This window comes from Lotus japonicus, chromosome 3, assembly GCF_012489685.1.
Source record: "Lotus japonicus ecotype B-129 chromosome 3, LjGifu_v1.2".
NCBI classification, from domain to species: domain Eukaryota; kingdom Viridiplantae; phylum Streptophyta; class Magnoliopsida; order Fabales; family Fabaceae; genus Lotus; species Lotus japonicus.
Window position 1 is genome coordinate 85,736,816 of NC_080043.1, and position 60,948 is coordinate 85,797,763.

The 60,948-nt window shown below is 37.3% G+C and overlaps 6 protein-coding genes and 1 non-coding gene across 9 annotated transcripts in view; 5 read left to right on the forward strand and 2 right to left on the reverse strand.

The window, feature by feature from the left end:
- LOC130746795 (non-specific lipid-transfer protein 13-like) overlaps positions 1–543 on the reverse strand; it is a 1,472-nt gene extending 929 nt beyond the window's left edge. Inside the window, exon 1 of the mRNA XM_057599522.1 lies at positions 1–543. This exon is cut by the window's left edge and continues 68 nt beyond it. Within this exon, the coding sequence (XP_057455505.1) occupies positions 1–435 (435 nt within the window). The 5' untranslated portion in view covers positions 436–543.
- Positions 544–9,335: 8,792 nt separating this feature from the next.
- On the forward strand, positions 9,336–12,717 carry LOC130746796 (uncharacterized). Its single transcript, XM_057599523.1, has 3 exons — positions 9,336–9,786; positions 10,449–10,736; positions 11,268–12,717. Exons 1-3 carry the CDS (start codon positions 9,652–9,654, stop codon positions 12,411–12,413), a joined length of 1,569 nt encoding a protein of 522 aa, XP_057455506.1. The 5' UTR covers positions 9,336–9,651; the 3' UTR covers positions 12,414–12,717.
- A 722-nt stretch (positions 12,718–13,439) lies between these two features.
- Positions 13,440–19,361, forward strand: LOC130746797 (callose synthase 12-like). The gene has a single exon (XM_057599525.1). It carries the CDS (start codon positions 13,656–13,658, stop codon positions 18,915–18,917), a length of 5,262 nt encoding a protein of 1,753 aa, XP_057455508.1. The 5' UTR covers positions 13,440–13,655; the 3' UTR covers positions 18,918–19,361.
- On the forward strand, positions 16,549–16,628 carry LOC130709665 (small nucleolar RNA J33). Its single transcript, XR_009010142.1, has one exon. It is a non-coding gene; the product is annotated as a small nucleolar RNA J33 (small nucleolar RNA).
- A 2,014-nt stretch (positions 19,362–21,375) lies between the features above and the next one.
- Positions 21,376–43,305, forward strand: LOC130746798 (two pore calcium channel protein 1). Its single transcript, XM_057599526.1, has 24 exons — positions 21,376–21,936; positions 23,100–23,243; positions 23,365–23,469; positions 24,178–24,273; positions 25,023–25,153; positions 25,280–25,340; positions 25,541–25,707; positions 25,813–25,918; positions 26,097–26,174; positions 26,473–26,534; positions 27,414–27,486; positions 27,591–27,656; positions 27,764–27,904; positions 30,136–30,193; positions 33,006–33,113; positions 33,360–33,426; positions 33,880–34,048; positions 34,192–34,256; positions 34,748–34,838; positions 35,147–35,233; positions 35,938–36,015; positions 40,733–40,773; positions 41,107–41,216; positions 42,892–43,305. The coding sequence occupies exons 1-23, from the start codon at positions 21,805–21,807 to the stop codon at positions 41,192–41,194; spliced, it is 2,214 nt and encodes a 737-aa protein (XP_057455509.1). The 5' UTR covers positions 21,376–21,804; the 3' UTR covers positions 41,195–41,216; positions 42,892–43,305.
- A 5,612-nt stretch (positions 43,306–48,917) lies between these two features.
- On the forward strand, positions 48,918–49,881 carry LOC130746799 (uncharacterized). Its single transcript, XM_057599527.1, has one exon. The coding sequence runs from the start codon at positions 48,960–48,962 to the stop codon at positions 49,686–49,688; it is 729 nt and encodes a 242-aa protein (XP_057455510.1). The 5' UTR covers positions 48,918–48,959; the 3' UTR covers positions 49,689–49,881.
- A 5,381-nt stretch (positions 49,882–55,262) lies between these two features.
- Positions 55,263–60,066, reverse strand: LOC130746800 (mannan endo-1,4-beta-mannosidase 2-like). 3 transcript variants are annotated; one of them, XM_057599528.1, is made up of 5 exons: positions 59,095–60,062; positions 58,047–58,247; positions 56,764–56,886; positions 56,051–56,262; positions 55,263–55,786 (listed from the first exon to the last, which is right to left on the reverse strand). In XM_057599528.1, exons 1-5 carry the CDS (start codon positions 59,449–59,451, stop codon positions 55,393–55,395), a joined length of 1,287 nt encoding a protein of 428 aa, XP_057455511.1. In that variant the 5' UTR covers positions 59,452–60,062; the 3' UTR covers positions 55,263–55,392. The 3 variants fall into 3 exon arrangements, with proteins under 3 accessions (XP_057455511.1, XP_057455512.1, XP_057455513.1); XM_057599529.1 differs by having other exon boundaries at positions 58,047–58,244; positions 59,095–60,059; XM_057599530.1 differs by lacking the exon at positions 56,764–56,886 and having other exon boundaries at positions 59,095–60,066.
- Between the last annotated feature and the right edge of the window lie 882 nt (positions 60,067–60,948).

The window sequence follows — 60,948 nt, forward strand, 5'->3', positions numbered from 1 at the left end:
TATTTTGGAAGATTGCAATGCTGGTGTTGTCCCTTTCACCATGACCTGAATGCACCAGCAAACTGTCCCTGGTCCTATCCTGTGTTTGGCTAATATGTTGAGCTTGTCCACATGTTGGCAGCATCTTCGCATGTGTCTACCATAACTCGAATCTCCTATCAGAAACTGCAAGCAATTAGTGAAGTACTCAAAAATGCGTTCACAAACGGTGGAAGCAGCATCAGCAGGAAGCAGTACTTCTGTCGCTTCAGCTACAAAAACCCGAGACATCAATGACAGTACTACTAGGATTATACCACCCACAATGCTGCGAGACATGGTCATTGTACGTGGTGGACTAAGGTTGATTTTTTGTTGGGTGTTTTGAATTTGATTTATAAGAACCAGAACTAAGGGGGTACTAAACTGTGACTGTGTCAATGGTTTTAGTTGCATGCTACATTTATGTTCCTTAAATTCATGAAAACCGTTGAATTCTACACTTAGCTTCAACGAAAGCAAAGCTCTGTTTCTTGATCTGTACGCAATGATAATAATAGTTTTCACTGTATGTTTGTGTTGTATATTTTGCAGATCCCGCAAGCTACTATGCTTTCCATGATTTCTTGAATATGAATGGGGTGGTGGCATAAAGAAAGGGATCAAAAAGTCATGAACTTGTGTCACACGGCAGAGGTATGAGTCAGAGAGCCAGGGGATTAAGATTTATCATTTTTGTCACATCAATAAAATTGAGTCGCGTTAATTTAAACAAAACATAAATATTACAGTCATAACCAATTTTTAAACGATATAACACAGCTTTATGGGTGGTGGAATAGCTGAGACACTAAATAGAGGAAAAAATTCAATCTCAGCTAAATATGGATCAAAATCTTTTATCTCAAATAGTGTCACATTGTCTCATTATCATGTCTTAACAAATGAAATTATGTCATGTTAATTGAAAATGTAAATTATGCCATTCATAATATTACATTATTTTAATTGACAGCATGTAGCACAAATAATGTTTGATATGCCAAACATGTTGGTGAGCTTATATATATATATGGAAAGGGACTATTTAGTCATGAACTTGTGTCACACGGTAGAGGCATGTGCAATAAACATGGGTGATACTATATTGGCACAACATTCCAGGGATTTCAATCCCAAAAAATACCCAATAATTTTTTAACATTCATACCCAGTTGGCCTTTTGTTTTGTGTAACATTCTTTACTGATAATTCAGCGTAAAGGATTAGTAAAATGAAGATTATTTTGATTTTCACATGATGGATATTTATCTGTTTCTTCTCTGCCCTCCACCCCAACCAACTATTGGATGTTTAGTGGTTATTATGCACAGAAAAACGTGACAACTACTTCTTAACAACTGCATTATTAGGTTATGATGAATGTTCTGGTGATGGTTGGCATACCATTATTTGTGATTTCTCATGACTAAAACAATACTCTGTTTAATTGAGTAATCCCTTCCTCCCTTTTATATGTGTTAGTGTAAAAACAGTCAACTGGAAAATGAATATTTTGTTTTTGTTTTATCTTTGCACAAATATCTTCAAAGAATACAATCATATTTAAGACAGAAACATTTACATTATGATGAAATTAGCTATCATAATTTAAGTTTTTTCTATACATAAAACTCAAACTTCAAATCTTGCTTAACGAAAAATCACAAAACTCAAACTCAAGTCTTTTCATACTTGTGCAAGTGTCCCTCTTTTTATGGTGCGCGTATATAGATAGCACAAGTAAAATTGAACTCAATTTTAGTATTCCTTAAAACACTACATATTGCACCTGATTTATATACTGAAGTTTGACTAGACCCAATTGAGTTTGGATGGTGCCATATGGACTAGACAACACCACTCATTCATCAATTAATCAGGTAGGTACTAGGTATTATGTCAAAACTCAACTGCCAGGAGTATTTAGCTGGTAAGCATGAAACTAATTGGAGATTTCCCCATTGGCGATGGATAGACACACATATAACCACAAAATAGGAGATGATCAGTGGATTATTTGAATAATCCATCATCCATTACAAATAAAAATAAAAAATGACATGACTTTGTGTCCACATATTTGTTGGGGAAGACAGGGGAGTCCATGGGCCAAGGAGTAAGACACCAAGAGATCTTGGACGCCACATCTTAACCCAAAACCTTAAGGCATTAGGTTTATGGGTCACATCTTTTATAAAGTCTTCTCCTCACCCACACTTAACCAATGTGAGACTCCAACTCCGCACTTGAATTCTCAACAATCTCCCCCTCAAGTTCGAGTCACCTCCACATTATCATGGCCCCCCTCCGCGGAAGCTTATCCACTCTTGCACCGCCGTTCGCTTCACCGCGTCAACGGAACCCGCCGCCTAGCCACACCGCTAGGAAGACTTTCGACACAAGGAGTCGTAACCATGGCTACACCAACCATCAGCTCTGATACCACTTGTTGGGGTTGATTGTCAAGTCCCACATTGCCCAAGCTTCTAAAATAAAGAAGGAGGTTAAAAATTAGCTATTGGAGAAGTCTCACATCGCTTAGTGTGGTGAAACAAGGGGGAGACCAAGGCTATATATTGGACCTATGTTCTTTGTTTTTAGATTCAGTATCACTTTAAGCTTATATCTGACTTAGTTTAATATTTTCTTTGTGAGAGTGTGGTTGTACTGGGACATTGGGGTGAGAGTGAGAGAAGTCTATGTGTTGTAACAATTTTCACATAGTGATATTTCTCTGGTTGTCGGTTTAGACAACGGTCGTGGTTTTTTCTCCGGTTTTGGAGTTTCCACGTAATTTTCTTGTGTTGTGATTGTGTTTTATTTTTCTTCAGCTTTGTTGTTTCCCAACAGTGGTATCAAGAGCTTCGGTTCGATGAGATATCACAATTCTTAGTATGCTATGTGGTTGCAGAATTACCTGATCTTCCACACCAGAAAAGAAGTGTGATATTGTGAAGGTGCTGAAGAAGAAGTTTGCAGCTGCTATGTCTTACTTGAGCGCTATGAAGTTTGACATAGAGAAGTTTGATGGAAGAATCAACTTTGGCTTGTGGAAAGTACAAGTCAAGGATGTGCTGATACAATCAAGATTACACAAGGCACTGAAAGAAAACACTTCCAACATGGAGGCCGACAAGTGGGAGGAACTAGATTTGAGGGCTGCAAGTGCAATTCGTCTGTGTTTTCAAAAGAATGTTCTTGCAAATGTGCAAAATTTGTCATCAGCCAAGGACCTCTGGGAGAAGCTTGAAGGGTTATATCAGGCAAAGGGCATCTCAAATCGATTGTTGCTGAAAGAGCAATTCCACAATCTACGCATGGATGAAGGTACGAAAATATCTGATCATCTGAGTACTTTGAATAATATTATCTCCGAGTTGGAATCTATCAAAGTAGAGATTGATGATGAAGATAAAGCGTTAAGGCTCATTTTGTCCCTTCCATCTCCCTATGTTCATCTGAAACCTGTTTTGATGTATGGGAAGGAAAGTTTGAGTTTAGAAAAAGTTGCAACTAAAATTATTTCGGAAGAAAAGGAGAATGAAAAATGATGAAAGCACTTCAACAAGCTCAATATTGCTAACTGGAGGTGGGGCTAATGGGAAGAAGATCCTTGCAAAGAATCTGGCGTGCTGGAAGTGTGGAAAGTCTGGGCATGTGAAGAGAAATTGTCCAGGTGGAGCAGTATCTGAAAAAGACTCTGAGGTAAGTGCTAGCAATGTCTCCCTTATTCTGGGAGATGATGGTGATCTCATATAGAAGATAAAGTTTGTCCTTATGGTATTTCCGCTATACCATGGAAAATGACAAGTTATTGCTAGCGGATTCAGAAACAACACACGGGCATTGATGCAAGGTGTGTGGTGAAAGGTGTCGATGGCTGAAGAACTTCCTGGAAGCCAACATGGGAGTTGCACCATAAAATTTCAGCAAGGTTTCGACATGTGGAAATTCTTGGAATGGTTTAGTTCCAAGTGAAGAAAATTCTTGGGATGGTTTGTTTCCAAGTAAAGTGTACTCTTTTATGGTGGAGTATGATTGTCGGTTTAGACAATGTAAGCGGAAGATGTGTAACTCTTACAATCAAGGTGGAGATTTTTGGGGTTGATTGTCAAGTCCCACATTGCCCAAGTTTCTAAAATAAAGAAGGAGGTTAAAAATTAGCTATTGGAGAAGTCTCACATCGCTTAGTGTGGTGAAACAAGGGGGAGACCAAGGCTATATATTGGACCTAGGTTCTTTGTTTTTAGATGCACCAGTCCGTAGTACTTTAAGCTTATATCTGACTTAGTTTAATATTTATTTTGTGAGAGTGTGGTTGTACTGGGGCATTGGGGTGAGAGTGAGAGAAGTCTATGTGTTGTAACAATTTTCACATAGTGATATTTCTCTGGTTGTCGGTTTAGACAACGATCGTGGTTTTTTCTCCGGTTCTGGAGTTTCCACGTAATTTTCTTGTGTTGTGTTTGTGTTTTATTTTTTCTTCAGCTGTGTTGTTTCCCAACAGAGGATTGTTGGGGTTGATTGTCAAGTCCCACATTGCCGAAGTTTCTAAAATAAAGAAGGAGGTTAAAAATTAGCTATTGGAGAAGTCTCACATCGCTTAGTGTGGTGAAGCAAGAGGAAGACCAAGGCTATATATTGAACCTAGGTTCTTTGTTTTTAGATGCTAACAAACACATGGTAGCTTTTAGATGATTTACATATCATGATTTGGACAGCTTTTTTAATCTTTTCCCTCAAGTTATTATGATTCAGAAATCAGAACTCATACCTCAAACACAACATTATAAGAAAAACACTAATTACGGCTATAAGTTCTCGATAATCATTAAAAATGTCAATAATGCTAATTTACTGATGGAAAACCTACGGACCATAATTCATTATTACCGGTGGAAAAACAACGGACTAAAATCCGTCAAGAATATGGGCTCTTTGGAAATAGTTACAAACGGCCAAAAGCCACTAGTAATTATTGAAAAATATAGGTAGTGCAAATTTACCAATGGAAAACCTACGGCCCAAAATCCGTTAGTTACTAATGGAAAATCGACTATGGTAAATTTGCACTAGTAACTAACGGATTTTGGGCCGTAGGTTTTCCATTGGTAAATTTGCACTAGTAACTAACGGATTTTCCACGTAATTTTCTTGTATTGTGATTGTGTTTTATTTTTCTTCAGCTCTGTTTTCCAACAATATATAATTTTGATAAACCCCTGCGCAGATCCAAAGAAAAATGATGCAGATTTGTATGTTTCTCTCTTTAGTAGTATCACTCATTCACTCTTTTCATGGTTTGACATTATTTGTGGGTTGTGAAATTTAAGCCATCGGCAATAGTAAAAGGAATGGCTAATGTAAACAAAAGGTGATACCTCAAGGCTCCATGTGAAAGCTCAATGTCAATGCTATTAAAAACTTGTTTTCCCTATGCAGAATGACACCTTTCTTTGCTAGCAAGGAAGAAATTAATTACTATGAAACTTACTCCTAATATACGCTTGCTCAAAACCTTTAAAAAGTCAAAGCAAGAGTGATCAGAACCTAGCAAAGGGGAAGGATTCAACTACAAAAAGGAAACAGATAATTACACTGACCTCTCCTTGGAATTGGCATAGTTACTCTCAGACATTTTATTTGTTTAGGAAATCACAAGTCCACAATTATATCCATTGCTTTGTCATAACTCGTAGTTGTGTACTCCAAATAGTTCCCAGGAATTGAAGCAACCGATCTCATCAACATCAATAGCAATTCCCGTGATCACAGATTAATATCATCTTCAACGGCTCAATTAGAATATTTGAATTTGATTGATGTTGAAGTTCCACAAGTGACACTACAATAATGTATGTGTTTCAGACAAAGTGATGAGGCATTAAGAAAAAAACTAGAATAAAAAATCAATCATAAATTAATTCAAACAGTTTATTTTATGCAGGTATGGTAATGGTATGGAAACACTTTCCCGAAATTATTGAAACTGAAAAGATTCTCACGTTTATTACAATGTTAAAAGAGATTTTCGGTATCAATTAGTCTCCATGATGAAATTACTTCTAACTTTATTATCATTTCATTCCCATCAAATAAGTTGAGAATCTTATATGAAATATTTTTTTAAATCTTTCACTACATTTTATATCACATTTTTCATTTTTTAAATTACATAAAATTTAATAACGTTCCCAAAAATATTAAAAATTCACTTTGATTTTTTACCGTAATTTTTTTTTGTCAATGACCGTGAGGCTTCAAGAATAGTAATTGCGGACAAATGATTTTTCATGGTTAAGGCCCAAGCCCACCCACTGATAAAGCGGGTTGGGCCTAACTACAACACAATTCTACCAAGAAAAAAACTAGTTTTAAGGTGAAATATAATAAAGGCTAGTTAGTGACAAAAAAAAAAGGCTAGTTTATTTTCGCTTAAAAATATGTGATTTTAGAGTTAAATAAAAAAGGCTAATTGATTTTTTTAAAAACAGAAATTAACATATGTTTGCTTACAAATATGAAAAAATGCTTTTAACTTTAAAAAGTTAGTAGAAATATTTTATACCAAAAGCTAATGAACATATGAGTTAAGAAGAGAGATGTCAAATGATTAACTTTGGAGGGATGTAGTTAATCTTTTTAATGTATCAAAAAATATTTAAATTAATTTTCTATGATAATAATACTGAAAATTTGGTCTAAATGGTGTGAAACTAATGCATGTGTCTACACCACACTTCCCCTGCTGGCATCCCTAATTGCCACAAAGGAAACGTGACATGAGATTGGTGTAAATATGGCACGTCAAACTCAATCAATTTGGCTACAAGGCAAGGTCCAAAACACGTGTAACACATGTACAAGACTTTTCTTTGAATTTTTTAAAATAATTTGTATAAAACAATACTATAAAAGAACCATTTATTCTCGTGCCATGAAAATAATAGTTACATACATACTTTAACATTCTCTTTCGTAGTAGAATTGAATTAACATTTAATTTGCATACAATTTTTTTTTATACAAAAATCAATTTAGTTTAAGTAGACATATAGTAAAAAATACATCACATTAATACACTCTCATGGTTAGAATTTCGAGCATAAAATCTGACAAATCTAACTTTATTTCAAAAGCTAATTCAAAGTGTGATGATTGTTTTATCATATAACATAGACTTATTATAGTCATATCAATAGGAGACTTTAAAAAATAAATTGTTTAGAAGTTAAAATTAACTATGATTCTAATTTGGATACAAAATAAAAATTAAAATATTTCCCTGGCTATGATTATTACTCCCTCCGGTCCTATTTATAAGCATGAAAGAGAAGAAAAATCTTGGTCCTTTTTATAAGAACCAAATGAAAGTTTGAGCTATATTAATTAATTTTTTCCAATGATGCCCTTATTAATTCTAACTTGTAAAATGTGTCTCATTAATTATTCTCTCTCTTTTCCACTTTCCAACACTAATAACAAAGGGTAATTTTGGAAGTTCATTTTAATTTAAGACAAATTTAATGCATTTTATCTAGTTTAACTACATTTCTTAAATTATGTGAATTTTTTTTTGTTGCTTATAAATAGGACCGGAGGGAGTATAACTACTATACTTTTCATTTAGCAACCATGTTATTTTCATAATGTATTAGATTTAAATATATTTAGAATACATATTATAGATTTCTATGATTAATTGTAGGTATGACTTTTTTTAGAAGCCGCGAGGGATATCCTTGTTGAAACTCGAGACATAGTTGGCAAATTAACACAACAAGATTACAAGTGTATACTTAAATAATGAAATCGGCTAATCTAACATATTAAAATACTAGGCAACTACCACAAAAAACCATAGCTCACGTAAGCTAAAACCTATAAAAGCATGGTCGGTTGATCCAATCCTTGTATTTTACTCCAAGCTCCTACAATTATCGAAGAAACATATTAAAAGAAGATATTTTAACATATCTTTCACAACTAGTTCAATGGATTTAAACCATTTTGTAAAATTCATATAATTATATAAATTTCTTGTAAAAAATATGTCTAAATTCCATTAAAATGTAAAAATAAATACTACATACTTCATTAAAATTAAAATGCTCATTACTTAATGAATGTCGATCGCAGTAGTTAAAAGTGACTGTTTGAGACTCTGTAAGACTTTGAGCTTCTGAATCGTGAGTTCGAGTCTTCCACACTAAAAATACATGTGATTACAAAAATTAATTCATCAACCCTCTATTTTTAATTTTGTCAATACAAAACGTTTTTTTCATTTATTTTCATTTTTTCACATTCACACACTTAGTGACGTTAAGACAAAGGGTTCATTTTGTGTACACAAGAAATTTTTTGTGTAAGGTTGCACTACCCTAAATTTACCTGTTATGGTAAGTCACTCTCCAGGTCAATCTTTTTTTAATTAAGAATTTAATCCTAATTTAACTCCACTGTTCAAAAAAAAAAACCACCACCACCACAAGATTCACCACCAGATTATCTCATCCTTTTTCAACAATCACACCACCACCAACCGATTGAAGAAAACCCAAAACAGAATCCAACAAAACCCAAACTGAGCCACCTTTTCCCCCAATCTTCTTCTTCTCCAACGAAAAACCCAAAACCCACCACATGAAAAATCCCACAATTGAAGAAAACCCCACAATCTTCTTCTTCTCACTCAATCAACTCCTTCCTTCATCACTGGAAAATTAACCAGGTCTGAACAAATCGTCGATCACAATGGAGGAGCAGCATCAGAGAAGATGAAGCAAGAAGAGGAAGAACCTATATCTGTTTGCGGTTTTGATCTCCTCCATGATCTGCTTGACCATCGCCAACATCACCTCCCTTCCCCGCCGCTACTTTGTCGCCACCACCTTCTTGTTGTTAATTGCAAAACCATAACAGGGTGAGGTTGAGTTAAGAGGTTTAGATCTGGTGAGAGGAAAGAAGAATAGGGTGAGGTTGAGTGTAGTTGGTTTAGATCCGGTAGTGGGAAGAAGAATAGGATGAGGTTGAGAAGGGAGTGGTGGTGGTGATGAGCGGGAGTAGAGGAGGAGGGATTGGGGAAGGAGGAGGAGTAGATGAGTTTATGGGTGGTGTTGCTGGGTGGAAGTTTTTGGTGATGATGTTGGTGGGTTATAGGGGAAGAGAAGGAAGAGAGGGCGGGGATTGGTGTGGGAGGGAGGAGACAATCAGGTGGTGGCGGCGATGTAGTCGGTTTCGGTGGCGGCGTCAACGGTGGCGGTGTCGGCGGTGGATGGGGTGGAAGATGATGGGAGGAAGGTGGTGGAGAGAAGGAGAGATTAAACAACATAAATGTTTAAATTAAAAACATAGAAATTTAAAAGAAAAATATTAAAAATATAAATGACCTGGAAACCTACAACAGAAGATAAAAATGACATTTGTGCAATCTTATACAAAAATTTTCTTGTGTACACTAAATGAACCCTAAGACAAATTCCCTTAAAAGAAAAAGAAAAACGTTAAGACAAGTCTCTCCACTCCTCAGTTTCAAAAAAAAAAAAAAGTCTCTCCACTCCACAAGTTTCTATATCTTACCCATAACTCTTTATTTCTCTCTGCATCAACCTCAAGCTAGCACCGTCCATGGCGTCTGGACCATCCGGCCTCAGCAACTGCAGTTCCAAGGGATTTGATTTTCGCTCCGATGATGTTCTCTGTTCATACGAGGATTTTACCGAGCAGGATTCTTCTAATGGCAATAACATCGATCCCAGTAAGGTAATATACCCATGAGTGTTCTCGTCACTTTTCGGGAGTTGACTTCATATTTTTACCCTTTTAGAGCAATTTCCGAATCTGGGTCTTGTTCTCTGGATGAAGAAGTTGATAGGGTTTAGGAAAGTTTTCATTTTTAGCTATATATTTACATGTGAATTTTATGATTTTGTTTGATACATATTGGACCCTTTTCAATGTTGATTGGTCAATCTTTGATCACTAACAGAACTGGAAATTGCAACCTGTTCTTGGCTTATTTGGTTTGGATGATGATAATATGTCAATAAAACTTCATTATATATGGAAAATTATTGGACAAGATCAGGGTAACAAAATATTCAAGTTTATGATGGGGAGACTTATTTTAATGTGCTTAAAGTAGACGCACTTCTTTGGCAAGGATTGACAAGTATTTATTGTTTTCCATGAGAAAGTGATATAGTTTAGTAGTGTTTAAGTGATTATTTTGGCCAATTTGGGGTTCTATACACTTAGAACTGTTACACTACACCTGCTTTATTCTGAATTTTGCTACTATTCTTGCTCAAGATTTCTTAGGTGGGTGTGTGTATGTACTTGTAATGATCATGGATCATGTTTACTTTATATGCCTATAAAAGTGATTCTGAATCATAAATCAATATGATCTATCTTTTTGGCAGGATTTTCACATATCAAGGATGACAAAAGCAGCAGCATTGCCTGCTACTGCCTATGGCTCACCTGAAGGTTCTTTAGGCCAAGATGTGATTGCAACAGTTGAGAAGAGTATAAAAACATATTCTGACAACCTTATGAGGTTTCTTGAGGGAATTGGTTCAAGGCTATCACAGTTGGAATTATATTGTTATAATCTTGACAAATCAATTGGGGAAATGCGATCTGATTTGAACAGTGACCATGAGGAGGCAGATTCAAAACTCAAATCTATTGAGAAACACGTTCAGGAAGTAAGTTTTATCTTCGATTGATTTAATCTGCAGTGTCTCTAAGCTACCTTCAATTTCTTCTTTTTTGATATGCCTGATTTTAGCTTAAAGTAAGAAATCTTATCTCTAGTGCTTGAATAGCTGGAACAACACGTTCTCAACTTCTATGATAGAAGTTAATTGTACTCCAGTAGACAAATACCTGTGCTTGCTTCTTCTTTTTTCTATTTTTTTTAGTACAGGAAGCTTTTTTTCCACTCAATTGGACAATATCCTCTCTGTATCTGTAAATCAAACCATAATCTTATCTTGATTTGTAAATCTATCCAATATTAGTATACTATGTACTTCAAGGTTGTCAATTAAACTGATTTTAATTTAATGTTTGCCAAATTTATAATCCTTATTACTAGATTAACCTGTTTTTCCTCCCTGGATGTTTCAGTTTCTATATGCATGCTGCATGGAACTTTTCAGCTTTTAGCTCGCTGCATGCTCTCTGAGAGGACATCATTTTGCCATGTATTTACTTTTCTTGTGTATCTTGTGTAGGTACATAGGTCTGTACAAATTTTAAAAGACAAGCAAGAGCTAGCTGACGCTCAGAAAGAATTAGCCAAGCTTCAACTTGTACAGAAAGAATCCTCTCCAAGCCGTCGACAGTCCTATGAGGGGAGATCTTCACCTTCTGCCACGGATCAGAAAAGAACTGATAATGCATCTGACACGAACAACCAGCAGTTAGCTCTTGCACTCCCTCATCAAGTTGCCTTCCAGCACCAACCAGTGACAGCCCCCTCTCAAGCTCCAGCCTCAAATGTGACCCAAGCCACGCAACAACTCAGTTATTACATGTTGCCCGCCTCTTTGCCCAATCCACCAGCCATGACCCACTTTCCCCAGAATCAGTATCTGTCTTCTGATCCGCGGTACCAGAATCCACAACCAACATCATCTCAGGTAACCATGTCCCCGCCTGTACAACAGTTTTCTCAGTATCAGCAGCAGCCACAGCAACAGCATTGGCCTCAACAATCACCTCAGGAGGTTGCACCTCCGCAACCACCCTCAATGCAGTTTCAAATGAGACCCTCATCAACTAATACTTACACTCCATATCCTACAAGCCAAGCTGCAAATCCACCTCCCAAAGAAACACTGCCTAATAGCTTGCCAATGCAAATGCAATATTCAGGGATTCCACCCTCAGGATCCGGCCGCGGTGCTGCCACGCCTTATGGATATAATGGCACCGGTAGGAGTACAGTTGCACAGCAACCTCCGCCCCAGCAAATCAAGAGCTCTTTTCCAGCACAACCAGGGGATATGTATGGAACCCATGCCACGCCTCCTCCTGCTAGTTCATACATGACGTATGATTCTGACGGTGGCAGAGCACATTATACAGCCCAACATTCTTCTCATTATGCTCAAGCTGGATACCCTCCCACAAGTGCTTCCCTTCAGAACCCTGCACCCCATAATCTCATGGTCCGGAATCCTAGCCAGCCGCCGCAATTCACACGGAGCCATCCCTACAATGATCTGATTGAAAAGTTGGTGAACATGGGATTCAGAGGCGATCATGTAGGAAGTGTTATCCAGAGGATGGAGGAAACAGGGCAGCCTGTAGATTTTAACTCGTTACTTGACCGTTTGAATGTACTTAGTTCAGTAGGTCCCCAGAGGGGATGGTAAGGTAAGGGTAAAGAACTTATACTGCTTGTACCCTTTGAACAATATGCTTTTCGGCATGTCGGGTTTGAACGATGTTGTCCAGCATGTCCTGTAGGAATATTTTTGTCCAGGACCTGGATGTTCAGTTCAAAGTTCAAACCCTCTAATCAATGCGTGTTTTAGTATGCATGGAATAAACGTTTTGTTTTTTGTTTTTGTTTGAAACTATCCATGGAATAAACATTGATGTAATGTGGATGGTGTTATAGTATACTCCTTATTTTAGATATGAGGATGATTTATGTAAGATTTATATTTGCTTTGCCGTTGTGGACTCGAGAATCACATATGAGATGGTAAAAGTTACTATTTCCAGCTTCAAAAAGTCACATCAAATCAAGATTCTATACTTTTTTTTCTTAACAAATAAGCTTATTTTGGAGGAGCTTTATCCAACATCCTCTTATCAACAAATGTGAACTTTTACCAGTTGGATTAAAATGTGTTAACAAGTAGGTTTGGGATCATATTAAAGCTGGTGATATTTTTTTTTCTTAAAATCTTTGAAAGTATCAAAATCCAGGTCTTTGTTAGTATTTGGGGACATGCTCACATGCCTTTGTGTCTTTTCTTTTGGTCATTAACTCATTATGCATTTATATCTTTACCCACACTTCTGAGAAGATAAATCTCACAGTATAGTAGTTTTGTTTTGTGGTCTTCTCATAATAGTACACGAGTTGAAAGATGTATTGATCTAACTGGAAAGAATTGAAGTTCCTTAAGCATATTCCTAATTTGGATCCTTGGTTACATTTAAATGCAAAATCATTGTTTAGTTACATTAGTCTCTCATTGAACCACAAAATAAATAAAGCTAGCATTTAGCATGTGAGAGTATACGTTAATTCATACGAGTTCTATTAAATTTGAAGTGTGATCCAAACTTTTAATGGATCTCACATAAATTTCAATCAATCAATAAAAGAGTGTTGAAAAGAGAGTACTAAAACGAGTTTTGCTTGCTACTAGCATTTTACATGAGAGTATACATTGTAAAATTGGGATTGAATATTTGAATGTGAGATGAGATAAAATAAAAATAAGTAAAAGTAAAAATAAAATTCAACGTGTTAAGTAACGCGCCTTTTCTTCTTCATCTGTCTGATTTCGCGCGGTGACCGTTACACACAAGCTAGCAAGACCAGTTCTCATTCTCTGTCTCTACGACTGTGTCTGTAACTGTAAGCAACCAATGACACCATGCCCACCACTCGTCGTGACGACGGCGTCGAACCATACAACATCATCCCCCTCCACCACCACTCCTCCGACCACCCATCCCTCCGTTTCCCGGAAGTCCGCGCCGCCTCCTCCGCCCTCCTCTCCGTCTCCGACCTCCGTCCTCCCCCTTCCCACCGATGGCGCCCTTCCACCATGGACCTCCTCGACTGGCTCTCCCTCTTCTTCGGCTTCCAAATCGACAACGTCCGCAACCAACGCGAGCATCTCGTCCTCCACCTCGCCAACGCCCAGATGCGCCTCTCCCCTCCCCCCGACACTCTCGACTCCCTCGACCCCTCCGTCCTCCGCTCCTTCCGCCGCACCCTCCTCCGCAACTACACCTCCTGGTGCTCTTACCTCCATAAGAAACCCTCCCTCCTCCTCTCCGACCGCCCCCACCCCTCCGACCTCCGCCGCGAGCTTCTCTACGTTTCCCTCTACCTCCTCATCTGGGGCGAGGCCGCCAACCTCCGCTTCCTCCCAGAATGTATCTGCTACATCTTCCACCACATGGCCAGAGACCTCAACCGCATTCTCCAGCAAAACGACGACTTCCTCCCGTCGTTTCACGCCGAAAATGGCTTCCTCGAGTGCGTCGTGAAACCAATTTACGATCTAATCAGATCCGAGGCTGAGAACAGTAGCAGAAACGGAACCGCACCGCATTCATGGTGGCGAAACTACGATGACCTAAACGAGTATTTCTGGAACAGGAAGTGCTTTGAGAAGCTCAAATGGCCTATTCATGTTGGGGGTAACTTCTTTCTCGGAGCAGGGAAAACTGGGTTTGTTGAGCAAAGATCATTCTGGAACCTGTTTCGAAGTTTCGATAGGTTGTGGGTGATGCTGATTTTGTTCCTTCAAGCTGCTGTTATTGTTGCTTGGAAGGATAGGGCTTACCCTTGGCATGTTTTGGATGATCGTGATGTGCAGGTTCGAATCTTGAGCATTTTCATCACCTGGGGTGCTCTCAGGTTTCTGCAATCTTTGCTTGATTTAACCATGCAGCGCGCGTTGGTTTCGAGGCTAACGAAGCGCCTAGCGCTGAGGATGATGCTCAAAACCGTAGTGGCCGCTGCGTGGATTGTGGTTTTCGCGGTGGTTTATTGGAGGGTTTGGTCCCAGAGAAGCCATGATAGGAAGTGGTCTGCTGAAGCTAATAAGCGATTGGTGCTTTTTCTTGAGATTGCTTTGGTTTTCATTGCTCCGGAGCTTCTTGCTTTGGTACTTTTTGTGCTTCCTTGGGTTAGAAATTTTATTGAGAGGGTGGATTGGAGGATTTTCTCCTTCTTGACATGGTGGTTTCAAGGTAAAGCTTATGTGGGTCGTGGGCTGAGGGAAGGTCTTTTGGACAACATTAAGTACACCTTGTTCTGGGTTGTGGTGTTGGCTTCAAAATTTTCCTTCAGTTACTTTTTACAGATTCAACCGATGATTGCTCCGTCAAGGGCAGTGTTGGAGCTTAAGGATGTTGAGTATCAATGGCATGAGTTTTTTAAAAATGGTAACGCGGTTGCTGTTGGGTTAATATGGATTCCTGTTGTTTTGATTTATTTAATGGATATCCAGATTTGGTATGCAATATATTCATCTTTGGTTGGGGCGACTGTGGGTTTGTTTGCACATTTGGGCGAGATTCGAAGCATGCAACAGTTGAACCTGAGGTTTCAGTTTTTTGCTAGTGCGGTTTTGTTTAATTTAATGCCAGAAGAGCAGTTTTTGCATTCAAGAGCATCATTGGGTAGCAAATTTAAGGATGCAGTTCACAGGATGAAGCTCAGGTATGGGCTTGGTAATCCCTATAAGAAGCTTGAGTCTAGCCAGACTGAGGCGGACAAGTTCGCTTTGATTTGGAATGAGATAATTGTGTCATTCAGGGAGGAGGATATCATCTCTGATCAAGAGGTTGAGTTGCTGGAGCTTCCTAAGAACTCTTGGAATGTGAGGGTTATTCGTTGGCCATGTTTTCTTCTTTGCAATGAGTTGCTTCTGACGCTGAGTCAGGCCAAAGAACTAGTTGATGCTCCTGATAAGAGGCTTTGGAGGAAGATCTGCAAGCATGAGTTCAGGCGATGTGCGGTCATCGAAGCATATGACTGTATCAAACACTTGCTTCCTGAGATCATCAAACCTGATAGTGAAGAACATTCTATTGTGATGGCTTTGTTCCAAGAAATTGATCACTCACTTGAGATTGGGAAATTCACTAAAGTATTCAAAACTACTGCACTTCCCCAGCTCCACAACAAGTTGATAAAACTTGTTGAGTTATTAAGAAAGAAAAAAGTAGATCCTAACCATCTGGTGAACACCCTTCAGGCCCTTTATGAGATAGCTATCCGAGATTTTTTCAAGGAGAAAAGGAATGCTGAACAGCTAAGGGAGGATGGTTTGGCTCCACAAAATCCATCTTCTTCTGAGGTTCTACTTTTCGAGAATGCCATTAAGTTGCCTGACACCATTAATGAGAACTTTTATCGCCAGATTCGGCGCTTGCATACTATTCTCACCTCCAGAGATTCAATGCAAAACATCCCAGTCAATCTAGAAGCTAGAAGGAGGATTGCTTTTTTCAGTAACTCACTTTTTATGAACATGCCTCATGCTCCCCAAGTTGAGAAAATGATGGCTTTTAGTGTTCTAACTCCTTACTATAGTGAAGAAGTAGTTTACAGTAAAGAACAGCTCAGAACTGGGAATGAAGATGGGATCTCAACCCTGTACTATTTGCAGACTATATATGATGATGAGTGGAAGAATTTTATGGAGAGGATGAGGCGTGAAGGAATGATGAAAGACAGTGACATATGGACTGATAAACTTAGAGATTTGAGGTTCTGGGCGTCCTACAGAGGCCAGACACTTGCGCGGACCGTTAGAGGAATGATGTACTACTATAAGGCCCTCAAGCTTTTGGCTTTTCTGGATTCTGCATCAGAGATAGAGATTCGAGAAGGCTCGCGTGAACTTGTTCCACTGAACCAAGATAGTTCAGAAGGGTTCACCTCACAAAGGTCACCTTCCTCTAATAATTTAAGTAGAGCAAGCAGTTCAGCAAGTTTGTTATTCAAAGGTCATGATGACTGTGGGACTGCTTTAATGAAATTCACATATGTGATTGCTTGCCAGATATATGGTACTCAGAAGGCAAGAAAGGACCCTCATGCTGATGAAATTTTGTACCTGATGAAAAACAATGAAGCCCTTCGAGTTGCCTATGTGGATGAGGTTCCCACAGGGAGAGATGAGGTGGAGTATTACTCTGTTCTTGTTAAGTATGACAAACAATTGGAGAGGGAGGTAGAAATTTATCGCGTGAAGTTGCCAGGTCCCTTAAAACTAGGAGAAGGAAAGCCAGAAAATCAAAATCATGCCATCATCTTCACTCGCGGGGATGCAGTTCAGACTATTGATATGAACCAGGACAACTACTTTGAGGAGGCACTTAAAATGCGAAATCTCTTAGAAGAGTACAGGCATTACTACGGTATTCGGAAACCTACTATTTTGGGAGTGAGGGAACACATTTTTACTGGTTCTGTTTCCTCTCTTGCTTGGTTCATGTCAGCTCAGGAAACCAGTTTTGTCACATTGGGACAGAGAGTTTTGGCAAATCCTTTGAAAATCCGATTGCATTATGGCCATCCTGATGTGTTTGACAGGTTTTGGTTCATAACTAGAGGTGGTCTTAGTAAAGCCTCTAGAGTGATCAACATAAGTGAGGACATTTTTGCTGGCTTTAACTGTACTCTTCGCGGAGGTAATGTCACACACCATGAATACATTCAAGTTGGGAAAGGAAGGGATGTTGGGTTGAATCAAATATCAATGTTTGAAGCCAAGGTTTCCAGTGGAAATGGAGAACAAGTCCTAAGCAGAGATGTGTATAGATTGGGTCATAGGCTTGATTTTTTCCGAATGCTGTCATTCTTCTACACAACAGATGGATTCTATTTCAACACAATGTTGGTCGTTCTTACAGTCTATGCATTTTTATGGGGACGTTTATTGCTTGCTCTTAGTGGTGTTGAAGCTGCTATGGAAAGTAACAGCAATAATAACAAAGCACTTGGTATCATCTTGAATCAGCAATTTATAGTCCAGCTTGGACTTTTCACTGCCCTTCCAATGATTGTGGAGAATTCCCTTGAACATGGCTTCCTTCAAGCTATCTGGGATTTCATGACAATGCAGTTCCAGCTTTCATCAGTTTTCTACACATTCTCTCTAGGCACAAAGAGCCATTTCTTTGGCCGCACCATCCTGCACGGCGGGGCAAAATATCGAGCCACTGGCCGTGGTTTTGTTGTGGAGCACAAGAGTTTTGCAGAAAACTATAGACTCTATGCACGTAGCCATTTTGTGAAAGCAATTGAACTGGGGCTAATATTGATAATTTATGCACTACACAGTCCTGTAGCAACTCACACATTTGTTTATATAGCCATGACCGTCTCTAGTTGGTTCTTGGTTGCATCATGGATCATGGCACCTTTTGTGTTCAACCCTTCTGGTTTTGACTGGTTAAAAACTGTGTATGATTTCGATGACTTTATGAACTGGATCTGGTACCGAGGAAGGGTGTTTGCAAAAGCTGAAGAAAGCTGGGAAAAGTGGTGGTACGAAGAGCAAGATCATCTAAAGATAACTGGCTTTTGGGGAAAGCTTTTGGAGATAATTTTAGACATTCGGTTCTTCGTCTTCCAGTATGGAATTGTCTATCAGCTAGGCATAGCTGATGGAAGCACCAACATTAGTGTTTACTTGCTATCTTGGGTTTATGTATTTGTTGTGTTTGGGATTTGTGTGGTAGTAGCATATGCCCGGAATGAATATGAAGCAAAACAACATATCTATTATCGGTTGGTCCAGTCCATTGTTGTACTTCTTGCAATAGTTGTTATTGTTGCTTTGCTGGAATTCACTCAATTCAAATTCGGAGATGTTTTCACTAGCTTGTTGGCATTCATTCCCACAGGCTGGGGCATGATATTGATTGCTCAAGTATTTCGGCCATATTTGCAGCACACTATAATTTGGACTGGCATTGTTTCCTTGGCTAGAATGTATGATATATTATTTGGAGTCATTGTTATGGCTCCTGTGGCACTGCTATCATGGTTGCCTGGGTTTCAGCCTATGCAAACCAGAATTCTCTTCAATGAAGCATTCAGTCGGGGTCTCCGGATATACCAGATGGTTACGGGTACAAAATCAAAGGCTGACTATGATTCAAGGTGATTGAAGCAATGAACACATTGGAATTTCCATTAGAAGGAACATTGAGGCATTTATGGCAGGCAAGTAGAAGTACAGTTGGATGAACTTCTACATTCTCTAAGACCTCAAAGTCAGTTATCAATGTGCTCTCAATCAGCAATTTGTTTGGCAGCTATGTTGGCATTTCATCTATACATTGTGGAAATTTGCTGGATTTCATTGGAAAAATCCTTGGGCTTGTTACTTTGTTCAACCAAATTGGTTCATGATGAATGCTAATTTCAATTTTCCAAGTTTTGATTTGCTGTTTTGTACCATGTTCTCATGCAAAGTAACTTGGCTCCTCCTTGATTGGTGCATCTCTTGGACTGAGAAATAGTACCATTCACGGTTACAATTGTCACTACTATGCTGCTTCAATCAATATATTGTGGTCCCTCAAACTCAAGGGTTTGCTTATTTGATAACAGAATCAAAACCAAAGACATAACTTTACTAACCACCAACTGTTAATATAATTGTATGTATATAAAACATCTAACTGGCAAAACATAGTTGTATCTTATCTCTTACATGTTGAAATGAATTTTTGTTGCCCATGGTTAACTGAGGACCGAATGCTTGAAAATTGAACAATTTCCATAAAAAAAGATATATTTAATGGAACAAATGCACAACTATAGTTTTTTAATCTTTAAGCAATCTTTCTAATTAATTTTTAAGTGAATGTTTTATGTCAGAACAAATCATATTTTATCAAAAACTGCAAGTTTAACTTTCACCTTCTCATAGATCGATAGTTAAATTTCCGAACATTCAGTAAAATGCATAAAAATGCCACTCTTTTACATAACCTAAGATTAAGATGGCAGAAATACAAAATTATACATTTCACAATCAAAAATACGAAACAGACAAAGACAATTAAATAAAGGGTTAAATATGTTTTTCGTCCCTGGACTTTCATCGGGTGCTGGTTTTCGTCCCTCGCCGGAGTAAAAGCTGACTTCAGCCCTTGAACATAAGTAAAATAGCTGGCTTTCGTCCCTGCCGGAGTGGTGGCGCTGACCACCGTAGCCACATGTCACGGCGAGCTGACGTGGTCACTTAAGAAATACATGTGACTTTTCTTTTCTTTTCTTTTTTAATCTAAAATCACTAACAATAACTAAATTTGATTAAATTATCTAATTCCGTTTCCAAAAAATCTAATCTGATTCTGAAATTATCTAAACTTATTATTTTTTAATGATATCACATAAAAATTATTAACTACAAAAATAAAATAAAAATGTTCATCTGACATTTTCATCTCTTCATCTTCATCAACATCTTCTTCTTCTTCTTCGTCCCACCATCCCCCATTTCCCATGCTCTCCCTCACCCCAATCCCAATCCCTTGTCCCTTCCAGAAATTAAAAACCATCAACCCAAAATCACGAAACCCAGAACACCGCAAAACCCAGAAAACATGCTACATCTTCCACATCCCAACCCAGAAACCACCATCGTCTCTGTTATGGAACAACCCAAAAATCACCACCCAACCCCATCCTGTACCGCAACCCCCACCCCTCATTCCCCATAACCCATCCCCACCCCCATGGAAACTGCAATCCCAAACCCAGACCAAAACTTTCACTGAAACCCAAAAATCCCAAAATCCAGCAGAATGGGAAGAAGAAAAGGAAAACTAAAAATCAAATCTGCACAGAAGGGGAAGAAGAAGACAAACCAAAAATCAGATCTTCATAAAGAAGGCCAGTATCAGCAGCTATGAAGCGAGAATCCCAAATTGCTGGTTAGGTCCCTTTTCCAACAAACCCTAACCCTCCTCCTCCTTCTTCCTGCAAAACCCAGCCACCGTGCCTAGCCACTACCTCCAACAAACTCCAAAAAATTTGAAAACCCTAACCAGATCTGATCTAGAGAGCCTCATGTGGGTCTTGAAAGAAAAAATGGGTAATACGAAAGAAGAGGAGAAGAAGACGAAGCAGTGAGCAAGAAGAAGAGGAAATGAAGGAAAACGATGGTGGTAGAGGATCTCTTGATGATGGGTAATGGGAGAAGAAGAAGAAGAGGAGAAGAAGATGAAGCAGTAAAGAGAATATTGGTAGTGATTTAGTTTTAAGAATTAAATTTAATTAGAGTTCTGATATTGTTAGTGATTTAAAAAAAATAGAAAAAAAATTGTTAGTGATTTAAAATTTGAAAAGAAAAGAAAAAAAGCCACATGTATTTTTTAATTGACCACGTCAGCTTGCCGTGACATGTGGCTATGGTGGTCAGCGCCACCACTCCGTCAGGGACGAAAGCCAGCTATTTTCCTTATGTTCAAGGGCTGAAGTCAGCTTTTACTCCGGCGAGGGACGGAAACCAGCACCCGATGAAAGTCCAGGGACGGAAAACATATTTAACCCTTAAATAAATGGATGGTGAAGGTATGTACAGGGGTGTTGTTGGCTTTATTGCCTCCCAATCCAGTTGGTACTGAACGCAGGCGTTTATTGAATGAATACTACTAGTAGTAAACAAAAGGAGGCAGGAGTACAGTTTGTTCTTCTTGACTTTTCATTTTTAAAATTTCTTATTACAGTATGTCCGAGTCGTTGCAGGCACGTGTTGCATACATGCTGATTCCTTTGAAGTTTGATCCGATCCAATAGAGTGTTGATTTCATCATTTCCCAAGTGGATTGAGTAGAAACTAATAACTGTCTTCATCTCACTCCCAGTCCCATTCCCTCGTCATTTCATATTGGCCCATTTCACTGTCAGCAACAAATGCGCGTGCGAAGCGTGGTGATCTCGTTGCCTCCACTAACAGTATAATGACACAGTAGCGCTTTCAGTTCTTATCATTCCTTTCCCCACTTTCTCTCTCTTCGTCGTTTACTTCTCTCTCTAAGATGGAACCTCTGCTCAGAGGCGAAAGCAGTGGCCGGAGACTCGGGCCGCGGCAGCGAGGAGGAGTGTTCGGTCGCGCCGATGCTATCGCCTACGGCTCCAACTACGAGAAAGCCGCCGCGCTCATCGATCTGGTTCGTTCCTTTCTTTTTCTGGAACTGATTTCACTGAACTCAACTGTTTCTCTTCCGTTCTAGTTTGAATGCATGATTTAGCTCTTAAATTGCATTGCAATTGCAACATTCAGTGGTAGCGAGTTTTGAAATAGTTACTGTTTTGATGAAATCGATTCTCGAACACTGATTGATAGGTAGATGTAGGATTGTAGATCTTGTCAATTGTCATCAATGGCTTGAGACTCGGTTCTGTGCTTTAGAAATGAAATCCAAGTCAGAATTCATATTAACAAGTAACAACTCATAATCAATTCCAGAGAATCTAGGCTTCTAACTTCTCTTTCTGATTCGATTCTTCCTCAAGTCATAGCCTGTGTGCATTTTTAGCAAGTTTGGGAAGAGTTGCACAGCTTCTCCCATGAAGAGGCCGAAGCACAATCTAATCTGCTTGGTTCTGAGCTGAAGCATATTCCTAAAGAAAACCAGTTCATGATCGAGTATTTTCAACGCGCAAAGGCGATAGTCAATTCACTCTTTACCATGGGATACCAAGTTCCAGAGGATTATCACTCAATTTTGTCAATCATTCAGAATCATGAATTCGCATTAAAGTCAGTACTCACTGCACACGTATAAGTAAAAAGAGAAGACATGGTCAGCAGTGTTGTTAATCCCGGATGCGGACTATAGCGGTAAGCCAAAAATCCGCTATTTCCAGCCTCTTAAAGTGGAAAATAGCGGAAGAAAGCGGCAAGCCAAAAAAGTGCTACGCTATAGCGCTATAGCACTGCTATAACCGCTATTTGACAACACTGCATAAAAGTCACCCCTACTACTACCACTATTCTAATGAAAAGTTAAATTCATCACAAGATATGTGAGTTTGCGCAATGTATACGCATCAAGCTTGAAGGACCCTTGGGTAAGGACATGTTAGAGATATAGTATAAAACCATTCATGTGCCTTTACTCAATAACTTTAGCTTTTGGGATAGTTGGTTCATGAAACTAGGTAAAAGTAGATAAAGTACATTTATTTTTTCCAAATAAAACCAATGTTTTCGTAGGTAATGACATTTCTGGTGAAATAAGTTAATAGAGCACTTGACATATATATTGTAGGCATGCATTTTCTTTGGATCTGTTAATTACTAAATTCTGATCAGAAATACATTATGCAGGCTGAAGATGGGGTTGGTATACCTGAGAAAATTCTTGATTCATCAAGCTTTCAAAGTTCTGCAAGATTTTATTTTAAATTCACAAAATGCGATCTCATCTGGTCTCTTAGTTACTTTGCTTTGATAGTCCTGAATTTCCTGGAGGTTCGTCATATGCTTCTCTTGAAATTTAAGTTCCTGTTAATTGTATTTGAGGCCTTTAGGCTAAAGAAAGTGAAAATAGAACAAAATGAAGATATTTCATAATGTTCTTTACTTGGTACAGAAACCTCTATGGTGCCAGAATAGTGCACATTCTTGCAAAGATAGAGAGTATTTCTTCTTGGGACAGTTGCCATATCTAACTCCTGCAGAATGTCTTATTTATGAGGTAAGAGTTCAGTACTTCAGACAATAAATTTTCTTATTGTTAAATTACTGATGAACCTTTTAGTTGTTGTCGCTTTGCAAATGGCGATTACCTTTGGTAATATTGTGTCATTACTCATTTCCATGTTAATTTTTTTTATTGACATACATTTTTAAATTTAAGTGAAATAGCTAATAGAACATGTCCATGTCAATCTGAATATTTCATTTTTGCGATTTTTTGGTGTAATGTAATTGTGAAGCAAGTATTTTAGAGTGATAAAAATGTGTAGGCTCCGAGTTATCCTTCCCCTGTGTGCATAGGACATACTGTGTCACTTGGTTAGATTGGTGTTATTCTTTTGAAATTTATGAATTTCTGCATGAGTGTCATTTTCTTTGGTGCTTTGCTTGTAGTCACTCAATGGATCTTATTCATGACTTGCAGAATCTTTTTCACATTTTTCAGCAAATTTGGCTCGAGTCATTTTTCTCTTCCATGTTAAGGAGGATTTCTTATCCTCTCATCTGACTTACATTCTATCTTTTTCTTAATTGGATTTTATTCTCTTATTAAAAAAACCGGGTGGTGGTTTATACCACAAGGAATCCAATCCCAGATGGTACTGGGGTTTTGCTTGATCAGTCCAGTTTTTGAAGTGTCACTGTATTCATTTCTCATCTATTTGTGTAGTATTTTGTCTCATGTGACCTTATTGTGCAAATGCAGGGAATTACTCTTGTTTTGCTAATCATTCATACTTTCTTCCCATTATCATATGAAGGGTCCCGTTTATACTGGACAAATGCTATTAACCTATTGAAGGTATGTTCCCTTGAGATTCTACTAATGAATATAATTTAGTAGCTGAGACATTGGTTTTATTAAGTCTACAAATCCATATGTCAATGGTGTTACTTCTGAAGACCAACTTTTGAACAAAGTGCTCAACCTCGGGAAGATTGGGTTGTTTCAAGACCCAAGCTGACCAGCCCAAAGCTAATTGGGCTGGTTCCGGGTTCTGAAAATTAGACCTGAAGTAGTTCTCTGTTGGGGTTGAGTCATACTTTAGGTTGAGTTGGATGTTACTTAATGTTTATTTATTTATTTTTAGCACTGTAATCATAGTAAATAGGTTTTTTTGAAAACAAACATAGTAAATAGGTAAACTATGATATCATGTATTTATGGCCAATATTTTATAAATTCATTCCATCGTGTAGTTGAAACACATGGATCCACACACTGGTCTCCTCCTACCGAAACTATTACTAAGACATTATGAAGGATGAATGTATTCTTAAGGAGAAGAATTTCTCCTCAGAAAAAGAATGGGAAAGGTTAACTATAACCTTCTGCAGCAATAGTTTAATTGGTTATCGTATTAATAGTGGAGACTACAATTATGTCATAATGAGTAACAACTAACAAAAAGGAGCTACTGCCTAGTAGTAACAACTATCTTGCATTTAGCCATTTAGGTGGGAAAAATCATATAAATTTCATCTATCCTGATTTTTGAACTTGTTATTACTTATTTGGCTACTAACGAAATAATTTGTTTGTATTCTCAGGCCTTCTGTCTATTAGCTCTCGTAGCCGACATGTTGGTTTATGCTCTTTATATGTCTCCACTGGCTTTTGGTTTTTTACCTTTCAGAATTGCACCTTATATCAGGGTTGTTCTTTTTGTTCTGAATATTAGGTATTACATTGATACTGATTAAGGTCATTTCTGCAATGAATTTATCTTTTTATCCTTTATCTGGTCTTTTTTTGTCAATAACCTATTTTTGCAATAGTCTAAATCTGCATTTGAATTTGATGTCAGGGAGCTACGAGATACCATCATTGTCTTGGTTGGAATGCTTGATACATACTTCAATATCTTGGTTAGTTCACTTTCATACTTTGTTTCTTTGCCTTAGTCTTTGCTGTTCCTGTTTGCAACTTCTTCAATAATGTCCATGTCACTTCATATATCAAAATCTATTGGGTTTCAGTTGAATGCTATACTTGGATTATTTCAATTTGTTATAATCAACACACACTTACTGGATATTGTGTGCTATATAATTCACATGAATTGCAGGCTTTGTGGTTCCTGTTTCTCGTTTTCTCAAGTTGGGTGGCATATGTGATTTTTGAAGATACAATACAAGGGAATACAGTATTCACTTCCTATGTTACTACGTTATATCAGATGTTTCTTTTATTTGCCACAGCCAATAATCCAGATGTTTGGGTTCCTGCATACAAGTAAGAGTTTGAATTTTGATGTTCAAACCTGCCTGGCTAGATGGCTTTTTTCCATTCAGTTTGAGATATCATTGATCGTCATTGCTCATAGTTCTTGCTTTAAAGGTCTTCGCGTTGGTCTATCCTGTTTTTCATTCTCTTTGTGCTGGTGGGAGTTTACTTTGTTACAAACTTGATCCTTGCCGTTGTTTATGACAGTTTCAGGGGTGAGGTAAATATCCGCACCTCACTTCTCTTTATATTGTAGCCCTGGTGATACAATTGAAACTTTAAAGTATTAGAGCGGTATTAACCAGGAATGCAATAGAAGAATTCTGACTGTATATCATAATATCCTACAATGCATACGACAACTAATGATTAACTGCTTAAATATTCTTTTGCTGTAGCTTGTAAAACAAGTTTCTGAGATGGACCGAAGGAGAAGAGCAATGCTGGGAAAAGCTTTTGATCTCTTAGACACACATGTAAGTGTGTCGTCCATGTTTGTTCTACTGTCAAAGCTTCCATATAATGTCGAACAACTGTTTCTTTTTTTCATGATTTCTATGTGATTAGTGATAGCTATATGAATGTGAAAATTATTAGTGATAACATTGTTTGAAACAAATAGTTATTTTCTATTGTATGATGGTGTAATTCTTAATTTGATCTATCATTTTGATATTATGTCCATATCTGTCAATTCTTATACTGTGATGTCTTTTGCATGTCCAACTTGTTTTGATTCTAAAGCTGTTTGAGATTCTGTTTTATTTTTTGCAGAATGCTGGACTTCTTAACAAAGATCAATGCATTAGGCTCTTTGAGGAGCTTAACAAGTACAGGTATTGCTTAATTCCCTTATGCTCATTGTAAAGGAGAATGTTTTTGGGATTTTATAGATATTTCTGATGATAATAATGAATCTGTTTAGGTTGAGTCCTTTTCTGATTTACGTGGCTCAATGTAAAAATAGACTCTGTTCATTTTCTTCTAAAACTTTGAAATCCATATGTCATGGAGGGTTTTCTGGAATGACATAGTTTTAGTTGAAATATATGTCGATAGAATTTAACTTATAAATTGCTTTTTCCCCTATTTTTCAAGATGGGTAAACAGGGTGGCAAGGCTTTAAGGGAAATCACGAACATGGAATATTTCTGTTAGCTTCTAGTTCAAGTTACTGGAATGACAACTAGCAGGCTGTCTCTGCATTACATGCAAAAGACTGCTACACTGTCATGAAACCCTTCCCAGAAGCCAGTGTTATCTTACCCTGCCTCAGACTAGAGAAATTTTATAGCTAATCGGCTTATACATTAGTCTTTTCCCTTTCTCGTAACAAATATATGCACACAACACTTACTATCAGTCACAGAATAATGTGGGAAGACAATGAACCTTTTTTAAGCCTGAAAAGGAGGCTACACTGCCTAAACGACTATTGCATTTAGTTTCCGCTTCACAGTGTTGCTCATTAAATTTACAGCATTACTAAGTAAGCCACATGTTTGGTTTATTGTATATTTTTTGCTGGTGTTGTTTATAGCTTGTCACTGTGACTTCGGCTTTGTATAGATTTTTTTTGTCTGGAAATTGGCTGTACATTTTTAATGACACTTGAATTATCAGTTGATCTTTCTCTTTGGTTTCTGACTTTGTATCTTCCCCATAATCTTCCTACCACATGTGAATGTTGAAGCATTAATTTGTGTATTCTTTAGGACTTTGCCAAATATCTCTAGGGAAGAGTTTGAGTTGATATTTGATGAGCTGGATGATAGTCATGATGTAAAGGTGATAATTGTCCTTCCATCTTTTGGTTATCTTCTGTGCACGTACTGATATTTATGCATATGAATGTGTTTCAATGTTGTTACTTAACGCCTTTTTAATTTCAGATCAACAAGGACGAATTTGCTGATATTTGCAATGCTATTTCTTTAAAATTCCAGAAGGAGAATGTTGTAAGTTCAAATGCTGCGAATATAAAATATTTGGAAGTTCATCCAAATCCTATAAATCGAAACATATAGTTCTGTGGCATCTTTAATACTCTCTGTTATGGTTGCAGCTTTCTTATTTTGAGTATTTAACATTCTACCATTCACCCACCTCAAAGAGTTTGAAAGCCTTTGTGAAGAGCCCCACATTTGGATACCTAGTGTCCTTCATTCTCATACTGAATCTGGTTGCTGTAATTATTGAGACAACGGTATGACATGTTTTCTAATGAAAATGTACATTCACATTTTTTTACCCTACTAAGCATTTTACCAACTAAATTTAACTGCAGAATGTATTCTCATTTGACATGACTATATGCTAGTCTCTTTTGAATGTGCTATTTGTCATAAAAGACTAAAAGTCATTGAAGCGAATGGTGTTGAATTAATGCATTGTGCACTGGTTCTTTAAATATAGGCACAGTTCAATTGGCTGATTATTCTACTGATAGCCAGATATCAATCCTACCTTTGCCAGCTAAATTTCATTGCTATTCTACTTATGTACATAATTACATTTTTGCCCTTCTAAAGTGTTAACGTAGCTGGCCAAGCCGGAACCCTAGCAGAAGTAGGAATTCCTAATGACCTAGCTGCCTTTGTATTAAGTCAAGCGAACATGTGCATTACAAGTGAACATTTTCCTTTTAATGTAGGAAAGATGTAAACCCCAGACCTAATTCTCTAATGGACCTTTGGGCCTTGTACAAATGCAGCCCAAGGGTTCTTACACGTGGTAAGCCACACCTAAGTGGATAATCAACATAGGTGGGCCCTAAATCTCGGCGAAGAATGCTCAAGGTGAAAGGATGTGGGCGAGTCATTACTATCACGAAGAGGAATGCCTCGCCTTATTACTTAAAGAGCCCCCTGGAGATATGAGGGGCCCAACTTACCACACGGTGGCGGCCCAAAGACCTCTAAGACGCTCCATAGGGAGAGTTGCCCCTATCTCGAGCATCACTGGCGAGCCTTGGTTCTGGGAAGCCTCTGACCAGTCTACAAGACACAGTGTCTGAAGCATGAAGGCTAAGTGTGTCTTAATGGCTCACCGTGCCTCTATTCTGGTCTGATGAAACGATTCTGAGCCGCACCTTGGATCTTGGAAGCCTCTGAGCAGTCCACAACAACAACAACAAAAGCCTTATCCCACTAAGTGAGGTCGGCTATATGGATCCCACGACGCCATTGAGCTCGATCAAAATCTAAATTATGAGGGATGTTTATTTGTATGCGGTTTGTCCGTAACTGACTATAGATGCATTCTTGTGAATGGTAGATTTTGGAGTTAAAGATGTTGGCTCTCTAAGACTCAGGCGATCAATATTTTAACTAATAGGAGGAATCTGCCTTTAAATTAGCCAGAAATTCTATTAAATCGGCTTCCCGTGTACACTTTCTTTATCTCCATTACCAGAACCTTAATTTTAGATAACATCTATACTTTTATTGTATCCCTATTATGGAAGTCTATTGAGCCCATATTATTGATGCACTTCCGTCATTAAAAAACATGTTCTGATATTTGGAAGAAGAGCCAGACAGTTTATTTTAATGATATACAGAGGCTATATGACATGGTTCATAGCTTGTGATCCTTCAGATGACTGACTATAACATGCCTTCTTATCTGAATAAGGAACAATCCATTTGTGATGAGATTTCGTTGATGATGGTGAATAAGGACGCACAAAAGATGTCAACTAAGTCTGATGACATGCTAATGGTTTTTATTCTCCATAGCCTCTGATGGGGCTCAAAATGAGTTATGGGTCCAGAGAGAAGAACAAGCTCAACAAGTGTCACACAGGCCCAAGATATGGAGGGTCTACACCAGAAGAATAAGAGAGGAAGACAAAGTAATGCTGAGCTGGCAGTGAGAGAATATACAGGGGAGAAGTTAGCTACGGGGAATGTGTGCGAGTCATATAGGGGCTGAAACTATTTGTTAATGAGAGGAATGATATAGAGAAACAGTTTCATGTGCAATGCTATTGCATTCGTAATTTTACCATCATTTTTTGGCAATATTTTATTTACTGCTGCTTCTTTGATTACACTATCAATTAAATGTGATATTCAGGCAGATTAAGCTTGAAAAATTTAGTGCAACTATTAAGGACTCTTGCAGTTAAAGAATTATATTATTTTTCCTCCTCATTATATAATCTATTGATTGATTGTTAGAGTAACCTTAGAAAATCTTGTCTAAGTATGTTTATCAATGTAACTAACTCTTAATAGATGTACAAAAGTTCATCTTAGTCTTATGATTTTGAAACATCATATTTATATTCTACCGAAGAGAGTTAACATTTTTTGTGTGTGTGTTCGGGACTCATCTTGTGATTCCTAGCTTATTAATCTATTGCTGATTCTGATATTTAAAGGCATATGAATATCACCATGTTGATAATGCGGTATTGATTCATAATTGCAGCTTGATATACAAGAAAGTTCTGCTCAAAAGGTGTGGCAAGTTGTTGAATTCGTTTTTGGTAAGGACATCCAAACAATGTATTTCCTTTTTTTTTTTTTGCTTTAGGGTGTGAATTCCTTTTAAGTACTGTAAAAGCTGTTGCTTGATTTAAAGGAATTAATTTTGGTACTTCAAACAAAAGTTCTTTTGAGATATAGCTTAAATTGAGTAGTTAAGCTCTCTTCAGTCTTCACTAAGTTCCTTTACTTCACTATTTTCATATGTTGTCATAATTTATTTTTGTCGTGAACCAACAAACCAAATGAATGGGTTTATATCTAACATAATCCCTCCCTCTCATGCAAGAGCCATCCGGACTTGAAGCATGCACAAATTACAACAGGTGCATCCAATTATTTGATGCATAAGCAGTAGGAGCTGTTTCAGTTTGTCAATAATATCAGATACTTGCATCATGACTTAGATGGTGACAAATCTAGCATTGTAATGGAAATAGACCACCAAACCTTCCCACCACGACCACGTGATCGACACCACAACCACGAAAGTACCCATAATAGCCACCACGAGGCGGAATCCATAATAAATGCCTTGTGTATCTGAGACGAATACTAGAATGGTGCAGAATGCAATGAAGAATTAGACTTCAGGAGTTGAATCTCAGTAGGAACTTTCTGTGAGGATGAGTGTCGAGAAAGATTCACAGATGAAGACTGTGTGATAGCCTCCTTTTTTGAATGATCAAGAGCTTCATAGGCAAGAAGCTAAGCTTCAAGTTCACTCATAGATTTGAGGTTAGGTCCACAATTTATAGCAGCGATAGGTGGATTAAACTCAGCAGGAAGAGGTTCAAGTAGAATCTCAAATAAACCGTGTTGTGGAATTGGATCACCAACAGAAGCTATGGAGTCCGAAATTGCTTCAGCGAGAAGAAGTTCAGAAATAAAAGGGTCACCTTTGGTAATAGGTCGCAGCTCAGATCGTAGTTGATGAGATGGAGTCCTATACTGATTATGGAAGAATTCATGAATCGTATCCCAAACCTGCCATGAGTGACGACATGGAACCACTATAGATAAGAACAATTCAGCAATGGTGGAGAGGAGCCATGTACATCACGAGTCCCATTACTCCCAATCTTTGTAGCTCGGGTTCACACCATCTTGATTCCGATCAGTTTCAGTAAGATCTCGCAGAGGAATGGTTGGATTATAAACAAAGCGGTGAAGCTTGTGGCCGCGAAGAATTTTATTCAACCTGTTGCCTTCATTGGAGGAAGTTTTTCTCATCAAGTTTAATGGAAAACGAATGAGAAAAGGCTAAAGAATTCACCGGTGCAGTGGATTTAACTGGTGATGGAGAAGACTCTTCCGGTGATTTTGGAGTTGGAGAGTATAAACAGAGAAAAGAACTAGGAGAGAGAGAGGGAGGAGAGAGAGAGAAGAGGGAGAGAGAGATAGAGATAGAGATATTGTAATGGGATACACTGCTAGGTGCAACCTCCCTCAATATATAATATTAGGTTAAGAGTAGTACAACGTGTAGTACTAAGTACGAACTTAAAGTACATACGGGTACGTCTAACCCTAACTCTTAACATAATCCTTATCGCTAACAGAGAGCTAGGGCAAGAGCTAGGGAAACCATGGAAGAGCTCAAAATAAGCTCATGATACCATGTTTAGAAACAGAGAGAATATAGATCGATAGAATATTCTGAATGAAAAGTGATTTCATTGATGAATTGAAGAGTAAGGGCTGTGGGTGATCAAAGCCCTATCACACTAGCAATACCCTATCAGTTACAGTCTGTGTTGCACGGGTACGGGTACGGTACCCGGTACGGGTACGGTATTGGGTACGCGGTACGCGATTTTTTAAAAAACAGGGGTACGGGTACGTTAGATATATGTATATTTTTTTATACATAATATTTAAATATAAATAAATTATGCAAAAAAAAAAGATAAATATAACTAATTAAAATAACATCCAAGACATAATATTAAATTGTTCAACAAAACAACATAAAACCAAATGAAGGATGAAAGAGTGAGTGAGCAAACCTGAACAGCTAGTCTTCGAGGTTGAGTACACGCAATGAGGCGGCCACCGGAAGCCCAACCTGCTTCCTTCAGGAACTGCAGTGAAGTTCAGAACAGAGTATGTCAGTTGAATTTGGAGCAAATTGGAGGATGTAAAGACAGAGAGAGAGAAGGAGAAGGAGAAGGAGAAGTAACCTGGGAGAAGAAAAAAAGCAACATAAAAATGATGTGGAGGAGCGCGGTACTTGCGGTGGTGGCCGGCGGTGGAGAGGACGACGCCGGAGTGCACGGCGGAGGAGAGGACGGCGCGCTGGGTTTTCTTCTCTGGCTCTCGTGTACCTTGAACCTCTTCTGCTTGGTTCTGTTTCTTTTTTTCCTTTTCACGCGATTTAGGGTTCTGTTTTTTTTTTAAAGGCCAAAACGACGTCGTTTTTGCCCGGAACCCCCCTTTTTTTTTGTACCGGGTACATACCGTATGCGTACCCGAAGCGTATGCGTACCGGGTACGTACCCGGTACGGGTACGCGGCCCAAAAGGGCGTACCCATGCATCACAGGTTACAGTAGTAACAACTAATTCTAAGTTCTAACTACTAACAAACTCTGTTTGCACAACTAATAACAGCTTTAGTTGTTTTGCTTTGATGCATTTTGTTTCATTGTTATGCACACAATGTTACCATTATATTATTTTTTCTTGTTATTTATTTTAGTTCTTTAAAAATGGGATCAAAGAATGAAAGTCGGTTTCTGGGGTAAGCATAAAAAGGCACGCACGCTTAATTATGTAGTCTTACTCTCTCAGTTGATCATTCTTTGTTTTGCAGGGTGGATATACGTAATAGAAATGGCTCTAAAGGTTTATTCATTTGGATTTGAGAACTATTGGCGAGATGGTCAAAATCGCTTTGACTTTATTATCACGTTGATAATTGGTAACTAATTTTAGCTGCCTGGTATTTAGATTCTTTAAACAACATCTAGTTCAATGCATGCAGCTTCTTTGTTGCTTTTATTGTGAAATATTAGTGATAAATCGAATCATTGATGTCTAGAATCTGCTGTTATATATTCATAATGCATTGCATTCATTCTTAGGCCCTGAGTTTGTATACTCTATGGGAAAAGCCAATTTTCAAACTCATTTATCTTTCTCTGACTGACAATTCTAAATTTTGCAGTCATTGGAGAAACTATAACTTTTGTTTTACCTGATGATGGTGTGCCTTTTATCACAAATGGAGAATGGTATGAACTTTCACCATTGAGTACTATAAATAGACACCATGAGGTGTCATCTGTAACTAACTCGCTATTCAATAACAGAAACAGTTACATTCTGATTCTGTTCTCTCTCTCTCTCTCTCTCATGAATAGCTAATGTGCCAATGTCTTAGCTCACGCTTCAGATTTAATACATATAAATAGATTTCCTTGTCATCACTCATCATATTATCTCTTTGGAAAATGAAAAGGTTTTGTTTTTCAGTATTATCATTATTGATCCAATGTACTATTAATTTTCTTTGGTGGATCGTTTTATTATCATTTACTTTTTGTGTTTTTTTTCTACTTTCCTTGTCAAAAGTAGAATAACTAAAAAGATTGATACTGGACTTGGTTCTTTTCCTATCATGTCTGGTAGATAGTATATTTGTTTGAAGATGAGAATTTGAGCTAATAATATTTTCCACTTTACAGGATTCGTTACCTTCTTCTTGCTAGAATGTTGAGATTGATAAGGCTCCTAATGCATGTCAAGCGATACAGAGGCTTTGTGGCAACTTTCTTAACTCTTATACCAAGTTTGATGCCATACTTAGGGATCATATTTTGTGTGTTGTGTATTTATTGCTCACTTGGTGTACAGGTGAGTGAAAAGCTTATAGTTTATGATTACTTTCTGCATACATTTATTAAGGATTCATGTTTTGTTTTCTATGGTGATGATCCTGTTTTGGTTCTAATTCTTTCTTCAATCAATAAAATTCCCATTTATCTTTGTATCTGTAGATTTTTGGGGGAATCGTTAATGCTGGAAACCCTGATCTGGAAACCACAGACCTTGCTGCTAATGAGTATCCTTTGTTTATCTAGAAAACCTTTAATCTTGTAGCAGTTGTTTTGATCCAGTAACAGTGAAATACATGGACGAAAGGTAATATAAACAAGGAACTGAAACAGTTTTTCTTTTTTAATCTGATTCACCTGCAGCAAGAAGCTGCTTTAATTTATAGATCTAAAAGATCAAAATTAACAGATGGAAACTAAAAATTGCAGCCAGTGACTCCTAATAAAGCGCTATCAAACGAAAATATGAAACAGACTCCAATAAAGCCAGTTGTAGTTACATAATCTCCAATATACCAGGTAACATTATAACACTGAAAACAAAACGAAGCTAAGAAATCGTACATATATGCCTAACAGTAATAGCCATCGGGGTTTAGGGTGGGGTTTGGGCAACAACAAGGTCTGAATTTTAGTACTGGCATAAATGTTGCTTCTGAAATGGAATTATTACTAGGGTAAATGTTGTTCTTCGAGTATTTTTCTTGACAAAAAGTAGCTATTTGCTTTTTAATTTTAATGACTATCCAAATGGGATGGTGACCCTGTTCAATTTGTTGGTCTCAGAGGTTTGGTTAGAATTGATGGAGGTACATGTGCTTCACCATTCCTTGTCACTTCCAATTATCTTTTGGTTCATGACTTCATGATGATGTAATGAATTAATACAGATACAAATGTGTACAGTTTGCTTAAAATATATATGGCACAGGTTGTGCAATCAGTCATGAAATGACTGATTCTGAGGCTCGATTATCACAACTAACGCTCTTGAACTCTATTAATTCGCATCCATTAGTCTTTGCAGTTAATTTTTATTAACTCTTAATTCTGCAATGTGAAATTATGACTTTGATATGTGTGAGTAACGCATAGATTTTGTGGTTTTCTATTTCAGAGCTACACGGAATTAACTGGGACTTCTTGGACCTATCTGTACTTCATTAGCTTCTACTTGATTACTGTGTTGCTGCTTTTGAATTTGGTATGATTTACTTTTCTCCATATGTAATACATCATATTCTATTGCCATTTTATGGGCTTCCAATTGAGCCTGCTGCTGAAGGGAGAATAGGATAAGGGTTGGTTGGGAAATAAAGTTGGAAATAGAACAGTGGAGTTTCTTATACAAGCCTTAAACAGAATGAACACATGGCAGTATCAGACTGGAGAAGTATGTTCTGGAATGTCAAAGAGGGGCATGCATATGAAGTGAATGGATGGGAGAGGGGTAACAGGAACCCTTTAGGTATTTTGGGGGGGTCTGGTGCCACAGAGCAGAGGAGGCTTTCTTCTCTAATAATTTTCCTTTCTGTCTGTTTTCCTGCTATAATCTACTGTTATCAGAGTTTGATCTCAAAATTCTTCCATTATTACTGTAGTGCATGTCACTTCCTATCAGCATAATTGCTGGAATTTAAACTGCATCTTAGGAATGAGAACATTAGGAAGCTACAATGTTTCTCACATGGACATACCAACAGACTAGTTCTTTACTTCTTTACATTTTAAGTAACTACTAGTCCTAAATTTATTGAATTATACACATAACAGTAATAAGAAATCATGTTAATCTTCTTATTAGGAGAAGGGAATGAAATAGCATGGTTTTCTATTCCATGCCTAAACTGTTCCATCTTAATACATTTTTTATGTTTTAGTTAGAAATGATTCTTTCCTTTATTTCAGATTATTGCTTTTGTCTTGGAGGCGTTCTTCGCTGAAATTGAACTTGAGTCATCAGAAACTTGTGATGGAAATGAGAAGGTTTGTATTTTATCTTGAACTCATAACAATAAGGCCATAAGGTAAGGATATATAAGTTGCTGTGTCTGTGGAGCTGCTGTGTTCAATTATTGATTGATTGATGATATGTATTATGTAGTTCTGATAGAAACCAGAAATTGTAGTTGTATTATTGAAGAACCCTAATCCCTAATTTGGGAATTAGAGCAAGTTACATGTGTAGTCAGAAGCGCGCTTTGAAGCGCTAAAGCGTGCTAAAGCGCGCTTGAGGTAGCTCTGCGCTTCAAAGCGCGACTAAAGCGAGAATCAGCAGAAGCGTGGCGAAAGCGTGGAGAAAGCGCAAAAGCGTGGCAGAAGCGTGATTTTGAAGCTTCTGCGCTTCAGCCAGGTTCACATGTTTCCGGGTTTTTTTGACCCGTTTTGCTAAAATTAGGGATTTTAAACCTAATTTTCAATTGTTCCTCTTCTATCTTGAGCCCCTCTCTCACGATTTTGAAGCTTCTGCCTCTCTCGCGATTCTGTGTTGTTCTCTCGCCGTCTGCGCAGCCGCCGCTGCCGCCGGCGACTCAATTTGCAGGGTTGTTCCTCTTCGACCCTGTCTCTCTCTCTGTTGTTCGAAACTTCTGTTGTTTGTCAAATCTTCTACTATTTCTTCCTTCGACTATGTCTCTCTGTTCTTTTGTTCGAAACTTTAAGCACACCTCTCTCTGTTCTCTCTTTGTGAAATGGGTTACTAAGAGCAATGGTTTTGTCACTGTTCAAATGGGTTAATAAACACCTCTCTCTGTTCTCTCTTTGTAAAATAGCTATAATATTCCTCTATGCTCTAAACTATAAGCTATAAGTTGTAGTTTATAGTGTCTTATAGCTTATTTTACCATCTCAGAATTATGATATTGATGCCAATTATACCATTTATATGCATATAAACATTTATAGGTGTAAATATATATAATATATATATAACTGGCAAAAGCAGCTAAAGCCTACGCTTTAGCTAGCGCTTTAGCGCTTTACGCTTTTGGACCCTCCACGCTTTATTGCTAAATCCCGCTTCTGACTACCTTGCATGAAAGAGATGCCAAACACTCTTCCTAAATCTAGAGAGAAACCCAATGCTCTCTCCAAACCCCAATTCTAACAGAATACAAAAGATAATGCCAAATGACTTTAACACTCTTATTTATAGTCTCACACACTAACTCCCTCCCCAAGTAACTAACTAACCGTGAGTTCCTATCAATACTCCCCCCCTGAAAATTCACCTTGTCCTCAAGGTGAAGAACTGAATGCAAAAGGGGACATATGAATATAAGCTATAAACATGAACAGCTATTCCAAACACCCAAGAGTGGTGATCACATCTTCCACTCGGGTCCCATAGCCGAAAGCAAAAAGTCCAAAACATGTATGACTTGGGAAAAATCTTCACTGTCCTGGAACTAATGTGGCTTAAGTCCCATTGCTGGAAAAACAAGTAGCAGAAATTCCAGTTGATGCAAAGAGGTTGAAAGAGTACTGTAGCAGCATCTTCAAAAGCAAACCCAAGTATGAATGAATTGAAAGGCTTGTGCCCATAACAAGCCAGCAAGCTCTCGAGTAGATCGTTACTTGAATCAGCACTAAAAAGTCCTCCATGTGACCCAAATTGGAAGAAGTTCCTACTTTCACACATATGTTGATGCTTCCAATTATGCACTTGTTTCCAAACCCAGATATAGAACACAACACTTTGACAACCCAAACTGTGAAAACCAGCAGCTAACTCAGCTGAATCCAAGCCCTTTTCATGCACAGTCCAAAATTCTACCTCTTGAGCCCACCTTCTAATCTGGGCATGACCCACCTTTAGCATAGCATCACCCTCAACAGTAGTGAAAACCTGAATATAGGGATCTAATGAATGCCAAATTATCAAAGGTACTCTAGTGTGATCAAGGTGGCAAAGGAGCAATATGATATGGGAAGATTGCTGGTTCCTATCCTTCATTTTAGTCATTGTCATTACTTTAGCCATGTCTTGGATACAAATAGCATAATCTCCCCATTTCCTTGCCATTGTGGCTGTGACAATTGACTCATCATCATGGTTCCCTATATTGCTGAAAAGTTGATACTTGAACTCAACAGGGAAATAATCACAATCAAAGCTGAAGTATAATTTTGACACAGCAATTCCATCCTCTTCAATGCCCACACTCGTAGTCAACAACATAGATCTCTGTAACTCTTTGAAATGAGTTCCAGAAGCTGATAAGTTGGCCCAAACTATTAGTTTGACTCCACTATTCTGTTGTAAGGCCCAATCCCCCCTTTTAGTGTTTTGGGATTGTCCTATTCTCTTAGAAAAAATGTTCAACTCAGACCCAATCCTTGCTGGCCTCGTCTCTATTTTGAAATCATTCCAGAAACAGTACCACTCACACATGGTTACAGTGATCAGTTTAGCTTGTCTCTTATCTTCCACTCTCCCTTTGTTCACCACACAAATAGTTGATTTCAATGAATTTAGTGGCAGAAACGGTACCTGCATGCTTGCTCTCACCAAACTCACCCATTTGCTGTTCCCTCCTTGAGCTGCCAGCAAATAACTCAAAGACTTTGCCATCAAGACACCTGGATCCCACTGCAAATAGCTTTTAAACCAAACATATATTCCAAGGTTTTCAACAACTCCTGCTAGTTGAATTTGGCACAGAAAGTCCAAAATTGTCTGGGCCTTTACTTCCTGCCAACATGTAATCATTGATTCCAAACCAGTTTGACAAATCAGAAACAACACACATGACTCACCTATCTCCTTCACACTTGCTATCGTAAGTCTGTTCCCCAAAGCTGCAAACTGTGGAAGAGAGTCACAGATCAGAAGGTCCATCAACAGAAGTGGGTTTACCTCGTCTTCCAGCAGAACTCTGGCCACCGTACATCCTTGGTTTGGTGGTTTCGCCGGTGAACGAGAATCCTTTGCCAACAATTCCCGGTCTGGCGGTTGCGGTGGTGGGAGTGGCCTCGCCACCCTCCCTCGATGAGTCTTCTTTGATGGCATGGAGAATCGACCGAATCCACTACCATTTTTGAATTTCTGGGTCCTGCTGCTCTCTACCCCCAATTTCAGTATTCTTGTTCCGTCGAAGAACCCTAAATCCACAATTTGGGGATAAACGGCGAATCCTTCATTCTTAACACCCCGAAGGTTGCAATTCTGTAATCCTTCCATTAACGAACCTTCGATTGCTGTTTGATTCCGTGTCGCAATTGCTACTCTCACCCCACCATATCTTCCTTCAACCTCTGTTTCAGAATTGAGGTTCTGAATCGCCTCCGCCACCGCTGAATCTGTCGTCGTCGCGGCCTCAAAATTCGCCGGCGATGCCTCCTCCGCCGCTTCAAGATTGGGTCTTCGCAACGGCTCCTCCGCCTCCGCTGCTACTCGCTCTTCCCCCGTCGTCTCCAATTCACCCTCTGTTCCAAGATTCAGTTTCTGAATTGCAGAAGTTGAGTCTTCTTCTTCTTCAGATGCTTGCCCAACCACCACTGCGACTGGCTCTTCTTCCGCTGCGGTCTCTGTTCTTCTCGGCGATGCCGCTGTTCGCTCCGCTTCGATTGCCGCCTCTGATTCTTGCCTTTCTTGTTCCATCTTCTGCCTTCTTTCTTCAAGTTCCCTCCACTGATTCTTCATTGACTCTAGTTCCCTTCTGCTCTCAGCAAACTCCTTATGCAATTCCTCTACAAGAGCAAATATCTCCATCCTTTCCTCACGTGAAAATGAATCCATGAATCCTCTAGCCATGGATGCGGTTGAATGCTCTTGTTGGCCAGGGCACCTGAATCGGTGCTCTGATACTAATGATAGAAACCAGAAATTGTAGTTGTATTATTGAAGAACCCTAATCCCTAATTTGGGAATTAGAGCAAGTTACATGAAAGAGATGCCAAACACTCTTCCTAAATCTAGAGAGAAACCCAATGCTCTCTCCAAACCCCAATTCTAACAGAATACAAAAGATAATGCCAAATGACTTTAACACTCTTATTTATAGTCTCACACACTAACTCCCTCCCCAAGTAACTAACTAACCGTGAGTTCCTATCAAGTTCAGTTGGGGATTATAATTCTAAACAGTTGCTTGGAGTGATTCATATCAACTGCAATTATTGGGATACGTAATGTAACTTTTGTAATTCCAATTTCCAACATTGATTTAAATCAGCAGCCACTACTCCCGTAAAATAGCAGACTTATAACAGATACTTGCGAGTACGGAGTAATGGTTCTTCTTACACACGTTCACAGACTCCTCTGTTAACCATTTGGTAACAAACTGAGCTCCACTGCAAGTTTCTTCTGAATAGCTGTGATCATCCACACACTCACCTCTCTGTATTAGAAATCATTATCCTAATATTATCAATGGATGTATGCGATATATTTTATTAAATTTTGCAAGGAACAGGTATAGTTGAAACTTGAATTTGAACCCAGAATACATTTCCCCTTACTTGGGAGCTCTTCATTGCTTGATTCTAAAATATGTTTTCCAATCACCGACTTTCAGTGCTCCAGAGATAATTTTGTATAGAAACTTATTGAATGTTAAAAGTAACGTTTTGATTTCTACATGATCTGTTTCTGACTGTTCTTAATGCAATTAGTACATAAAACACCATTTGTTAGTTTACATATATTGCTATAGTACAATGTTTCTAAATCTCACTTTATATTTTCATCTCAAAATAGGAGCTTGAGGGAGATCAATATCGAAGGCGACGATCTGTTGGGTATGTATAGCAAGCAATTTTTCTGTGGATTCCAACACTTGTGTTTTTCTCCTTTCAGAGATAAGCTCTTTTTGGTTTATATTGGTCGAAGGCCAACCCATCCTAAAAGCAGCATGCTGTCTCATGCTAAAGCCCTTTGGGCTTGAACTGTTGACAACATACTATCTCATTATACCTCAAGCTAAAGTTTAGTTTAATTATGAGTGATGAAATTGTAATGATTTAACTCCTAACCACTTAATCGTGTTCTAATACCGTATGAAAAAATATTCAACTTAAAAGCTTAGGCTGCATATTAATGGTGATTATATTGGTGATGTTGGTTTGCTGCAGCACAAAAACACGAAGCCAAAGGGTTGATGCTCTTCTGCATCATATGTTGAGTTCTGAGTTGTGTCAAGATCAGCCTTCCAATGCATAAACCTGATAAAATCCTTTCGCAGGTAAAACAATTGAACTTCACAAAGTGCTTTAAAGGTTTCAATGGTTAATTACCCATGAATATAATGTATTCATAGTTTTTATCCTCAACTGAATGTGATTGTTATGGTCTTCTGTTTTGGCTCTTTTAGGAGGGTTCCTCATCCCTTTATACTTGTAGGCCTAAAACCACTGGAGCTTAATTATCATCAAGAGGGAAACATGCAGTTGTAAATGGAAAGTTAGTTATAGAGAGAGGATATAGATGAGAGAAATATTGGATGGTATTCTTAGAATTCGGGTTAGGCCTAACCCTACCCCAAAAGTTAGTTTGTGGGTGAGGATTGTTCTACTCTACATAAAGACTTAGTTAGTCTAATCTCTAGTAAATATGGGACCTTAACACAGCCTCTCACTCCCTGGGCTGGATATATGGAGCTCGAAATTTGCAGGAATGGACATCTATTGGGTGTCCCCATATATGGGTGGTTTTCAATAAACAGAAGGCTAAAAATCACTTTTGGCCCCTGATGTTTTAAGTTTGTGCAAATTATGCCCCTATTCTATTTTTGTCGATGTTTCTACCCCTCATGTTTTCAAACAGTGCACCGTCTACCCCTCCGTTAGTCAGACACGTTAAAAAACTAACGGAATGAGCTGATTTGGCTTTTTTTATATTTGTTTTTTGACCTGCCACGTGAAAATTACAAGTGAAATTGGAAAAATGAGCGTGAGAGATTCAAACTCAAGACCTGTAAGTAGCAAAACATGCATTTAACCAGTTTAGTTACATACATAATTGATATATACATCAAGCAAATTTAATTTATATCATTTCCTTGATCATCATCAACTTCATATACTCCTCTTCATCTCTCCAATCCACTCAGGAACCTCTCATGAGAAAGCCTGACTGACGGAGGGGTAGACGGTGCACTATTTGAAAACATGAGGGGTAGAAACGTCGACAAAAATAAAGTAGGGGCAGAATTTGCACAAACTTAAAACATCAGGGGCCAAAAATGTTTTTTAGCCTAAACAGAACTAGGATAGACTCTAATACCATCTCAGAATTTGGGTTAAGGCCTATGGGTAGAGTTAGGCCTAACGTGAATTCTTAGAAATATAAATAGAAATGTAGCAGAACAGGTGAGGGACATTATATTCAGTTTTTCGGCTTTTAGCTTTGAGCCAAGGAGAATATTCCTGGCTGGAAGCAAGTGCTACTTTTACATTCCTCTACAGATCAGCTCTGCTTTCATCATATTCTTTCATAGATAGGAGCTGTTTCCAATTGTTGTTCATCTGGAATGGTAGTATATCTCAAGCGCTTTGTGTGTGTAAATATGTTAAATGGAACCTGAAATCCTTCTTGCTAAGGAAAAAACAAAGAAGAAAAAAGGAAGCAAGAATGAAAAGGCACTGTGTTGGTTTAAGATTGCAAACGCCCCTTGGTTTCTTATGAAAATTTAATGCTTAGTCCTGCATATGCAACTTCCACTGTGCTCATGGAAAAAGGTAGTCATAATATTGAAAGTCAATAGACTTTTCTCGGAAAGTTACATGTCCACATTGTTTTTATTTTATTTTATGCCAAGAATCCAGTGATTTTGTTGACCTTGTATCAATTCAGGTTGTATACCAATGCCTATGCAGTAGTTTATATAAACGTGAATCTTTACTTGTTTATTGTTGCAGGATGCACAAAGGAGCCTACTTTATTCATTGAAGCTTATACCAGATTACTGTGCTATATATCCCCGTCTTCTTGTGCTATTTGACAGACTCTGATATGGAACGAGGGAAACAAATGCAAATATCTCCAGTTATCTGGAGGTTACGTGAAATGTGATTTTTCCTTGTTTGTGGGAAAAGCACGTGATCAAAATGCTTTGATGAAAATGTGCTGAATGAGATTAAAAATCATAAAGTAGTAGGATGTTATGTTCCACCCGGTTAGGATGTAGGTTCATTCTTATTAGTTTGTGTGTTGTAAGGGCAACCTTTTATAATTTTTTATTTGTCATTTCCTAGCTGGATTTTATTTTTGTATATTTACTACCAATACAATTTTGTGGGAGTGCAAACTATCAGTAGTTTTATTTTGTTCCATTGATGTAATTGTTTGGTTTGGGGGAATATATGTGCTCAAGAATAGAGGAGCACGGGATTTGAATAAAGCCTAGTTGTAGACATTAGTGCTTTTGGTATGGGAGAAAGAAAGGCCGGGGGAGGGAAAAGGAATGAAAATGAAAATGATGTTTTCCCATGGTTTGGAGAGAAAACGGAAGGAAGGAATACTTCTTAGTGGGCTCCACCAAATAATGTTTCGCTTAGTTATGGATGGAAAACATTGGAATCATAGATAGACTAGAAATTAAACCCGTGCAACGCACGGGTTCGTTTTAAATTTGTATTTTTTAATCGTAATATTTAAATTTGCAGAAAGGTAAGAAAGCTATTATTTAGAAAAATATTTAGAATATATGTATAATCAAATATAATTGAGGTATGATATTCTCACACTTTCTTTCTCTAATAAGGGAAAAAATGATCAAACGGGTAGATTTCTTTTTTTTTTTGCTTCATCAGAAGAAAAAATAGGTAGATTTCTGTTGAGATTGAAATGAGAGTAGTTTTTTTTTTTGATATAAAAGAAATTTAATTACTTAATTAGGTTAATATTGAAATGAACGTGGTACTCTACTATTTTTTTTTTCTGATATTGATTTAGTCATTGCAGTGATGTTATCAGTTGTGCTAATTTTTTTTATCAAGATTGATGTGTTGTTTACCATTGTTGGTGGCATAAGAGTTCTTTTAAAATCACTTTCACGAACATAAAAATAGATTCTATCTAATTTCAGGATGGACGTCATTTGTTCTCTTTGAATGATTAAGTTGCTGTTTTTTTCCATAATATGACGATATTGAGGACTGATGAGTGAAAGATTCCTATTTCTTATCAAGAATATAGTGAGTACTACATTTTACACTTATCTCTCTGGTGCAGTATATAAATTTATGTGGCTCACACTTTGTTACTGATTTGTGTCATTTAAATATATAAATGATGATATATTTGTATGATTTCAATTGAATGAGAAGAATTGTTTAGTAAATTACCATATATGTGAAACTCACAGTTTTATTTTCCAATCATCTGCAACGGGGATATATATCACTAAGTAATGTGTGTTTCTTGTTGTTGTTGATGATCTTTCTCCTGCAATAAAGAAATAAGATAATTTTAAAAAGCAATTTTGAAATTAACTAAAATAATTAAAAATGACATACTTGTTGAAGTAGTTAAGACAATTGTCATTTTTTTCTCACCAGCAGCTGAAGTCTAAGAAATATGAATAATTTGAGTTTGTGAGTGATTTCACTGGTTTGTTTATATAGAGATATAATAGATGCATGATTCAATATAATACATTTTATTTTTTATTTATTTAATGTAGATAGTTGAATAGCCTCTTGACATTAACAATTTTATTTAGTTTTTGACACTGGTATTGCCATCATGCCACTATTTTTAATTTAATGTTAGTTTTTCTTCGGAGTTACTATGTTAAGGAGTTCTAAGAGTATGTGAGTTTAAGAAAAATAGACATATATTCCTACAGAAAATTGGACAGCAAACTAAGACCATTGCATATCAAGATTAATTTTGGCGGAAGTATGCTTTATTGTTAATAGTTTTTTTTTCTTGGACTAAATTGATATTAGTTTAAAATTAACATTAAATTTGATTTTAATTTAAGGTACTGTGTTAAAACCAAGGTTATTAAAACCGGACCGGTGATCGAACCGGTGATGGCACTGGTTCAAGGTTCATTGGTTCAACCGTAGTTGAATCGTGGTTCGATCGGTACTACCGCTATATGTTAAATAGTATTACTCTAAAATAAATATATAATATATAAGATAATATTGAAGAAAAAAAATGACATATAACTTTATATTATAGATAAAATTACACAATAAAAATATTAGGTCCAAAATGACAATAGACATATTTTTGTTTATAATTCATATTGTATCTTTTATGAAATAAAACATGGGCTTGCATATAGCACACACGTAAAAATTAAAAAGGCTAAGAAAAAATGTTAAAAATAATTACATCTAATATATTATTATCAATTGTAAATCTGTGTGCTATTGTAAGTTGGATAGGAAAATATAGATATATGACTAAATTTATTTTAGTCGAAAAAATGAATACATAAGAAAAAAATCGAACAAGTCAAAGTGGGCACCATAGCCAGTTTTGTGTCGTTGTATATACTCCAGTGGAAAGAAGAAAACAAAAGATTCACATTGGTCAAACTTGCTATCTTTTTTAGGTTTTATTTTCAAATTCCAAGTTTGCTCATAAATATGACAACTTAAGATGCACATAATAATAATTGCTTAATTTTGGAACTAGAGTCATTGCCACATATCAGTCTCGGGAAGCAAGGAAGATGAAAAGTTGATTTTCTAAATTTGATTTTGTGAACCGGTCTAAACCGGAAAACCGCCGGTTTTCACCGGTTTGTCCGGTTTTTGACCGGTTTTCCGGTTGTTGACCGGTTTTCTTGCAGTCCGATTTTACAGTCATTTCAGACCGGTGACTGGTCCGGTTCCCGGTTCAACCAGTTGAACCGGCCGGTCCGGTCCGGTTTTAATTACCATGGCTAAAACCATTTGCAGATATAACTTTGTAGCCTGTTACACTTTTGGCATGGATGTTACTCTTTTGCTTATACATTTGATATTTATTAAGTTTAAAACTGAAATCATTAGTGCACAAGTTTCCACTACCTGTTCATTGACTCACTAAGCTATCTCATTAAAACACCAGTGTTTTTACTAATGTATGTAGGTTCTCATGTGTATTTGTACTTAATACTTAGCTCAAGTGAGCTTTACTAATATATATAGATAGATAGATATATTTTTTTTGAAAAAACCAAATATATATATATATATATATATAAATAATTACTTTGGGAAATAAGAGCCCCAAGTACAATATAGATAGATATATATTGATAGAAATTTTTTTATTTTAAAAGTATTTTATCTAAATTATTTATTAATAAATATTATTTTATTTTTTATTTTTATTTTTTAAATTTTTCAAATGGAAAGCTCAAGTCAATTTTAAGTCTATGAATGTTGTTATTTAATATAAGTAGTTGAATAGGTTTTTATAATACAATTTTTTCAGTTTTTAGTTTATTAAATTTTTTATTTTTTAATGTATTTAATATAAAGGTATGTGAACTTTTATGGTTTAATACATTAATTGCATGCAAAAACACAAGTGTGCTTTACATATATATATAGATATAGATTATATAGATAGATAGATTTTTTTTTGGAAAAATGAAATATATATATAAAAAATTACTTTGGGAAATAAGAGCCCCAAGTACAATATAGATAGATACATATAGATATTTTAAAAGTATTTTATCTAAATTATTTATTAATACATATTATTTTGTTTTTTATATTTTTTAAATTTGTCAAATGCAAAGCTCAAGTTTAAGTCTCTGAATGTTGTTATTTAATATAAGTAGTTGAATAGGATTTTATAATACAATTTTTTTCAGTTTTTAGTCTATTAATGTATTTAATATAAAAGTATGTGAACTTTTATGGTTTAATACATATGTGTATTTGTACTTAATACTTAGCTCAAGTGAGCTTTACTAATATATATATATATATATATATATATATAGAGATTTTTTTTTTAGAAAAACCAAATATATATATATATATACACCCTCCGGTCACTATTATAAGCAAAAGTTAGCTTTTTAGGTTCATTCAATAAATGATGTATGTAGTCATTAAAATGATCGCATACATCATTTATTGAATGAACCTACAAAACTAACTTTTGCTTATAATAGTGACCGGAGGGTGTATATATATATAAATAATTACTTAGGAAAATAAGAGCCCCAAGTACAATATAGATAGATATATATTGATAGAAATTTTTTTATTTTAAAAGTATTTTATCTAAATTATTTATTAATAAATATTATTTTATTTTTTATTTTGATTTTTTAAATTTGTCAAATGGAAAACTCAAGTCAATTTTAAGTCTATGAATGTTGTTATTTAATATAAGTAGTTGAATAGGTTTTTATAATACAATTTTTTTCAGTTTTTAGTTTATTAAATTTTTTATTTTTTAATGTATTTAATATAAAGGTATGTGAACTTTTATGGTTTAATACATTAATTGCATGCAAAAACACAAGTGTGCTTTACATATATATATATAGATAGTTGTGAATGAACTATCTATCTATGACAACTATCTATAGTATGGTTATTCCTTGCTTATAAAAAATAAAGTATGATTATTCCTTAAAGCAAAAACGCAAAAAATGTGTATTTAGCTCTTTGAACTTCATAAAATGTGCAAATTAATTCTTTCATTAATATTTTGTTAATTATCCATACTCATTCCTTAAACATGACTCTCTATTTGTCATCAAAATAATGATAAAATAAATCTTCTAATATTACAATACTTCCCTTCAAGTTGGTGGATGAATATCCATCATTTTCAACTTAATTTAATTAAGATCTCAAAACCGCTCCGAGGAAGTCCTTTGGTGAACAAATCTACTAATTGAAGTCCTGAGGGAATGAATTTGGTAAAATAAGACCACTATCTAATTTCTCTTTGATGAAGTGTCGGTCTATTTCGATGGGCTTTGTTATGCCATGTTGGAATGCATTGTGAGCAATACTAATAGTAGACTTACTATCACAACAAAGTTTCATTGAAGCTACACACTTTATTTTTAGACCATGCTATGATCTTCATTCATAACAATTCACAAACTCCTTGATCCATCGCACTGAAATCTACGTATACACTTGATCTTAAAACTACAGTCTCCTTCTTACTCCTCCATATCACTAAATTTCCACCTAAGAAAGAACATGCAATATCCAATGGCTGGCCTTTTATCACTAATTGACCTTGCATAGTCCGCAGATGTATAAACTTTCATAGACAAATACTCCTCTTTCTTTCACAATATACCTCTCCCTAGACTTGCCATTAGATATTGCAATATGCTATTCACTTTATTTTAATTGATTTTTTAATTATAAACCGTTAAATATTAGATGAAAGTTGGCGAAAAACAACAGTTAGTAAACGTGAGAGATGTTATAGGCTAATAAATTCTTTGGGGGACTATAAATATCAAATTGTGATAAGTGGGGGAACAAAAAATGCCATTAAGCCTTGAAAAAAAAAAATTTGTACAAAATCTCCTTGAATTGATAATAAAGACCAAATCTCATAATAATATTACACGTCCCCGAAGGATAGCTCAAGTCTCAAGTGGTAAGAGTTAGAGACATAAGAGTTGCGTGAGATGAAGGGTGAAATATCGAACCCTAAGAATGACTAATTTACTAACAACTAAACGAGATAGGACAAAGCAGAGAAAATGACACATAGGAGTCCTTAACTAGTGTTTAGGATTTTGTTTTATATCAATTTTAGAGCTTTAAGCGAGATAGGACAAAGGAGGGAAAATGACTATCAAAAAAAAAAGGAGGGAAAATGAAATCTGCCAAAATTTTCACACCTTCTCGACGCGGCAACTTCTCCCGCCAAGCGTCACGTTCCCGCCACCCATCACAACCCTATTAAACAAACACAGTCACCACCATTTCTTACCATCTCTCATTCTCACACTCTCTCCCTCTCCCTCACATCACCAACAACAATGGTTATCTCTCTCGGCCCCGGCAAGTTCTACGGCACCAGCCTCCCCCGTCCTCGCTTCTACACCGACATCAAGTTCAACGACCACCGCGTCGACCCACCACTCCCCGTCAACGACCCACTCTTATCCTGGGCCGAAGAAGCCCACTGGTCCATGGGCGGCCTCAGCTTCAACCGCCTCCGCCTCCAAGGCAAGATCGAAGGCAACGTCGAGCGGCTCCGATCACAACGCAAGAAGCAGGCCAAGGCCCAAGCCCAGGCCCAGGCCAACAGCCCAATCCCTCCCTCCCGCTCCGATGATGCCAGATCCAAACCGGTTGCCTCTCCCTCTCCGCCGCCGGCTCCGATCGCGACGAAGCGGCGGAGGCTCACCGATCTGATAGAGGAGGAGGAGAGCATTGACAAGATTAGGGCTGCGACTCTCGGTGCGAGGAAGAGGCGGTTGGTGAAGAAGCTTGGAGATGATTTTGACCGTGTGGCGGATTCGGAGAAGGAGGATGAGCGATCTGAAGAGGTGGGTTCTGAATCTCCTGATTCGGTTGCGGTGTTGAAGAATCGGAGACGTAGATTGGTTAAAGCTAGTGATGCTGTGAAGAAGGTTGCTGAAGAGGGAGAGAAATCAAAATCAAAATCAAACCCTAGGGGAAGCAAGAGCATGAGTGAAGCTGAGAAGAGCCCTGTTTCTGAGAAGAAAGGGGCTAGAACATCACCCAGATTGGCAAAGAAATGATCCAATTAGCCATGTAGTGATATAACATTGTTTTTCTTCTTAGCTTTTGGTTTTTTTTCTGTGCCATGTTTGGTACAGTTTCTTTAGTCTTGTAGACTCTTGATTTGTGAATGTTCTATTCTTCCGGATTTGTACAGTGCATTTGGCACCTGTTTCAGATAATCAATGATTAGTCTTTTCTAGATCTTCTTAATTGATTCTGGTTTTTAGTTGCTTTACTCTTTTATTCTTTCTCAAATTGATTATAGAATTTAATCTCCTGTCTCAGATACATTAGTTCCACATTGCTGATATATGATCCGTTTATGAGAGATTATTTGAGATTATCTTAGTACACGTTTGTGCACGTGTTTAAAAAAGCTTATGCAAACAGCTTATGACTTACAATAAGCTGTTTTAAGCTTATTTTCATAAGTTAGCTTATGAAAAAGAGTTTGTGTATATATAGCTTATTTTTAATTTATTTCAATAGATTTTATAAAATAGTTTATGAATAAGTGTTTTTGTCATAAATTAGCTTATGACCGCACTTAATTAAGCTGTTTTTTCAAACGGGACTATAATGCATAACCGTTAATGGGAATGATTGATAGGTACTCACATATAAATAGGTATTTTTGGTTAGTTAGTTGGGAGGGTTAGTTAGTTAGAAGGTTAATGAGGCTTGTGGCCTATAAATAAGAGTGAGAGAGAGTTAGTGAGTATCTTGTTATTCAGTTTAGGAATTGGGTTAGAGAGAGAAGTGGTTCTCTCTTAGGCTTGGAAGGGTGTTTGGTATCCCTTTCTCTTGTATCTCTCCCTAGTTTCCAATTGGGAATTAGGGTTTTCTATCAATAAAAATCAGGTTCTATCATTGGTATCAGAGCACCGATCTGGTGCCTGAACCACAAATTCTTTGCTGCGCTATGGAAGAAGCAAGGAGCATGGCAAGAATTTCAGAGGAATTGGTGAGGGGAATTCCAATTTTTGGGGGTGCTGATGCGTATGATTGGACACACAGTATGGAGCGTTTTTTTCTGTCGAGGAAGGTGAGAGAGGAAGACAAGATGCAAATCAACCATGGAGGCTTTAGAAGGAAGGGCTCTTACTTGGTTTGGATGGTGGATGAGTTGTAATCCCAATCCATCATGGGAAGGGTTCAAGATTGCAGTGGTGAGGAGGTTTCAACCTTCCAAGTCTCAGAATCCATTTGAGTTGCTTCTTTCTCTGAAACAGAAGGGAACAGTGGAGGAGTATGTGGTGGAATTCGAGAAGTACGTCGGAGCTCTGAGAGGAATTGATCCAGAATTTGTCAAAGACATCTTCTTGAAAGGATTGAGCGAAGAGATCCGAATGGAGGTACGATTGATTGGATCTTTCTCTCTTCTTGAGGTTATTCACAAAGCCATTCTTGTTGAACGAGAAAAGAGAGAATCTGAGATTACAATCGAGCGAACAGTGGCGGCGACATCACGAGAACCTGATGTAGCGGCGTCGGCGTGGCGAAAGGTGTAACGCCCCAATTTCTCAACTGAGGAATCACATTAGTTACCTGACGAGTCTAAGGACTATTTTGCAATCCTAATATACAAGGGTAATTTTTTTCGAAGGACTAAACACATTGTCGCTAAAGCGAATACACCTATCACTTGTTTGATAGCATAACCCTCAAAATTAAACATGTACCCAACATAATAATATACATAGTTGTAGAGTAATTCACGATATCATAAACATGGTTCAAAATAAGTATGCACACTTAGACAAGTGGCAAAAGCTGGGTTTTAATGACAGTTTTCAGATGGAGAAGAAGACTTAAACATAGTCTACAAAAAGAAAGTTAAACTGCTTCTCCATCACTACTCCGACGCCTACGATCCCTGTCTCCAACTCAAACATAGCTAAGCTTCGGCGGAAGGACCTCCATCGCCTAATAGTGTTAAGCGCCCAAACAACAAGTAGCAAACATAAAGGGTTAACTCCATGCAATTACCTCACATAAAAAGAGAAAAACATGCTATTGAAATTTAATTACAAGGCATGGTAATCAAACTAACAACTTATATCAAGTTAAATGACGAATCATCGAACAACATAGCATTAGATGTTAGTGCCTTAAATGCGGCTATATGCTGCTACCAAAATGGATCGATCAATAATGTCTCGCAAGACAGGACAGATGAGGAACGAAAACCCCTGAACTGCCACTTAATAACGCTCATGAAAGACGGGACAGACGGAGAACGAAAACTCCTGAATGTCACTTAATAACGCCCATGAAAGACGGGACAGACGGAGAACGATAACTCCTGAATGTCACTTAATAACGCCTCGAAAGACGGGACAGTCATGTGGAACGACAACCACTGTACTGCCACTTGGCGTCTCGAAAGACGGGACAACCACGTGGAACGAAAACCACTGGACTGCCACTTTAGGTTCAACCCTATATGCCAAAGTCAGTCAACAACATCTCGTGACTTCATTAGTCACTCGATCAACAACTTCTGATCCAATAATCAAGTCAGAGTAACCACATGTTATTCATATTCTCAACAAACAAAAGTCAATTCAATTATGCATACTAGTTCATTAAGTAAATCATTATGCAATGAATAATGGCCTAAGCCCAAGAAAACAAAGGTGTAAGCCCAAGATTTAACAATGACCGAAGCCTCAGAATATGTTTGACAAAAGTCTCAGAAACAATCAACATAAGCTCATATATAACGCAATAAAACATGTCAATACTTCAATTAAATGCCAATCAAATTAAACACCTTCGTCTCAAACGCAAGCAGTGTGATTAAAGCATGCAAGACTCAAAGACACTCTATAACCGAGTTACCCTTACCTTCGTGAGTAGTGCATAGAAGTTGCGAACCTCGTGATCTTTCAGATCTCAGAAAAATTAATCGCTTTAGAAAATGCTAAGCTTCAAGAGCCTAGCTTCCGCTCCCAAAACATAAGAATCTTCTCACACTCAATCCAAAAATTTGAGAACTTTCACCAAAAATTACTCACACAAATAGCTAATGCAATTGGTGAAATTTTGTGTGTGTATCGATTTATTCTTTTTGTGCTCCCATGTCACTCACGTTGCTGCCTTATATAGGCCTCCATCCAAAGCTTAAGAGTGAAGGAAGACTATCAGCAAGTGGCACGTCCAACTTGAAGAAAGGAGGAGGTGGAATGCTATGGCACTAGGCTTGCTTTGTCATGGTTTAAAAAGCTGGTGGTGGAAGAAGCAAACAAGGCAGCAATTGCCACGTAAAGAAGAAATCAAGTTGTGTAATAGCTATTTTGTAATATAATATGGCAGATGTGCCATGGAAGAAAACCGACTTAGAAGTAGTATAGATCAAAGGTTTATTTAGCTTATTATATATATGTCTATGTTCTTGTAAGCAAGGGAAAAACATAGGGATCATTACTTAGCTTCAAGAGTAGGGCTGCAACGTGAATAAGAAAAACAAGCAGAGATTGAGGTGAAGTAAAGAAGGTACCTATCAATTTAGGTAGTGTAGGGATTAAACTCATGGAGTTAAGAGAAAATATTAGGAAAATAAATCATTATCCTAAAAATTATTAGGGACTCTATGATATAAATTAAGATCACTTTGAGCAAGTTTAAGTGATCAAGTGTAGAAGTGTTAATAAGTTATAAAAAAAAAAATATATTAAACTTTATTGCAAAGTCACTTACGTGACTCTTCTCCCTTTTTCCTTTTTTCTATTAGCTTTGTCACTTACGTGACTATATATAATTTTTTCTTTTTATTTATTTACTTAGATTTAAAAAGAGAATTATAATAATAATAATACTAAGAATACACTCATTCATACAAATACACAATGCACAATTAACATATCAACTTAAGCTTAGTAGTGCTTATCGCTATTAAACCGATAAATAACTAGTTAATTAATCGTATAAATTATCCGGGTCTAACAAAAGGATTCAGAGACCGCAGCGGAAGAAGAGCCAGTCGCAGCGGTGGCTGGGCAAGCATCTGAAGCAGAGGACGACTCAACCTCTGCGATTCAGAAACCGAATCTTGGAACAGAGGGTGAATCGGAGACGACGGCGGAAGAAGAGAGGCACGCTACAGTGGGTGAGCAACCATCAGATGCAGTGGAAGACTTAACTTCTGAGTCGCAGAAACCCATTCTTGAAGCGGAGGAGGCGGTGATAGCGCCAGCGGAGTCGTCGCAAGGGAAACTAGAGATCGCAGTGGTGACTGGGCAGGAAGGAGAAACAGAAATCAGAGGCAAGTCTGAAGCTTCCGATAACCCAATCGGAGGAACGGCCAAGGTATTAACGGCGACAGAGTTCAGATTTTCACGTGGGTTACCATTCGTGAGGCCAGAAACGCTCCAACGGCCACCGGCTGTGCCGCCAAACTTTGTCGTCAGGGGCGGGTCTTAGCGCCGCTGGTTATGTCGAGTTGTGTGGCGATGGGAAATCACGAACTCAGAGCAAGTTGGGAAGAGTTTGTCGTCAGCAGTGGATGGGAATGTTTCTGGAATGTGCCAGCAGCAGAGGTGTGGCCAGAGAGGATGGGGTACCAACTGGACTTCTGCCCTGGCAGAATGGGCCATACCCAACTAAGGAGGAATTGGGCCATACAACAGAATAGTGGAGTCAAACTAATAGGTTGGGCCAATGTATCAGATTTTGGGATAAATGTATCAGCTTTTGGGTTAAAACCCAATTTACCCATCCACTTGAGGCAGCAAGGAACCATAATTCACTTCCAAGAGTCACAGGAAATTTTGCAAGTGTTGTGGAAAAGAGAACTTTTGGACTTGACTGAGAGCAATGAAGAAGAGCAATGAGATCCAGGTGGAAGCTGTGATTGTTTCTTTTGGGTCTTTAGAATCATGGTTGTCAACATTAGAATTGGGGAATAATTGTTCTTTTTGTAGCTTGTATTTTGTTCCTCACCTTGAGGACAAGGTGAATTTTCAGGGGGGGAGTATTGATAGGTACTCACATATAAATAGGTATTTTTGGTTAGTTAGTTGGGAGGGTTAGTTAGTTAGAAGGTTAATGAGGCTTGTGGCCTATAAATAAGAGTGAGAGAGAGTTAGTGAGTATCTTGTTATTCAGTTTAGGAATTGGGTTAGAGAGAGAAGTGGTTCTCTCTTAGGCTTGGAAGGGTGTTTGGTATCCCTTTCTCTTGTATCTCTCCCTAGTTTCCAATTGGGAATTAGGGTTTTCTATCAATAAAAATCAGGTTCTATCAATGATTTTCACTAAATTTTCCTTCAATAACATCATTAGACGATTTAGTATTTACTGAAACATAGATTATTTGCATTTCCCAATAATCAAGGTTTGTTCCACAATTGATATATTCGGTCAATAAGGTGACACAAAGTTCATTGACACATTCATGAGTGGATGTGGATGGTCAATAAAATTGTACTAATGATTTGATCGTTTTCTGCATATAACTCGCTGGTCCAGTTGGATTTGATTATTTCAACTTCATTTCATTGAATTTGCTTATCACTATGATGACATAGTTTAAATAATACTTTATTTATAAGAAATCTCTTGTACATGGTTACCACACTAGTGTATTAGTATGTACTCAACTTTAAAGTAATTATTTCACTGCAACATTGTACAAAAACCCATGGTGTAACTCCATAAACCAAGGAATCATCTTTTATCTAAATTTCTATTATATTATAATATTTGTTTTCTATTGCCTTGTTAACAAACTTGTTTGAATTTTACATCCTGTTGTGGCCATCCCTTAACTTTGGCCAATCTGCATGACTGTTCAACTAACAGTGAATAAGTTGATGAATTTCCCCCTGGCACAATCCCATATTCATCAGAAAACTCATTGATTCCATCAACCAAGAATTGCCAAATCAGAGTACCTGCTCCAGATTTGTTTCTTTTGGCAGATTTGTAAATTATGTCTAGAATAGTTTTGTGTATCTTCTCTCGGTCAGACGCGGAAAAGTTCTGGATTCTTTGTGACAATCCATATTCAGAGAACAAGACAGGTTTATGCAATACTTCATCACCATCTTCAATGTGGGAAAGCATCCACTTGGAGACAAATTTCAGTTGATCTTCAAATTCTTGCTTGTAAGACCTATTCAAATAATAATCATCAGAAAATTTTGGATGTGTGCTTCCAAATGCAGATCATAAGACATGTAAAATGGAAATATAATATAAATCTCAAGATTTCTTGCTGCACTAGTTGATCAGTGAAGACAACATAAAAAACTCATCAGAAGAAAACTATGGAACTTCCTTCTGCAGATTGTGTTCTGTGGCACTTCTCAAATTTAGTTCTTGTTTCTTATGATTATGAGCAAATCTAAAACAGATAAAGTATTCATGCAATGCTTACCATTGGTCACCATAGATATGAACAGAGGTGAAATCAATATTTGAGATTTTGGAATTCCGAATAAAATCAGACCCAACTTGGGATGCCCAATATCCAGGGTTGACAGTCGAACTTTTCGGGTCATGAGGACCATAGAAACCTTCAAGCCCAACAGTCACCAGATGGTTCTTGTCAATCAATTTGACAAAAGCTGACATTTCTTCTATCCACTCCTGCAATTCTATGGCAATTGAGTAAAGTGTATACTCAGATATCTAAATAAAATGTGAACAATAACTGCTCTTATTTCCCCCTATCTTTCCTATGAATTTACATTAAAAACAAAAGCAATTTTAATTGAGTTGAAAGGTTTCAACATTGTCCTTATTTTTATCTATATATTTTTCAACATGGAGTCAAAAATTATTGTCAGAAACAATTGCTAAAATTAGATATTGAATCCTTCAAATCAAAACCAGCTACACACTAGTGAAAAATGTGCAGCATTCTGTGGTTTAGAGCAAATAGACAGAACAAATTCGTTTGAGATCATGACTTCCAAGACAAAGAAATTTGAACTTTTCAATCTCCTCATGAATGCTAATTTCTATAACCCGTAGCCAAAAAGGAAGCAGCAAGTGATTAATCTAATTTTTGAAATAGCTATTGATATTGCTAACATATTTTTTCATGAACATTTGAAGTAGTCAAGTTAAAGCAGGCAAAGGAGTTACTTGTAGAGTGTCACCAGAAGGATCAGACATGCACCGAGGTTCATTAATCAATTCCCAACCAAAAACGGTGGGGTCGTTTCTATATTCAATTCCAGTGATAGTATTTTTCCTTGTCAAGATAGTCTGCACAAAAATTTAGGTAAACTGTTAATTTATCTAAGAACATCTTGGTTTGCAAACATTTTAGCTAAAATTGAATGGACAGTACAGATATGCGTTAGACATACAACTTAGCATGTAAATGAAGATGTAATTTTGACCCACATATTAAGTCACGAATCATAGGCGAGCAGAAAGCAGTGAGACCAAAAAATAAAAAGGATACAAGGCAGGAAAAAGGAAAGAAAGTTCTGCATTAGTCATATCAGTATTTGCTTCCCACAAAGGTTGTACTGCTGCAGTGATGATTCAGTCCCAAATTTACTCCTTCATAGGGTGGGAAAACTAGATGGTTAAGTACTAAATGGTGGAACATTTTGTCAGTAAGATGCCATCGCCAGCCTCAAGTTCCAAATGCTTGTCAACATGATTTAATTTTCCGGGGGCGAGGGGGTGGGGGTGGTGGAATAAAGTGATTAAAATGCATCTCAAATTTCAAATAAAATGGTCTGGCCAGCAGAAACAAATATGCAAACTACTTGTCATGCTGTATACCATTCGTAAGATAAATCATAGAAAAGTTAGGCGCTAATAAAAAAAATAGAAAAGTTAGGCCTACAAAGTTTAGGAATCGTAAGGAACATAGCAGTCCAAAAGTATCATCACTAAACTTGCTAGGTGGCAATTTAAGGTATTTGCTTGTGCTAAAAGATGTCAATGGAAAGAATATGGCCTACTTACCAACTCTTGCCCTTAATAACTTTCTATCAAATATAAATTTAACAAATCCAACTATTAATTCATATGATATTAATATGGTAATCATTTGCTCAAAATTTCAAATAAATCAATAATTCAAAGGTATGGAATCTTATAGTCAACATTTGCTCATATTTTAAGAAGTATATTATATATTAAAATAGAGTTGTCTAATAAAGTATGAACTGATTTTAATTTTTTTTACAATTTTGCACATTTGATCCACTTAATAAGAAGTTTTAATTCAATGAATAGATCTGTCGAATTCATATTTCCTAGAAAGTTGTGTGGTATGTATGTTTATCCATGTGTGTGTAAAATGAAAACAATGTTGAATAGCACAAGACAATGCTTCTGCGACCATAGATGGCAGGGTATAGGGCAAATAGAAAGAGGGGAAAGAAAGAAAGATAGACATGTCATACCTTGATGTAATTCTTGAAATAACTACGGATTGATGGATCAAAGAAGAAAGAATCATCAGACGAGCTTAACCCTACCCCATCTTGCCATGCCCATTTGACATACTGAGGCTTCCCACCTAATCCTTCCAAGTTATTTACTAAGCTAAGGAGTAGCCTAATTCCTTGTTGCCCTGCTTCTGCTATGACATAATCCAAGGCCTGCTACCAGTCACCAACAAATCTCAGCATGCTTTCCATACATCAAAAAATAGTGCTGAGCAGTACACAACTTACTCATTTCATGAGCAAAAGAAGTATCAATAATGCAACAAAAAGCATTTTTCATTCAATCCAGACATAATGGAAAGACAGATTCATCAAGACATAAGTCCACAAGACAACCGGAATAAATTTTTAAAAGACTATTGAAAAGTGTAGCATGAGAATTTTCAAAAATAAACCACTCATTGCTTCTAGTAGAAACCATTTTAACAAGTCACTATAAAACTGATTTTCGTGAGAAGTCAGAAACATGACGCCATTTATAGGGCAACTGTAAAACTCATATATATTAAGGACGGTGAAGTAGGAATAACACAAGACCGACGTTTTTCTTGTTGAATCATCTAGCTAATGAACAAATAGGATCATAACAAAAGGACCACATTCAAATTGATTCCACTTAGATACTGAGCCACTGACCCCAAAGAGAGACTGCCTGACACTTCTTCTCTGAATTCTATCACTTCCCAAGAACAATGTTATCTCAATTTACTTCATTATAATATTCAGCTCTAAAGCGACAAGTATATCGCCATTCATGTCATATGTTACAAGTTTACAACAATCAGCCAAGGTTTACAATCACACAGTCAAACACAATTTCAGGAAAAGAGACAAAACCTGAGAAGGCAACGACAAAAATCAAATAAAAAGAAAACCCCAATAAACAAAAACAATAACCAGAACACTGTCATACACGCATACAAACACAAATTTCTGTCGGCATTAGGAAAAGACACAAGAAAAAGAACACAACAGTACAAATTCTAGGAACAACACACAGTACCTTGAAAGCTTGTTCATCAAAGCGACCAGGGGAAGTTTGAAGGGCATGATAACCACCATCATTGAACCCCCAAGTTCGACAAACAGTGAGACCCATCTTAGCACCAGTTTTCAGCATTTCACGAACCCTGTGTCTGGAATCAACATCCACCGACTGGAACATCAACCAATAAGAATTCCACCCGTTTACGTAGAAAGCCTTCCCATCCACCACAAACTGCGTCCCGTTTCTCTGCACAAAAGCCACTTCTGACCCTTCCTCAAACCTGAACCTCAACCCTCCAAATGACATGTAAACGAAAGCCAAAACCGATAACAACCCCAGAATATGATACAACATCCCATTTCTTACCCCCATTGTTTGAGAGCGAAATTCAACAAATTGGGGTGGTTCCCAGGTACCCTTTTGGCCTTTTGCTCAAAAGCCACTACCTTTAGACCCAGAATTGATTTTGATTGTTCTTGAAACAATGAAACCCCAATTGATTAAAATGCTAAGATCTCTCTTTTTGTAATGAGAAGAGTATGAATGGGGTTCAAAGGTGTTAACTTTACTAATTCACCAAGAAGAAAAAAGGAAAAAGAAAATCAGGGTCTCAAAAAGAATGAATGCATGGGGAAAATTTAGTTGTGGTTTGGAGTAAATTGGTATAATTAGGGTTTGTAATTAAAGGGATTTATAGGGTGAGTTGGGAATAATGACTCTGCATGAAAATGGGAATGGTTGTTGTGGTGTTTTTGCTTTTGCAGTTCAACCCCAAAGAAGACAGAAAATGACTCATATCATGTTTATCTTGAAACTAGTCCAAGTTGCAGAGAAGATTGAATGAATGATGAAGAGTTGAATGCATGAATGATGAATGTGCGGTGAAATCAATGTTTGTGAAGGAGAAGGAAGCAATGCTGGGTGGGGATTCAGCTCCACTGTCTCAGTCTCACAGCATTTAAGAGGGACAAACAACAATGCCGTGTTTTACTGAATCGTTTCTGTGAATATTAACTGTTGCTGATTAGACTAAGGAGAAAATCTCACTTTTCTCGTTGGTCTGTTGTGTTTATGACGGTTTCTTTTCTTTTGTTTTCTAGTTGAGACATTTCTCATCGTACTTATTGTGCTTTAATTCTGCATTAATTAGTGTCATACCTCTAATAGCATTCACAATGGTTTCTGTTTCGAATTGTTATGGCTAAGCAATGAGATAAGCAACTTCATCCTCTAGATGCTCTAAGCTTTTCCCACTTATTGAATTTGAGCTAAAATTGTCATACCAAACAACTTAATGAGTGATTAGTTGAAGTTATATATATTAGGTTATTTTTAAGTAGTGTTCAAGTTTTCTTAAGGACTCGTTTGGTATACGTCGAATCAAGCATGATAATATAAATCTATGCAATACATTTATAATCCATCATATAATAGATGATGGATAAAACATGATGTATAAACTACTTGATAAAATTTCAGGGATTGTCATATTGGGCTAATAAGAGCACGCCACAAGTAGATTGAACACCACATATTTCACCGAAAACCTTTGGACATTAGGTATACGAGTCATCTCACTTATAAAGTTTTCAACACTTACCTAATCATCAAATGTGAGACTTTTTACTTATACTTGACATTCCCACATACCACTGTCGCCACCACCCATGGATGAATCCACTCTAAGGCTAGGTGTGGCTTTAGCCACACCGGTTTTTTTTAATTGTATATTGTTAGTGGTAACTCTTAATACATAGTAATAGTCATGAAGTTAGAGATAGAGATGACAAGACTGAGAGTAAATAAGGATTGTTATTTGTGGATACCTTGTATGTAATTTTTTAGGTTGTGTTAATATATTACATATTT

Excerpts from the sequence above, each read along its gene's own strand:
- LOC130746799 (XM_057599527.1), top strand. The coding sequence starts at position 48,960 with ATGGTTATCTCTCTCGGCCCCGGCAAGTTCTACGGCACCAGCCTCCCC.
- LOC130746800 (XM_057599528.1), bottom strand. The coding sequence starts at position 59,451 with ATGGGGGTAAGAAATGGGATGTTGTATCATATTCTGGGGTTGTTATCG. Across the intron at positions 58,248-59,094 it reads TTGATGAACAAGCTTTCAAG|CAGGCCTTGGATTATGTCAT; the intron begins GTACTGTGTGTT and ends GGTGACTGGTAG. Across the intron at positions 56,887-58,046 it reads ATTTCAAGAATTACATCAAG|ACTATCTTGACAAGGAAAAA; the intron begins GTATGACATGTC and ends ATTTTTGTGCAG.
- LOC130746796 (XM_057599523.1), top strand. The coding sequence starts at position 9,652 with ATGGCGTCTGGACCATCCGGCCTCAGCAACTGCAGTTCCAAGGGATTT. Across the intron at positions 9,787-10,448 it reads ATAACATCGATCCCAGTAAG|GATTTTCACATATCAAGGAT; the intron begins GTAATATACCCA and ends TCTTTTTGGCAG. Across the intron at positions 10,737-11,267 it reads TTGAGAAACACGTTCAGGAA|GTACATAGGTCTGTACAAAT; the intron begins GTAAGTTTTATC and ends TATCTTGTGTAG.
- LOC130746798 (XM_057599526.1), top strand. The coding sequence starts at position 21,805 with ATGGAACCTCTGCTCAGAGGCGAAAGCAGTGGCCGGAGACTCGGGCCG. Across the intron at positions 30,194-33,005 it reads AGTTGTTGAATTCGTTTTTG|GGTGGATATACGTAATAGAA; the intron begins GTAAGGACATCC and ends TTTGTTTTGCAG. Across the intron at positions 34,049-34,191 it reads ATTGCTCACTTGGTGTACAG|ATTTTTGGGGGAATCGTTAA; the intron begins GTGAGTGAAAAG and ends TTGTATCTGTAG.
- LOC130746797 (XM_057599525.1), top strand. The coding sequence starts at position 13,656 with ATGCCCACCACTCGTCGTGACGACGGCGTCGAACCATACAACATCATC.